Genomic DNA, 72089 nt, shown 5'->3' with positions numbered 1-72089 from the left:
AAAACTGTCCAACTCAGCCTGGAATATATTCCGTGAACCAGCCTCCACTGCTCACTGGGGTAGAGAATGCCATAGATTAATGATCCTCTGAGAGAAGAAATTCTTCCTCATCTCTGTCTTAAATGGGCAACGCCTTATCCTGAAACTGTCCCCAGCTCTAGATTTCTCCAAAAGAGGAAACATCCTCTCAGCATCTACCCTTCAGAATCTCATATGTTTTAATAAGATCACCTCTCATTCTTCGAAACTCCAATGTGTATAGGCCCAACCTGTTCAACTCTTTCCCTTCATCCCAGAAATCAAAGCTATGAACCTTCTTTGAACTGTCTCCAATGCATGTATGTGCCTTCTTAAATAATGAGACTTAAATGTCATGTCCCAGTATATTCTGAACTTCAAACTATTTTTTCAAATATTTTAAACTAACTACAAGTGGTTGCAAAATGATGGCCACCTGAGGATCACTTGACTTCTCTTATGGCGTGAAACACAAGGGGAAAAAAAGAACCTTCCAGACTAATGTTGATTCAATGCCTTTTCCTGAAACTAATTCAAAAGGATAATTTCAAATTGAATGGGTCATTCAGATACAAAGATACTGGCTGTATCAAACTGTCATGGTGTGCAAGCCACCACACAGGGTGTATAATCGACCTAACCACCCACCTTATTTGGAAAGAACTTGAACTTGTGAAGTCATATGAAAAGGAGGCCATACTTTCTGTTGGCTTTTAAAATAACATCAAAAAACTGTTCTGCCGATAGCAGACAGTGTTCCAACAGAAAGCCATTGAACCAGCTGCAAGTCATCCAAGCAACCAAGGTAATAAGCAATGTTACGACTGCAGCTGATGTTATTCGCTGAGCAAGCCAAATCCCAGAGGGAAACTTGTCTTACTGATCATAAAATTTATTTTATAATTTGAAAACGAGGGGAAAACTACCGATCCCAGAAACATAGAATCCCAGTAACATTTTTAGGATTTTAAAATTAAAAGATTTATTAACAAGAAAATAAACTTAAGCACACAAGATTAAAATTACACAGTTAAAACAGTCTTATAAAACAGTCCCCCAAAAAACCTATTTGGTCTAAACACACAAGCAAACTATTTGCACCAGCTCCCTTATAGATTTTTAACCATAGAAATCCAGTAATATTACCCAAGGCAAAAGCTGCTGCTGCTTTAATAAAGCATACCACATGACTTCTCGCTCTCTTCCACTCTGCTGTGGAAATCCGAAGGAAATTCAGAAACAGACCGCTTTCTGAAAACAAAGACTTTTCTGGCTTGAAGCTGGGTGGCTGCTTCAAATTCACAACTTTTTTCAGAACAGAGCTAATCACAGGACATCTCCCCCACACAGTCAACACAACTCAACTAAAGATCTTTCCTGAAATATCCTTTCCTCCTTTGATCTTAGACTCCATTGTTCTAAGCACCTCTTCGAACTCAATTTTTTCAAGATATAAAATCTTTCATGTTTTCCTCCACTTGCAGTTCAAATGAAATTTAATAACCTTCCCTTGTTTACCCATGAAACCTTTGTAAGTTGTAAAAGTCCCTTGTGCCTTCTAAACCTCCTTTGAAATTTAACAGCTGAGAAGTCAAGTTTCTACTTATCTTATAATGCAAATTTCAAACCCAACCTATTTAGTTGTACATTCAATTTCACCATGGCCTCTCATTACAAATGCATGCATTTAGCACTTTTACCTTTTATCTCTCTGCTCCCACAGACAAGCTGTCTTTACTAACTTTCTCCCATTTAATTACACATGCGCGCGCACACACACACACACACTCACTCACTCACAGCCTTCTTTATAGAATACAACCATATTCCCAAAATTATTAAAATAATAACATCCATCTTCACAACAGCAATACCCTTGAAAGTGGAGAAGGACTCCCCCACAACCTGTTCCAACTTCGACTTCACCTAACAACCAGCCTGCTTGAAATTCGACTACAAGAAGCCTTGCAGCTTACTGAGAATCCTTTGCTTTCCAAGACCTTCATTTCAACTAAAACATCAACTCATCTAAAAACAACAGGCTTGCCAAGAAAGAGACTGAAACAATCATACATTGTAATTTTATTGTTTTACCTTCATCTGTACCTAACCTTTTTGTGTGTGATAGTGTGTGTCAGTTGAGCAAGTGAGATGTTGTGTTTTAAATTCTGGGGCAAGTGTGTGATAATAAATATTCTCCTTTGTTTTTAAACTCACAAAAAAATGCTGCTTGAAATTATTTAATTGAGACAAGCACTCTGAGGGTTAGAAAACACACACACCTTACATAGTCACATTGATCACGGGCAGTAGAAAGGAACATATAAATTCTGTCAGTGACAAAAACTTTAGGTAGTACTCTAGGCGTGGTCTCACTAATACCCTGTATAGTTGTAGCAAGACTTCCCTACTTATATACTCCATCCCCTTTGCAATAAAGGTCAACATTCCATTTGCCTTCCTAATTACTTGCTGTACCTGCATGCTAACTCTTTGTGATTCATGTACCAGGATACCGAGAGCCCTCTGTACTACACCATGCTGGAGACTCTCTCTATTTAAATAATATAATAGATATCATGGACAATAGTTACAAGGCCATCTCATGACCCAAGTAGTATCAGAGCCAACAGACTTCCACTGGCACCCACGTTAACTCACTTACTCCCCATCACTGGGGAAGTACCTAGGAGAGGCAATGGAATATGTTTGACACGATGCACACTATATTCTGTCACCAAGGGGAAGCAGCTGAGTACAAAACTCTTACAGCACATAGACAGAGCACCCACATAGAAAAAGATTCACCATATTTTATTCCAGCTTTGTCCACAAAGTTCACTTACGATTTTGCAAAACAAAACCCTTGCTTTTATACAGCACTTTTCACAACCTCAGATCATCCCAAACTGCTTTGCGGCCAATTTAAGTACTTTTGAAGTGTATTCATAGCTGTAACATAGGAAATACTGGCAGCCAATGTGTGATCCCTCAGCAAGATCCCACAAACAATAGTGTGATAGTAACTAGATAATTTGTTGAGGGATGAATATTAGCCAGACTACCGAGGAGAAACTTCCCTCTCTTCTGGGCTGTGGGATTCTATACGCACACCTGGGAGGGCGACAGGGCCTCAGTTTAACATCTCATTCAAGGCACATCACCTCCAACAGTGCAGCACTCCCTCAGTACTATGCTGGAATATCAACTTGAATTACTTGCTCAGGTTTCTGGAGTAGGGCTATGAACCCACAACATTTGACTTAGAGATGAACCCACTGAGCCACAGAAGATGGAGTAAGCTGTGGATCAAAGCAATGGGTATCTACAGTAATTTATAACGTGCAGGGGGTAATGGTGAAGGCGTACTGGGTATCACATCACACACATTTGAACAGGACTGTTATATGTATTGGGAAGCTTGGGACTCGAGGTGAAGATTTGTCTTTGAAGATTTGATAAGTTGTCTCGTGAATGAATAAAAAGGTCTGGTGTATAACTCTTCCTGGCTTTAACGGTGCTTTCATGGGAAGATTTTCAGGATCTCTGTCGGCATCCTGCTGTGCCATCAGCTGTATTTGGGCTTCTTTCTGAACCTATTTCTGGTTTGGTCCCTCTGGAGACCTTGTATCGCAGTATTATAGTATCTTTACAGTGCAGAAGGAGGTCAATCAGCACATCGATTCTGCACTGGCTCTCTGAAAGAGCATTCCACCTACTCCCACTCCCCCGTCTTATCCCATAATCTTGCACATTCTCTCTTTTCAGGTAGCGTCCAATTCGCTTTTGAATACCTCAACTGAACCTGCCTCCATCACCCTTTCAGGAAGTTTGTTCCAGACTCCAGCCACCCTCTGGGTGAAAAAAATTTTCCTCACATCGCAGTTACTCCTTTTGCCAATTATTTTGAATCTGTGCCCCCTAGTTCTTGATGTTCTCTTAAGTGGGAACAGTTTCTCACTATTTACCCTGTCCACGTCCCTCTATCAAGTCTCCTCTCAGCCTTCTTTTCTCCAAGGCAAAAATACAGTCCCAACCCCTCCAATCTTAAAGCTACAGTTCTTTGTCCCTGGAATCATTCTTGTGAATCTCCTCTGTACCCTCTCCAAAGCCTTTACATCCTTCCTCAAGTATGGCGCCCAGAACTGAACGGAGTACTCCAGATGAGGCCTAACTAGTGTCTTATACAAGTTCAAGATGACTTCCTTACTCTTGTACTCAGTGCCCCTATTAATAAAGACTAATATACTATTTGCTTTATTAATCTCTCTCTCAACATGCCCTGCCATCTTCAATAACCTATGTACGTAAACACCAAGGTTTCTCTGTCCCTTCACCTCCTTTAGAGGCTCTCCCTTTATTTTATACTGTCTGTCCATATCTTTTCTTCCAAAATGGATCACCTCACACCTCTCTGCATTGAACTTCATCTGCCACTTGTCTGCCTAATCCACCATGTCTATGTCCTTTTGAAGTTCAAGCCTATCCCCATCATAGTTGACATTTCCAATCTTCGTATCATCTGCAAATTTTAAAATCGTGCCCCACACTAGTGTAAAACTAGTGTTTTACATAGAAACATAGACAATAGGAGCAGGAGTTGGTCATTCGGCCCTTCGAGCCTGCTCTGCCATTCATTATGATCATGGCTGATCCTCTATCTCAACGCTGTACTCCCGCTCTCTCCCCATACCCCTTGACGCCTCTAGAGTATAGAAATCTACCTATTTCCTCCTTAAATATATTCAGTGTCTTGGCCTCCACAGCCTTCTTAAAAGAGAGGGAGAAGCAGAGGAATGGGGAGGTTTAGGGAGGGAATTCCAAGGTTTGCAGCTCAGGCAATGGCCCAGAATGGGGGAATGATTAAAATCGTGGATGTGCAAGAGAGCAAAATTGGAGGAGCACAGAGATCTCAAGGGTTGTGGCGCTGGAGGAAGTCACAGAGATAGGGAGGGGCGATGAAGCGCCCTGGGATGCTGCTATGTAAATGAAATTGTTATTGTTGAAATCCTCCAATTCTCATCCCTCACCTCCTGCTGCACATTTTGGAAGTGGAAACACACACACACGCATCATACGGAAGCTTCCACGAACTCCAACGTCGGACTGCCCAGGAATGTCAAGAGCCCACATATATAGCAGGTGCAAGCGACGCGGGCCGCTTGTCCCTCAGTGGGTTTTCATAACGGAAGTGTTTGTGATGCTCAGAGAAGGTTCCTTTGCCGAGATACTTCAGTCGCATTCCTCGGGCCTGAGACAAGCCAGCTCCGAGTTGAAGTGCTTAAAAGGGTGGAGAGGCACGCAGCACACTACAGCGTGAGAGCTTCTTTACTGCATGTGAAAGATAATCGCCGCCCCAAGGGAACCATGATCCTTGCTTTCAAAACACTTTCTGCAGCAGCAAAGCTGTCCCGTGTGCGTGTTCAACTTGCGAGTGCCGCGCTGGCATACATTACACAAATGTTTCACTTAACTTATCATTAACCTGGTCAACTACAGGTGCTCGCCTTTGAAATGTCACCCAGGTACAGTTAAACAGGGCTGAACTCCCGTTCAATAAATACAGTCAGTATAAAGAAACAGCCAGACGCCATTGTATAAACACTGGATACTGATGGTGACAGCAGGAGAGGCGTAAATATCTTCCTGTTCTGCCCAGTCCGAGGCAATTTATTAAAAACTCTGGAACTCAGCAGTCTCCAGCCAGACTACGTGTCTTGCCTGGATCTATAAAAGTTATTCTTGAGTGTTTAAGCACAGTTGAGTGTAAAAGGATATCTTGATTAAGAGGAGTTGGATGATCCTCCCTCGGAGTTGGCACTCCAGTTTCTGGCTGATTTAACACAAACACACGGAGCTCACAGGACTCTCCAATGCCCCAGTTTCAGACATGGTTCGGGTTTCTAATTACCCCGGTGACTGAAGAGCTAAAGTCGGTTTGTCAAGTGTTACTGGCACACTTCACTTCCAGATTAACAGACGGGGGAATAGCAAGGCTGAGAGAAGCCAGACTGGCAGAGGGTATCATATCCTGTTGGAGAGGAGGAGGGAATTGGAAGAGGTGCAATCCCAGAGAGAGAGAGAGAGAGAGAGAAAAGGACCATTTACCTCAGTGACAAGAAAGATCCCACATTTCACAAATGAGAGCAGACAACATTAACCCCAGGACAGGGCTGGTGGTGGCTCTGGTGAGTGTCTTCCTGGTTTTTGGCTTTATGTTCACAGTGTCTGGGATCAGGGGTGAGACCCTGGGGGATATTCCCCTCATTGCCATCGGGCCTGCCATCTCCTTACCCGGACTGGCTGCCATCCTGTTGGCGAAGAAGACGGATGGTTTCTCCAAGTGGCCAGCCATCTGTGGCCCCCGCACCAAAGAGGAGGCCGAGGGCGAGCTCTTAGCTGGACAGAGCGACGGAGGGAGCTCGCAGGACATGTCCAAGACCTCCACCCGCAGCCAGACCCCCGAGGTCGAGGAGGGGGGCTTCGCCGTGGACTCCAGGAGCCTGATCAGGAAGAGCGACCAAGAGGCGGCTAGGAGGTACCTGGAGACTTACTACCCGTCCGGAGTCTTCAACTACTGCTCCCTTTCCCAGATCTGCTCCAACCGGGATAGCGCCTTCTACACCAGTGTCTACTCCACCCGGGACAGTGTGGTCTACTCCCCCCGGGACAGTGTACCCTACGGGAGGTATTACTGCTGTTACCCCAGTCCGGGGGAAGCCCAACACGTTAGACTTTGCTGGGACTACGAGACAATAGTGTGAGGGGAGGGGGGCATTGAACCCCAAAGTGCAGCCGCCACAGCCGAATAGCAACTCCACTCAAGCAAGTCAACTTTCATCATTGAGTGTTTTTTAATTGACACACCGAGACTTGGATTTCGGGTTGTAGCAATTAAATAGACCGATTGTTTTGTAGGTGTTATTACAGTTGGGGTTTAAGAGTATTTAAATATTAAATTAATTGCAAAATGTAGACTGTACAATGGGCAAGTAACAAACTTCACTCGATTTTTAACCTTTGCATTGTTTTCTGCAGATTTTATGGTGTTTTAATGTATCCTTTTATTCCCCAGCAGTGCCTAGGTCTTAGACTAGAATCTGATTTATAGCAATATATTTGCAAACTATATCTGAAGTATGTTAGAAGGAGTGAGAATCTTGGAAATCCGTATCAAATTTGCACTTATAATAAGCTAAACCATAAAAACATTCAGATTTTATATTTACCCAGTTGTTGTTTTTATTTATTGCGGGAAACCTGAAGGAAAAATCAGTTCAAATCCCAGTAAAAATCAGTAATACCGGCACCAGTAATACTGGAGTTCCATTGTAAGGTACACACGACCAGGTCTGGCAAGTTTTACTGGTCCCCTTGATTTCCAAGTTTTACTAGTTTTTCCTTCCATTTCAATGGAAGAGTAAGACTGGTTAGTTGCACTCGATTTTTCATTTAAAGGGACATTTAAAGGGGTATGGGGAATGGCTAATTATTGCTATTGTTTAGGCAGGAAAGGTTATTGTGGTTGATTGTTATAAAATCACATTTTGGTGAAATCATACTTGTCTGTCCCTAAACAAGTTTTTTTCTAACATACCTGGCTCTTTTAATGTAGATTTGCTATTGGATGGAGGGGCTGAGGTGAATGCCTGATCATTTCCTTGGCCCAGATTTTGTTGTGGTAATGACAGTGTCAGCGTTCGCCATCATTATACCTCTGAAACTGACAGCAACTTCTGGAGTCCGCACAAGCGCAGTTAAACACAGAAACCCAGAGACTGCTGCCAGTGATTCTACACTTCTCCAGACAGTGCACTGCTGAGGTTCCCCCCAAACTGCCGTCAATTAGAAATCACTGAACTGATGAGAGCTTGACAGGAGTTTGACAGAGTAGACACTGAGAGGTCGTTTCCCCTGGTTGGAGAATCTAGAACATGGGGGCACAGTCTCAGGATAAGGGGCCGATGATTTAGGACTGAGAAAAGGAGAAATTTCTTCACTCAAAGAGTTGTAACTCTTTGGAATTCTCTACCCGAGAGGGTTGTGGATGCTCCACCACTGAATATATTTAAGGCTGGAAGGACAGATTTTTGATCTCTCAGGGAATTAAGGGATATGGGGAGTGGGTGGTAAAGGGGAGTTGAGGCTGAAGAACATTGAATGGCAGAGCAGGATGGATAGCTGAATGGTCTACTCCTGCTCCTCTTTCTTATGAACTTCCAGTATTATGCTCTTAGTCTCACTGTAAAAACCCTTTAAAAGGTTACACCTGTTGAGTAAAGTGTATCTGGGTTTGTAAATGGTGCATTAAGCTCATAATTGCTGCTAAATACACACTAGCACTGAAAGAATGATTTTATATTTGTTGAATGTCAAATTTCCCCATTATAATTAGCAATTCCTCATTTTAGAGTAATAAAACATTTTTAAAACTTTTAAAATGATATTTTAGCTTCTACTTTAGTCCCATGTGTATGTCCCAATCATTACTTTGCTGTCTGTAAAATTTAGAAGTTAACAGCAAAAGGGATTCAGTTGTTTTCACTTCCTGAGTTTGTTGTTTATGAGAATACTTCAATGTAATTGGCTGCTAACCCTGCTTGATGATGTCACTGTTGCTGGATGCCTGGAGATCCCTTTGATTTGGCACCAGGCTGGACTGCCATCGGAGAGGGCAAATCCATGCCACAGAGGTCACTAGATTGGGTGGGTGGGTTTCTTCGAGGTCAACGGTGAGTGCCATTGCTTCACTGCTGAGCGCAAAATGCATCTCCCTCCCCCCGCCCCCAACTCCATTCCTTCTGTACTTGTCCCTGTAAAAATTGCTCACCCAATTCACTTACAACTGCACTTTCAAAATCTCAACTGTCTAGCCTGTGATCCTCCAGTCACACCATGACATTTATGCAACTACTGACTTATTCCACCACACCCTCACCTCCATCTTTGATGTCCTATTCCCCATTAAAATCAGTAATCTCTCTCTCACCCTGGTCATTCGCCTGGTACAGCCCTCATCTCCATTCACTTAAGTCCAAGAGATGCAAGTTTGAATGAATATGGTGGACAACTGGTTTAGCCATTTATTGCCAGATCTGGCTGGACTACATGAAGAACTATTGGGTCCTGCTCTCGTCTGCTAAAACAGCTCACTATTCCAGGATCATCCTGGAATACCAAGATAATCCCCATCTTTTTTCCTCTATTATAACCTATCTCCTTAAACCCCTCCCTTGTCTCCTCCATCATCACTTTGAACAACAAACGTGAGGAGCTCATGGATATTTTTGTCACGAAGATCGAGACCATTCGATCAGCTGCCTCTGCCGCTTCTCACCCTTTCTCTAGGTCACTGGGCCAAACTTCCTCTAAAGTGCTCCCTGCCCTAGCCTTGAACTCGCATCTTTCTCTAGTTTCCCTCCTATCTCCCCTCATGCCCTCTCCAAGCTCATCTTGGTCCCTTGATCCCAATCCTACTAAACGGCTGACCACCCTCTTGGCCCCCATGTTAGTTAATAACATTGATGGTTCTCTCTTCAGGTACTGTCTGCCTTTTGAACCTGCTGCCATCACCCCTCTCCCCAAAAAAACGACCTAACCTTTGACCCCTCCATCCTTGCAAACTACTATCCCATCTCCAGCCTCCCTTTCCTCTGCAAAGTCCTTGAACATATTGTTGTCTCTCAAATCTGTGTCCATCTTTCCTATAACTCTGTGTTTGAATCCCTCCAATCAGATTTCAGCCCTGCTACAGTAATGAAGCAGCTCTTATCAACGTCACAAATGACATCCTAAATGACTGCGACAAAGGTGAACTATCCCTTTTCATCCTTCTTGACCTGTCTGCAGCCTTTGATAGGGTTGACCACAAAATTCTGCTCTTGAAGCCTGGTTCCATTCCTACCTGTCCAGTTGCAGCCAGGGTATTACCTGCAATGCTTTCTCATCCAACACTGGCACTGTTACCTCTGGTGTCCCCCTCCTATTCTTCATGCTGCCCCTCAGTGACGTCAGCACATTGTTAGTTTTCACATATACAATATTGACACCCAACTCTACCTCACCACTAACTCTCTTGATCCCTCCATTGCCTCTAAACCTTCAGAATCACAGTATCTTTACAGTACAGAAGGAGGCCATTTGGCCCATCGAGTCTGTATTGGCCTTCTGAAAGAGCATTCCACCTAGCCCTACTCCCCTGCCTTATCCCTGTAACTTTACACATTCTCTCTTTTCAGGCAGCAAGCTAATTCCCTTTTGAATACCTCGATTGAACCTGCCTCCATCACCATTTTAGGAAGCTCATTCCAGACTCCAACCACCCTCTGGGTGAAAAAAAATTTCCTCACATCACATTTACTCCTTTTGCCAATTATTTTGAATCTGTGCCCTCTAGTTATTGATGCTCTCTCGGGTGGGAACAGTTTCTCACTATTTACCCTGTCCATTCCAAAAAAAAATCAGATGGCTTGTCTGACATCCAGGACCGGGTTATCAAAAATTTCCTCCAACTAAATACTGGGAAGATAAAAGACATTGGTCACAAACTTTGTTCCCTAGCTATCAACTCCATCACTCTCCTTGGCAATTGGCTGAGGTTGAACTGGACTGTTTGCAACCTCTGTGTACTATTGATCCTGAAATGAACTTCCAACCACACATCACTGAGCTCCACCCCGCCTCAACTCGTCTGCTGCTGAACCCATCATTCGTGCCTTTGTTACCTCTAGACTTGACTATTCCAATGGTCTCCCTAGTTCTCCACCAACTCGAGGTCATTCAAAACTTTGCTGCCTGTGTCCTTGCACCAAGTCCTGCTCACCCATTTCCCCTGTGCTCACTGACTTACATTGTTCCCCAGTTAAGCAACACCTTGATTTTAAAATTCTCATCCTTGCTTTTAAATCCCTCCATGGTCTCGGCCCCTATCACTATCTCTATGATCTTTTCCAGGCCTACAGCCTATCTGCGCTCCTTCAATTCTGGACTTTTAAGCACCCCCCCATTTTAATTGCTCCACCATTGGTGGCCATGGCTTCAGCTGCCTGGGCACTAAGATCTGGAATTCCCTCCCTAAATCTCTCGGCATCTCTATCTCTCTTTTCTCCTTTAAGTTGCTCCTTAAAACCTACCTCTTTGACCAAGCTTTTGGTCACCTGGCCTAATGTCTCCTTATGTGGCTCATTGTTAAAGTTTGTTTGATACCACATGTAAAGCATCTTGGGATGGTTTATTGCATTAAAGGTGCTATATAAATGAAGGTTGTTATTGTTCTACTGGTGTCCTGGAATAATGCAGCAATGACATGAATCATGGCTTCAGGAGATAGCTTTGATCACTCAGGAGTCTGACTGCATTAAATAATGGTGGGATTATGGCTCACACATGGTGAGGGCATCAAGATGTCCATTCATGGATTCACGCTGCACAACCACATTAAATATCGCAGATAGGTTAGTGTTAGACATCACAAGTATTGCTGAATTGTGTGGATGTTGAATGACATAAATCAGGGTAGCATTAGTGCCACTTTAATTCTCCATCCTACTCCCATTCTCTGAACTTGGCTTTCTACAATATTCCAATGAAGATCAACGCAAGTTTGAGGAACAGCATTTCAGTGCCCGATTAGGCACTTTACAGCCTCAACAACTTTAGATCATAGCCACTCCTCCGATTTTTTTCAGACAGCGGCTTATGGCAAAGTTTCTGTGTTTGCCATTTACACCTCTTCTAGACTAATCTTTTGTTTCTTCATTTGTCTCATTACCACCAACTTTTTCATTGCACCATCATCCTTTCTGTCATTTAATCTCGCCTGCCTTCCCCATCACAGATCTTCTCTTTTTTGTTCTGTCCAGGCCTCTGTACTTGCTTATAAAATGTTACATCTCTAATTTCTTCTAGAGCTGATGAGAGGTCACTAACCTCGATTGTTAACCATGCTTCTCTCTCCGTAGATGCTGCCTGACCTGCTGAATATTTCCAGCATTTTCTGCTTTTCTTTCAGTATTAATGTATTGGGTTCAGACTGCAACTTCCTGCAACCAACAAACATCCAGAAAGCTCACGATGCACTAAACAAGTGAAGATCGAGCACAATAGATCGCCACCTTATTTCCAGATTGATTATGCTGACTTTACATCCAAAATTCGTAAAATCAAAAAACTTAGACTTTAGTGTTTACATCAGGGTCAGAATAGAAGAATAAGTCAAGACTTCCTCTCTTCCTCAGTACCAGTCTGGTGCTTACTCACCCAACCCCACCCCGCTCCAAGCTGCCCTTGACATCAAGGCAGCATTTGACCGAGTGTAGCATCAAGGAAACCTAGCAAGATTGAAGTCAATGGGAATCGGTGTGAAAACTATCAACCGGTTCGAGTCATACCTTGCATAAGGGAAGATGGGTGTGGTTGTTGAAGTCCAATCCTGTCAGCCCTAGGGCATTGCTCTAGGAGTTGCTCAGGGTAGTATCCTAAGCCTAACCTCTTCAGCTGCTTCATCAATAACCTTCCCTCCAGCATAAGGTCAGAAATAGAAATGTTCATTGATGATTCCGCAGTGTTCAGTTCCACTCATGACCCCTCAATGCTGGACCAGTGCGTGAATGCATTCAGCAAGACCTGGACAACATTCAGGATTGGGCTGAGAAGTAGCAAGTAACATTCATGCCACACAAGCGCCAGGCAACAGCCATCTCTAACAAAGAGAATCAAACTATCTACTTACGTTCAATGGGATTACCATTGCTGGAAACCCCTCTGCCATCAACACCCTGGAGGTTACCATTGACCAGAAACTTAACTGACTAGCCACATAGATACTTTGCGGAGAGTTTTCTCCCCGTCGGGTGGGCGGGAGCGGTCACAGGCGTGCGCACAACCATTTTAATTGGCCCGCCCAGTATGACGTGCACCCGGAAGCGCTGAGCACTCCCTCTGTGGGTGGGGTGGGGGGGGAGTTGAGGCACAGAGGCACAGAGCTGCCTCAGGGAGATTAGGAGATTAGTTTAAGTTCAAAAATTTTTTTAAGACATTTCCCCTCATGTGAAACTGTCACAAGAGCTGGGACTTGTCCATTAATTTTATTAAAAACTTTTAAAGCACTTTAAAAACATTCATGAAACCTCATCCCGCCTGTGGATGAGGTTCCATGAATAATGCGAAGGCCGCCTGGTCTCTTCACCTGTCTGTCAACCTTAAGGTTGCCGACTCGGCTGTGCTCCCGCTGAACTGAAAATCTAAATGATGCACGGTGACGGGACGCACGCTCGACGTCACTGCGTGTCATTTTATGCCACGGCGAGCGGGCCCCGCCCCCTGCTCGCCGAGCCAAAGATTCTGCCCTCTGGCTTCAAGAGCAGAGGCTGGGAATCCTGCGGCGAGTAACTCACCTCCTGACTCCCCAAAGCCTGCTAACCATCTACAAAGCACAAGTCAGGAGTGTGATGGAATATTATCCACTTGCCTGGGATAAGCTGAGATGAGTGCAGCTCCAACAACACTCAAGAAGCTCAACACCAACCAGGACAAAGCAGCCCGCTTGGTTGGCATCCCATCCACCACTTTCAACATTCAATGCCTTAATCATCGGTGCACTGTAATTGTATTAGTGTACCATCAGCAACTTGTCAAGTCTCCTTCAACAGCATCTTGAAGACTCACAAACTCTACCACTTCGAGGAACAAGGGCAGCAGATGGATCGGTACACCACCACCTGCAAGATCCCCTCTGAGTCACACATCAACCTGACTTGGAAGAGTATCGCTACTGTTCTTTCACTGTCATTGGGTCAAAATCTTGGAACTCCCTCCCTAACAAAACTGAGGGTTTATCTATACCACATGCAGTGGTTCAAGAAGGTGGCTTACCACCACCTTCTCAAGGACAATTAGGGATGGGCAATAAATGCTGGGCCAGCCAGTGAAACCCATATCCCATGAATGAATAAAAAGGAATCCCTGGGACAACTCATTACTGTCTGCAGGAACAGAGAGCAAAAAAACTATTCTGTGCTCAGCCTCTGATAGCACTCATCCTAGTGAGCACAAATGATACATCACTAAAGATGGTTGAGGAAAGACATTTTATCAATTCTGTTTAATGTTTATTGGATGTTAATGTTTTTGGAGTGCGTTGGCCATATGGAGGAATGTAATAGGTTTTGGGACATGTGCCATGTAATCATGTAATGGACTGTAGTTCACCCAGACAGAGCAGGCTAATTTTTACCTTAATCACTTGTTATAGGACCCATCCAGTTTTCAATTTCAGTGGAAATTAATATCAGGTGGGGTCATAATTGGGATATTATGGAATATGGGACAAAAATGGGTATATGGAATTAGGTTGGAGATCAGCCAATGAGATCAGTGAATAGTGGAACAGGCTCAAGGGTCTACATATCCTCCTCCTGTTCCTATGCTGCTATGGGTGTGCAATTACAGTAGGCTTACAGCCCAAGGTGAAATTGCTTCGCAGTGAGTTTCCCCTCTTAGCTCTGCCGTCAGGAGCAGATGTTGAGATATCTGGCAATTCCCAGAAGGATGAAATGAGAATTGGCAAGTGAGTCATCTCAGACCCAACCAACCTCGAATACCCAGTGAGTAAATCATCGTCTCATGACAGTCGGAGGCTAAATAAATCCAACTTATTATGTAAATATAAAACTATTATTTATAGATAAGACTTGACTCAAGTTACTGATGGTATGGGAGAAATCTCTGGGCCTCCCACGTGGCAGAAATTGGGCAGCAGGCACCTGACGATCATAGAGATTTGACTTATCGCCCTGTTCATGCCATTGCCGTAGCCTCCTCAATCTTCCCTAGAGTAGGAAGGCTGAAGTGTTCATTTGGAGTTGGGTGGTAGGTCCTGTTAAAATGCAAATTGGAATCCGGGAGACAGAACTCTTGAGGAGCCCAGTGTGGCTATCAAAGATGAAAAGAAAATTTTTTAAAAAGGGCCAAATCTATCTATTGGAGGCAAAAAGAATGACTGTTTCAACGTGTCTATAACCAAATAAGTTTGTCTGTTACTAAGGCTGGATTTTCGGTTATGGGTAGTAGATGAAATCCAGGATTTGAGAGGATAATGTAAGCTGACAACTTCAGTGCCCTATTGAGGGTGTGCTGCAATGTCAGTGGTGCACTCTTTCAGATGAAACATTAAACCAAAGTCTCCATCTGCTTATTCAGGTAGATGTAAAAGGTTTCATAGCACCATTAAAAGAATAACATAGGGAAGAAATTTCCGGTCGGTGAGCAAGGGCGGGGCCCACTCGCCGATGCGTAAAATGAAGGGTGGTGAGCGCAGGCCCCGACTCAGGGAATCCCCCCAGCCCCGCCCACACAGAGAGCGCTCAGTGCTTCCAGGCGAGTGTCACACTGGTAGGGCCTTAATTGGCCCGCCAAGTAAAATGACGGCGTGGACCTGATCGGGGGCACCGATTGGGTTCACGCTTGCTCCCACCCACCCCTGCACAAACCCCCCGATGGGGGGGAAATTCAGCCCATAGAGTTCTTCCAGTGTTCTGGTCAACACTTGTCCATGAGTCAAAAATAAAGGCTGGTCCTTTATCTTATTTGCCATTTGTGGGACCATGCTGCGTGCAAATTGGTTGCAATGTTTGATTGCATTAAAACAGGCACGCTGTAAAGGTGAAAGAATCATAGGATCAGAGAAGGATACAGCACAGAAGGCGGCCATTTGGCTGCTGCTGGCTCTTTGAAAGACTTATCTAGCCAGTTCCACTCTCCTGCTTTTTCCCCGTAGCCCTGCAAATGTCTCCCCTTCTTGTCTACAGGCCAGGGGTGGGGAACCTTTTTCTTATTACAGGCCATTCACACATAGACAAAATCAGTCACAGGCCACAGACATAAAAATCAACTTAATTTTGTTTTTTTTAAGAGAGAATACAGAAACGTTCAACCCACCCGCTGTTTTAGTGCGATGGCTGAATGTGAATATATTGTTAGAAATTATTATAGTAATTTAGCTGACACTTTAATCCAAAGCAAATTCGTAACGATGATGGTAAATGATATTTTGAAGGTGCTACTGTCATAGTAGTTGATATTGTTAGAGATCTTCCTGCAGGCGGGATGAAGTTGAGAAATGGGCCGCATCCAGCCCATGGGCTGTAGGTTCCCCATCCCTCCTATATGCAATTCCATATTGAAACCTATTGAATCTTCCTCCTCTATCCATCCAGGCAGTACATTCCAAATCAAAACTCACTGCGTAATTTTTCTCCTCATCTGCCCTTTGGTTCTTTTGTCAATTGCCTTAAATCTGTGCCCTTTGGCCATTGACCCGTCTGCCGTTGGAAAAGTCCTCTATAAATGCCAATCTTCGTCCATTGTGTTTCAGTTCCCTCAGTTCACGTTTTGTTTATTGGCGCGTTCCACTGAGTTACTTAATTGCAATTGACATTATGGCAGATATTGACCAGAATTTTCCACTTGTCTGGTGGGCGAGTGTCCCGACGTCATCGCGCGCTTGCATGATATTTCAATTGGCGGGTGCGCGCAGGATTCGGCAGCGCATCCGCCGACAATTAACAGGCCTATTAAGGCCTTCAAAGTAATAATTTAATTCAATATTTCGCTGTCCATCCAACCTTACGGTTGGCGGGCAGGCAAAAAGGCCAAGCGGCCTTTGGATTGTTTAGGAAAGCTCATCCACAGGCGGGATGAGGTTTCCAACAGCTATTAAAATTTAAATAAAAATTTTAACATTGCATTAATAACATGTCCCTGTTCATATGACAGAGTCACATGAGGGGACGTGTCTTTTAACATTTTAAAATCCTTTATTTTTAATTTTTTAAATCTTCATCTCCCTGAGGCGGCTCTGCTTCCCGATTGCTCCCGTTCACCCCTGCCGAGCCCGCCTGATGAAGGCAAAACCCCGGCCATTATTGTGAGACAAACTCCTGACTGCATATGTCCAGACTGCAGAATCCATCTTCCGCCTTGGAGAGTTCCGCTTGGCAAAAACAATGACAAGCTCAGGTTTATGAGAGAGGCTGAGTCCTTCAAGTAAAAACTATGATGGAGGTATTACAAGGCACAAAAGATAATTCAATGAAGAAACTTAATCATGCTATTTGTAGTTTTTCAAATTTATTAATTTTTGTTTAAAGCCTTATTTGGCACATTAGAAATGTCAGTTACTGAGTAAAAAAGGCAGATGCTTCTTTCACCAAATGTTTTTGGAGTGATCCAATTGGTTCATCAACAAAGTGTGACAGTAAAATGTTGACATAGGGATTTTTCCATTGTGACATGTTGATATATGGGATTTCGAGCATAAGAATAGGATGTAATGACAATGTGATCAAGAATGGTGAGGCAGTCACAAAACTTTCAATAATGTTTAGAGATGCTTTAGAATGTATATGGAACCCAATATATGACAATTACATGATTTAAATCCTAGATAATAAGTCACAACTTCTTGATTCCCCTAACCAACAGATCCCTTTTCAATGGGGCTTCTATTGATCTGGAAACGCTGCAGGGGAGGCATAGGAACATAGAAACAGGAGGAGGCCATTCAGCCCCTCGAGCCTGTTCCGCCATTCAATTGGATCATGGTTGATCTGTACCTTAACTCCATTTACTTGCCTTGGTTCTGTAACCCTTAAAATCCCTTGCCTAACAGAAGCCTATCAATCTTCGTTTTGACATTTTCAATTGATCCCCCCCATCCCCGCCTGAGCCTATGCAACACTTGAAATGCTGAAAATATCAAATGGCTTCTACTTGCTGATCTTAAATGATAGATTTGTGGGCTAGCAGGAATTAGATTGAAGATCGTTGCTCAACACTCCAGGAATGACACTATATGTTTCTTTCTCTGACTCTGGTACGGGTTTGATGTTTTCTGGGTTTGTTGGTGCGTTCACTGATGTGCTTGATGCTGAACTTTGCTTTCCTTCAAGCCAGTAGGTCACCATGTCGCCCTTTCCCTGCAAATGACAGAAAGTCTAAGGCAGATTACATGGAATTTGCAGCATATAAAGAGGCCATTCGGCCCAACAGTTCATGCTGGTGTTTATACTCCAATTGAGACTCCTCTCACCCTACTTCATCTCATTCCTATTAGCACAACCTTCTATTCCTTATTCCCTCCCATGTTTAACAAACATTCCCTGAAATACTTCAATGCTTTTCAACTTTTTTTCCCCGTGAGTTGTGGGCATCGCTGGCAAGGCCGGCATTTGTTGCTCGTCCCTATTGCCCTTGAACTGAGAGGTTTGCTGGGCCACTTCAGAGGGCAGTTAAGAGTCAACCACATTGCTGTGGATCTGGAGTCACATGTAGGCCAGACCAGGTAAGGATAGCAGATTTCCCTTCCCTAAAGGGGACAATAGTGAACTAGGTGGGTGTTTAACAACAATTGATGATAGTTACCATGGTCACCATTGCTGAGGCTAGTTTTATATTCCAGATTTATTAATTGAATTTAAATTTCCAGGGCTGGTGGAATTTGAACCCATGTCCCCAGAGGATAGGCTGGGCCCCTGGGCCAGTAGTGCAGTGATAGTACCACCACACTACCATCTCCTTGTGGTAGCAAGTTCCACATTCTCACCACTCTTTGGTAAAGAAGTTTCCCCTGAATCCCCCCATTGGATTTATTAGTGACTATCTTATACTTATGGCCCTTAGTTTTGAAATTCCTAAACTGTATACCCCTGATGTAGGTCATTCTGTCCTACTGGTCTATGCTGGTGTTTATGCTCCACAGGAGCCTCCAGCACTCTATTTCATTTCACCCTATCAGTATATCCTTCTAGTTTTTTCCTCCCTCGAGTATTTATCCATCTTCCCCTTAAATGAATCCATACTATTCACCTCAACTGCTCCCTGTGATAGTGAGTTCCACATTCTCGCCACTCTCAGTGTGAAGAGGTTTCTTTGGAAATCCCAATTGGATTTATTAGTGGCTCTCTTACATTGATGGCCCCTAGTTTTGGATTCCCCTTTGACACTGCACAGTGCTTCACATGCTCTCATGGATGAAAGCCATTCCGAGCAAACGCTATCAAGCCCGACCCTGCTCACATTCACCTTCTCTGAGATATGCACACTTCACCCGGAATGTGAATTAAAAATAACTTTGACACATGGATCTATTAGCCTGGTCAGTGGATTAAATTAACTCATGACTCAAGCATTTTATTTGATACCGTGACAAGGCTAAATATTCATTAGAAAAGTTATTTTACTCACGTCATCATCATACATATTTTTCACTTGTTCCACTAAAGCCCAACATAGGATGCGAATGAGATTCACTTACTTTTATTTGCAAAGTGCCACGACATATTAAGACATATCCTCCAAACTGCTCCAGTAGCATGTTTGTGCTGGAACTGCATTGTATCTTCAGAGCTAAAATATAAGTAACAAAACAGCTTGGTACTTAGAATCTTACAGCGTAGAAGGGTGGCCATTCAGCCCATGGTTCTGTTGAAAGAGGTATCCAACTAATTCCACTGCCCTTGCTCTCTTCAGGTACCATGTTCTGAAAGGGCATCAGTGACTATGGATTCTGTCTTGGTCTGTGATTATGCCTGGCAAAGTACTGCTGTTGTTTACCATTGCCTTCTACAGATGGGTGACCAGGAAACTCTTCTGCTCTTACCATAGGCATGTCAGCATGATTTACAGATTGAAAATCAAACCGTTTGGCCATGTTGTGACACATCTTCTGTGGCCATCAAATCCTGAAGTGGAACTTGAACCCAGAGCTTCTGGCCCAGAAGTAGGGATGCTACCACTGTGCCACAAGACCTCCTCTTTCTCCCTAGTCCTGAAATTCTTTTCCATTCAACTCTTCGGGCCTGTTTCACATCATCTTTTGCAACAAGACTTAAAAGTGTGATGATTTTTTTTAATAAGCTTACATTTTTCCCAGCCATTTTCCTACTGTCTACCTCTTCCCCCAGTGATTTCTTATCTCTGTATGTACAAACAGGAAAATGATGGGTAGGAAAAAATTAGCTGGTGTTGATTGAGCCTGGCACACACGCATGATGCCTGGAGCACGTCCACTGTTATCGCCATAAATAACTTCTAGCCTTTAGCTTTGACTGGCAGCTCATGGTACAATCTTGTGTATAACTTTGGTGGGGGGGAGGGGGGGGGGGCGGGGTGCAGATTTTGACATTCTCTCTTCCATCATTCCTTTTTGTTTAACTCTTTCATTGGATATGGGCGTCATTGACAAGGCCAGCATTTATTGCCCATCCCCAAATGACCTTGAACTGAGTGGCTTGCGAGACCACTTCCAAGGGCAGTTAAGTGCCAACCACATTGCTGTGGGTCTGGGGTCACATGTAGGCCAGACCGGGTAAGGATGGCAGATTTCCCTCCCTAAAGGGCAGTGAACCAGATGGGTTTTTACAACAATGGTCACTATTACTGAGACGAGCTTTCAATTCCAGATTTTATTAATTGAATTTAAATTCCAACGGTTGCCATGAACCCATGTCACCAGAGCATTAGCCTGGGCCTCTGGGTTACCACACCAGTGATATTGCCACTGTGCCACCGTCTCCCTTAAACAGAACTTACTATCACTGTCCCTTTTTTTTTAAGCAGTGCGGGTAGTAAAGAATGTTTAATTGCTGATGGTATAATACTATAGGCAAAATGAATATTGACAGCGCCCTTTCAGCCAATGAGTTGGAAGTGGGACAGGCTTATGGCAGAGCTCAGAGCAAGCAGTCTATTTTACAGCAAATAAAATCTATTTAGTCAGCAAACAGAAAACAGAGTCCTTTTAAAAGGCACCCTGCAGCAAACAGTCTACAGAGTCTATTCTCAAAGAGTTTTCTCAAACTCCATCATCAGAACTCATGACTGAAACTAGGGCAAAGGCTCCCAATAAAAGCAGGGTTATTTCTCTAGCAAAATGCAGTGAGTGGAGGGTAGTTACAAAATACAAATTATGTGCTTAAAATCAAGCTCAGTCTTGAGGCAGTGTGGTCTCCAGGCATGATTGTGGTGGGGAGGGGGATGTGGGGTGGGGAAGGGAAAATTACTCAATCATCTCCATTCTGACCAGGGCTTGTTGTGTCACTATATGCAGCTTACCATAAAACAGGGATGTCCAAGGCAAGACCTTTGGCCTAATGCAGACTGTAAGCTTCTCTGTTTCAGATCAACCACAGCTTGTGTGCAAAATTGACTGTGATACCGTTTTAAGTTGTTTAACATTCCCAGTCTGGACAATTGGAAAAGTCTACTTCCGGCTTGCTGGGTTGTGACTGATCAGGGAAGAAGCCTTGTCTAGTCCCTCAAGACCTGCAATTTTAGGGAACTGATGTGTTCTCTCCCCCTCTCTCTTGCTGTCTTTAGTATTTATCTACGCACCCATCAAAGTTCAGAACACAGGATTCAAAGGTGTCAAAATAATCAGTGTGCATCAGAGAGAAGGTTTATGAGAATGGTTCCAGGGGATGAGGGATTTCAGCTGCGTGGATAGATTGGAGAAGCTGGGGCTGTTCTCCTGGAGAAGAGAATGTTGAGAGGAGATTTGAGAGAGGTATTCAAAATCATGAGAGGTCTGGACAGAGTAATCAGAGAGAAACAGTTTCTGTTGTAGGAGGGTCGGAAACCAGAGGACGCTGGTTTAAGGTGAATGGCAGAAGAACCAAAGACGACATTGAGGAAAATTATTTTTTTACACAGCGAGTGGTTAGGGTCTGGAGTCCACTGCCTGAGAGTGTGGTGGAAGCAGATTCAATTGTGCTTTCTAAAAGGAATTGGATAGTCATTGAAGAGAAAAAAATTGCAGGGTCACAGGGAACAGGTGGTGGAGTGCAACTAGCTGAGAAACCTTGACAGAGACCTGGCATGGACACAACAGGCTGAACGGCCTCTTTCTGTGCTGTAACTGTTCTATGGATTCAGAAGGTCCTTCCTTAAACTTTCCAGCAAAGTAATTCAGATGACGGCAAATTGGATCTTAACAGCTCTAGGGGCAGTAGCATGGTGAGCTAACTGGTCGCCTTTATAGATCCCATTCAGTTTTCACTTTGTTTAAATCAACGGTCCATCTCCAAACCGTATATAATAGGCTCGTCCAACCTTTTTGGGTTTGGGTTTGGCAAGGGGGGCTTGTGGGAAGGGGGTACATTTCAATTTTTTTCCCTCACTCAAGGGGCCGATGAGCATATTTCAGAAAGAGAAGGTTTGGGCCCAACGCAAAACGTGAATTTCAAAAAAAAAATCAGCTGACATATGAAAAGAAGCAACTTGCCGAGCAAAAAACAAAATACCAAAACGATAAGGGAAGAGAGACCTGGGGCGAGGCCTGAGGCCTAAGGGCACCTGACCGCGGGTGCGCCCTGAGGGGTCGTGAGCCTATCAGCAGCAGTCATGGGAGAGAAACAGGCTGCGACTGGAAGAGCAGCCCCTTGAAGAAATCTTCAATTTCACTGACCAGTCTTAGCAGCATTTTGATCAGTGGCTCCGGGGGGGCCATGTGGAGGGGCTTCTTGGGCCACATTATGGTCCACGGGCCTCCGTTTGCTCGAGCCTGATCGATAACCACACAGTGGAAATTGGTGAGCGTTCCTATACACAGGGCACCTCACCAAGCTCCTCCCTGCAAAGCCACTTTTCCATCTCCTGACATGACACTCTTCCTCGCTCTGTTTTATTTACAGATTCAGGTGCGGCGTTTGAATGACGAGGTTGTTGCTCAGCCCGCATCTGAAAACAGAACCTCGATTATAAATCAAAACAGAAAACGCTGGAAATGCTCAGCAGGTCAGGCAGCAGCTGTGGAGAGAGAAACAGGTTTAACGGTTCAGGCCGATGGCCTTTCATCCAAATCAGCGCTACCAGCAGAGCCAAAGCTGAATAACGTGGATATATTTATGAAAAAATGAGACAAGTACATGAGGGAGAAAAGAATGGAAGGATATGTTGATAGGATGAGATGAAGAGAAGTGGCATGAGATTCCTGTGGAGGATAAACACTGCTTCTTTACTCTAGAATTATCTGTAAGAATGGCAAATCTTCTTGAAGCCACAGCTCAATTTCCTAATTGCCGTCATTTAGAATTTGGTAGGGGACTCAAGCCACTTCAAAAAAGGTTCCAAAGAGGAGTGATATTGGGCTTGAAAATGCTTCCATAGATGCTGCCAGGCCTGTTGAATTTTTCCTGCACTTTCTGTTTTACTTTCAAAAAGATTTGAATTGGGAACAAAGTGGGAAAGTAAATATTCACATTCTACCTTGACTTGTTGACTCCATCCTTGAAGCAGTGTTTACGGTGTCACCAAATAAGCAGTAACGAGGCATCTTTGTTCCAACCACCCCGGCAACCACAGGCCCTGCAGTTGCCCATGTTAGAAAGAAAAACAACGTTCAGTGTCATTGCAACTTGTTGGCAGGTACATGCGCAAATGTTGCGATAAAATGAGACAATCGGTATAAGTACTATGTCAAAATGATTAATTATGGTAGTCTTCCATCACCTGAGTGGATTCCAGCTCGAATCTTGAGTTTTGTCTGTGGCTTGTGTGGAATTTTGAAAGTGTTACACACAGCAACCAAATCCAGGGCCATGCTTGCTATCTCACTGGCGTGACCAATGCCGTTTTCTTTTGGCACGCCCGAGACTACCATATCTGCAAAAAAAGAAGAAAATCAGGCCATTTAGCACCTTCGCAATCTTTTCTTATTGAAATCCTACTGTTTAAAAACACTGAGGCCTTGCAAATACTGCTCCTCCTTGGATCAGTGTTGGGGCACAGGGACAGGGACAGCGACAGGACTGGAAGAACCTAATTGGATGGAAGTTGTGCCTGCTTAGTTTTCACCCTACCATGGCACGTTCTGATGGAGAGAGAAGAGGTGGTGCCTCTTCTGCCGGCTCCACTCCTCCACCCCACACTACCCTCCAATAACTTTCGTCTGGATGTCAGTTTGGGTGGACGTCAGGGTGGGGATGGGGTGGCCTGGAATGCTGTCAGATGTGCAGCCTGAAGCAGACCCATGAAGGCTGCAGCAAGATGAAAATGAATGTCAACCAAACCCTAGATTCACCATTGATTTGTGTCCAGATTGTGTGGCCATATTGATCCATTTAGCTGTGTTGAAAGGTTAAACCACTAACCATTTTAACATAGAGCTGCCAACTCTGATAGGATGCATTCCTGGAAGATTCACCACATGAGTGTGAAGTTCTTGAGACAGGAACAGTTATATATTCAGCCAGAGACATTTAGGGCAGAATTTTATGGCCCCGCTTTGGCGGGGATGGAGCTGTAAAATGCGGTGAGACATTCTAAACCGCTTTGGCTTCGGCGGGAATGTAAAATCCCACTGTTGTAAAATTTCGCCCTTAGAATTAAAAATGCACAAGCTGTTAAACATGGATCATTTGTTACCTCTGTCTAGGAGACCCCCTCTGCTGGTACATGTGTGTATGGTAGCCTCAAGAGGACAAATGCACATTGCAATTTTCAATATACTACAATGATCTCCTGCCTCCATCACCCTACCCCAGTCAAACAACATTCTTTCCCATTTCCAGTATTTTGTAACTAAGAAACAAAAGTGTTCAAACAAAAGCAAAAATGATTTTTTTTTTCCTAATACACTGCAACCTTTAGTGTTCAGAGTGCTCAGGACTGAGGCATTTCAGGATTTTGGAATTTTCTGGATTATAAAATGACTTTAGAATTCCAAACAACAAGTGTGTGAAATAGAAAACACTGTAGATATAAATATTTACCTGAAAAATAGAAGTGACAAAACCTTATAAAGCAGTAATAAAAATTGTTTTACATATTCAAATATTGTATCTTCCATGTTTCTGCTTTCCAAATATTGTATTAAAATGATGTCGATGACATCCAGGATTTTCTCAAAAAATTTCCGGACAACTGGTGTTTCCAAACAATATTTCTGGACTGGAGTGGTTACAGTGTATTTTTTTTTCCCTGGTTGCTCATAACAGCTTAACCTTTAATTTCCGGACACTCCTGGCGGGTTGGTAATCCTATTTTACCAGCACAACTCCACATTCAAGATTTGACCAATATATCTATTCATTTGTTGTGGTGTGCTTGCTTTCAAATCCTTCCATGGTCTCGCCTCTCGCCCCTCTCTTTCTCTGTAGCCTCCTCTGCCCCTACAACCCTCTGAGGGCTTTGTGCTCCTTCATTTCTGGTCTCTGTGCAGCCCCTATTTTCGTTACTCCACCATTGGCTGGCTGGGCTCTAACCTCTGTGATTCGCTCCTTAAACCTCTCCACCTCTCTCTCCTCCTTTATGACGCTCCTTAAAACCTGCTTTTTTGGCCAAGCTTTTGGTCACCTGTCCTAATATCTCCTTATGCAGCTCATAGTCAAATTTTGTTTGATAGTGCTCCTGGGCAGTGCAATGAGAACGTTTTACTTTGTTACGGGTGCTCTATATAAATTAAGTTATTGCAAAAGAAACAATTCTCAACTTTGATTTTTAGAAAGTCCACATGAAATACTTACATGCATCTCCTATAGTTTCTACTTTGTAGACATCATAATTGTCTATAATTTCATCGAAGGTTGTGTATAACTTGTTTAATAATTCTACAACTTGATATGGTGTACTCGTACTGGACAACTGTGTAAAGCCTTCAATATCACTGTGGAGCAGAAAGAAAAATGGATAAATCATAACATAAACTTCTTTACCCAGAGAGTGGTGAAAAGGTGGAATTTGCTATCATATCGCACACCATTTTCTCAAGGGCAATTAGAGATGGGCAACAAATGCTGGCCTAGCCAGCCACGCCCACAACCCATGAAAGAATTAAGAAAAAACTTGAGATAAATAGCATGTTTGCATTTAAGGGGGAAGCTAGATAATCACATGAGGGAGAAAGGAATAGAAGAATATGCTTCAGTTCTGATGAAGAGTCATACGGACGTGAAACGTTAACTCTGTCTTCCTCTCCACTGATGCAGTCAGACCTGCTGAGTTTTTCCAGCTATTTTTGTTTTTGTTTGAGAAGAATATGCTGATAGGATGAGATGAAGAAGGACGGGAGGAGGGTCATGTGGAGCATAGGCTAGATGGACTAGTTGGGCTGAATGGCCTGTTTCTGCGCTTTAAAATTTGGTGTAAAACTCACTGCAAGGAACACACCATAATCTGGTGCACCTCAGCAATAAAATCAAACTGTTTGCATTCAACAGGTACATAAGAACATAAGAAATAGGAACAGAAGTGAACCATACACCTGGAACCTGCTCCGTCATTCAATTAGATCATGGTTGATTTCCTATCTCATCCCTGCCTTCCTGCGTTATCCCAATATCCCTTCATTCCCTTAGTTCCCAAAAATCTATTAACCTTAGCCTTGAGTATACTCAACAAGTAAGCACCCAGAGCTCTCTGGGGAGATGGTAGCGTAGTGGTTTATGTCACCAACATGTAATCTAGGAACTTGAGTTCAAATCCCAGCATGGCAGCTAGTGGAATTTTAAATTCAACTAATAAAAATTCTCCAGCTCTCTAGGGTTGAGAATTCCAAGGATTTACAAACTTCTGAGTGAAGAAATTTCTCCTAAATGGCTGACACCTTATCCTGAAACTGTGACCCTTAGTTCTAGGTTCTTCAGCTGGAGGAAACATCCTCAACATCTACTCATTTAAGTCCTCTATGAATTTTACATGTTTCAATGTGGTTACCTCTCATTCTTCCAGCTCCAAAGGCTATGGGCCCATTCTACTCAATAGAGGAGGTTACATTACATGGATATCTTTACTGCAATTGTCACACTTCCACTTGCGGAACTGTTTGTTCCCCATCTACGAATGTGAGTCTACTGTTGACAATCTATCCAGCCACAACGCAACTCATTCCTGTCTGAGCATTCAAGGTGCTCCACTGCCATCTTAGTTGAAATGAGCTAACTCAGTACAGTTGGTTCAGTCAAGCCTTGAACCTTTCTGGTTTATATGGTTTAAGCCCTGAGCCACTGAGCCACTCCATCTTGAGATTTCTAAATGGTTAGCGGCTACTTCTCACCAACTTACCAAAAACAACTTGAACCATACAGTGAGGGAAAGGAACCAATCCTCTGATGTAGGGATGGAAAAAAACCCAACTTAAAAAGTTATTCGAACTGTTGAATCGTCGAATCATAGAATGATACATCGTAGAAGGAGGCTCTTTGGCCCATCATGTCTGTACTCTCTCTTTGGAAGAGCTATCCAATTAGTTCCATTCCACTGTTCTTTCTTCATGGCCCTGCACATGTTTTCCTTTAAAGTATTTATTCAATTCCCTTTTGAAAGCTACTATTGAATCTGCTTCCACTGCCCCTTCAGGCAGCACATTACAAACCACAGCTTGCTGCATAATAAATTTCTCCTCATCTCTCCTTGGGTTCTTTGGTCAATTATCTTAAATCTGTGTTCTTTGTTTACAGACCTTTCTGCCACTTGAAAGTTTCAACTTATTTACTCTGCCAAAGCTGTTCATGATTTTGAACACCTCTATTCAACCTTCCTAGCTCTAAGGAGAACAATGCCAGCTTCTCCAATCTATTGACTTAACTGAAGTTCCTCATCGATAGTACAGTCCTAGTAAACCTCTCCTGCACCTTCTCTAAAACCTTGACAACCTTCCTAAAACATGGTGCACAGAATTGGACATAATTGTACACATTAAAATATGATGAGGCATGCTGCAGGAGGTCTTGGGGCACAGTGGATAGCATCCCCACTTCTGGGCCAGAAGCTCTGGGTTCAAGTCCCACTTCAGGGACCATGGCCATAGAAGGTGTGTTCATAACGTAGCCAAACAGGTTGATTATCAGCCTGTAAATCCTTCCAATATGCCTAGTGGCAGGCAGCAAGCACAGGAGAGTTTCCTGGTCAGCCATACTGCAGAAGGCAATGGCAAACCACTGCAGTACTTTTCCAAGTGTAAGCATGGGCCAATCCAATGGAAGTCCATGGTTACCAATGCCCTCTAAGAGCATGGTTACCTGAAGGAGGAGGAGTGCTATTGAAATGAAGCACTGTGCCATAATGGGGGTGCTTTTGGGAGAAATGAGGAATTAAACTATCAACACCCTCCATTAGCCAATCACAGACAAAATTGAGCAATGGTCACAGAGGAGTTTACAGCCCAGTATTTTACTCTCGGTTTTTTTTTAATTCATTTGCGGGGTATGGGCTTCGCTGGCTGGGCCAGCATTTATTGCCCATCCCTAACTGCCCTTGAGAAGGTGGCGGTGAGCTGATGTTTGAAAAACTGCAGGTGAAATAAAGAGTGAAAGAATTTCTGTTTCTATTGAACCGTTTGCAACCTCAGGATGTCTCAAAGTGCTTCACAGCCAATGAAGGACTATTAGTCGCTGTAGTAGTTTCGTGGAAACATGGCAGCCAACTTTTGCACAGCAAGATCCCAAAAAAAAAACAGCAATGTGATAATGACCAGTTAATGTGTTTTTGAGATGCTGGTTGAGGGATGGCTAATAATAGAATGAATTTAAATGGGAAAGATTTTTTAATTTAAAGAAAAGTGCCAAAAAAGGGTACATAACCCTCAGCAATTTTCAGTCTTTAAACGATTGTGGTCAACAAATTCCCATTGCAGCTGCTGTGCATCTTCTGTGACAGGCAGTACAATGATGGGCATAAAGAAATTAAAGATTGGTTGGAAGCTCAAAAATGGAAGATCCAGACTCTATCATATTTTACCATATGCCATCCAGTTTAGATTTTTAGTCTCAGATTCTACATTTAGCTTTCTCTTACTTTACAGAGCTGGGCAGGAATTTTCTAGTCTTCACTCACATATGTTTCATCACTCTGGTCTTGAAATTAATCGTATATACACCCGTAAACTGTTCTATGCAAAACTGCTTTCTCTGGATATTTTATTCTAGTTCTTCAACCCTCCAAGGGCTCTGAGCTCCTCCAATTCTGGCCTCTTGAGACCCTCCACTTACCTTCGCCCCACCATTGGCGGCCGTGCCTTCAACTGCCTGGGTTCTAAGCTCTGGAATTCCCTCCCTAAACCTCTCCAGCTCCCTACCCCTCCCAACTCCTTTAAGACGCTCCTTAAAATCTACCCCTTTCATCAAGCTTTTGGTCGCCTGTCCTAATCCCTCTTTGTGTGGCTCGGTGTTACATTTTTGACTCATCATGCTCCTGTGATGCTCTTTGGGATGTTTTACAATGTTAAAGGCGCTATATAAATGCAAGTTGTTGGTGCTGTGTTAACCTATTTATGTTAAAAATAATTAATGACATCGGTTTTAATAGCAGAGAAAGAAATTTTATGCAAATGCATTATTGCATGAACTGCTGTCCTATGATGGAATTGCAAAGCTAGTGTACTTTAGTAGATCATATATACATCACAGATGATCTTGTATCTTGTATCACATGGCAAGCCCACACTAGACACATGGATTAATTGCCAGCTCATACATTAGGACAGACCTTAAGGTGACACTTAGTTATAATTCTTCCAGGAAATGTTCGTAACATTCTTCAAATGAATGAGGTGTTAAACAGTCTGCCATCTCAGTGGGATGTAAAAGATCCCATGGCACTATTCAAAGAAGAGCAGGGGAGCTCTCCCTGGTGTCCTGGCCAATATTTATCCCTAAACCAACTTCACTAAAACGAGCAATTGAGTCATTATCTCATTGCTGTTTGTGGGAGCTTGCTGTGCGCAAAATGGCTGCTGCATTTCCTGCATTACAACACTTCGTGAAAAAGTACTTTATTGGTGGATTGGCACTTTGGGATGTCCTGAAGTTGTGAAAGGAGCTATATAAATGAAAGTTCTTTCTTTCATTTAATTGTTACCAGAATGCATTCTGCATTTTCAAAAAAATCATTCATCACTGGCTAGGCCAGCATTTATTGCCCATCCCTAATTGCCCTTGAGAAGGTGGTGGTCAGCTGCCTTCTTGAACCTCAGCGCGGACTTACTTTAATAAGTAAAAGTGCTTCTATTTTAACAGCATTTATTTATAACAAGTGCAGATTTACTTCAGCAAACAGCTCATCATTTTACATTTGTATGCTGAGTATCGAAGTAAACATGACAAGGTGAGAAATGGTGTGACATATACGTGGAATCAATTTTCCTCTAATCTGCTTTCACGTGTTTTTGAAGTACTGTCAAATGGCCCACAATTTTCGGCCAAAATGCATAAACAATTTGGATTTGGGAATTGGAGGTACCTTTTCCAAAATTTGTGGCCGACTCCAAATTTGGGGGGGGGGGGGGGGGGGGGGGGTGGGGGGTGTTGTTACTTCAGAGGAGGGCTGCGGCAAAATACAGGAAAGGCATTCATAAAATTGCAGAATGGTCATGTAATGGGCAAATGAGCATGGTTAACAGGCGCAAATCCTTTTTATACTCTACACCACGATAGTGAAGCTCGATTCAATTTGGATCATTTTCTTCGCTCCCAAAAAAATCTGGTGAACTGTTTTTCAGTCACAAAGAGGCATAGTCCCTGTTTAATACATCACTGACATTGTCAGGATCATTCGCTTGCTAAGCAGGAAGAGCTGCTGACAGTGGTAGCAAATATATATGTGCAGCTTAGCTTCCCATCACTCAGGTTGAAGACATAGCTCTGTAATAGCTTGCTGACACTTTGCTATTCAAGACTGCTCAATATAAGCTGGTTCTTTTAATAGAATGCCTCTCACTTTACAATACTCTGGCTTTTTTAGCTGGTACAGTATGCAGTCAAAATCCTTGGAGTACAGTTTACAAACTGGATTGGTCAGGAAGAAATCTACAGGTGTCGCACATTCTAACTATTCCAGCTCATTCTGGCCGGCCTCCCACATTCCCACCCTCTGCAAACTTGAGGTTATTTGAAACCCTGCTGCCCATGTCCTCTATCGCACCAAGTCCTGTCGATCCATCATCCCTGTGCTTGCTGACTTGGTCAAGCAACATCTTGATGTTAAAATTCTCATCCTTGCTCTACAATCCCTCCGTGGCTTCACCACCCCTCCCAATCTCTGTCATTACCTCCAGCCCTACAGCACATTAAGATATCTGCACTCATCTAATTCTGATCCCCGATCTCCATCGCTCCACCATTGGTGGCCATGCCTTCAGCTGCCTGGGCCCTAAGCTCTGGAATTCCCTCCTTAAACCTCTCCACTTCCTTCACTTTCTTCCATTAAGCTGTTTAAAACCTACTTCTTTGACCAAGCCTTCGGCCATCTTCTCTAATATTGCTTTATTGGGCCTGGTGTCTTTTATAATGCCCCTGTGAAGTGCCTTGGGTCATTTTATTACATTAAAGGCATTTTATAAATAAACATTGCTGTTGCTGTATTTACCTAAAGAATATTGTTGCGCTAGCATAGTTTTGAGCTTGAGTTGTGATTCCCTGCCTTAGGTCATCAGCCACTTGTTTTGGCAACATACCTAAAAGAGGAACAAATAGCTTAGACGCATGCAAAACCTAACTGTAAACATAGTGCAACCTGTCAGCAATATCCCCTTCTCATGTTGTTCTAAAAGGGTCAGTGGATTATTATACATATTATATGGGGGAGGTGGTGGAATAGTGGTATTGTCACTGGACTAGTATTCCAGAGACCCAGGGTAATGCTCTAGGGACTGGGGTTCAAATCCCACCATGGCTAGATGGTGAAATTTGAATTCAATTTTTAAAAATCTGGATGACCATGAAACCATTGCCAATTGTTGTAAAAACCCACCTAGTTCACTAATGCCTGTCCTTAGCTAGTCTGGCCTATGTGTGACTCCAGACCCCCAGCAATGTGGTTGACTCTGAACAAGGGCAGTTAGGGATGGGTGATAAATGCTGGCCTAGCCAGGGATGCCCACATCCCATGAACTAATATAAAAAAATAAGGCAACATACATGTAGTATACATTTTCACATAAGATGACCGGCACTACACTCCAATCAGTAAACCTTGATGAAAAATGGCCCATGTTACAAGAAGAAGGCCCATTCTGACCCGTTCTCATTGCTCTGCTTAAAAACACATGATTGCTTTTGCTTATATAGTGGATGTATTAATATGGCCTGATACTTGTTAGGCATCCATTTTCTAACACTGCTGATAATAATTTCTAGGCTTGCCTTTAATCAGTTTTATTCAGAACGAAGCATAGCAGGGAAGGCTTTTTTTTTTTGAAACCACAATTAATAATCATTGTTATATTAAACTGTTGGAATGTGAGTGGGTTTTATTGAAGGTGCTGCCATTTTGGGACTCACTGTAAAGCAGACGATCTGTTTTCTGTTTCTCATGAACCAGGTCTTGTGTCCTTTCAGCTACCAGAGTTTCCAGGTGTTTGCTGTATTTCTCCATCTTAACACAGACATAAATCAGTTAAGAGCTAGCCAGTCGTGTAACAGAATCAGGATGAGTCCTAATTTCTTTATTTCAGTGCAGTAAGAGATGAATATTTCCAACCTGAACTCTGGGCCAGGTATCACACCTGGTGACCAGGCCATCATGACCTCTATTTAGCCCCAAGCTTGGACTTTGGGTCATATCTTTTTCACATTCTTATGGCAAACCTGCTTGGGCCAATTTCCATCATGCCATTACCATTTATGTATCTGTGAATGGGGCATTGCCAAGATTAAAACTAGGAACAGAGCCAGCCAATTAATGCCAAAGACCCTGCCTGCTTACCAGAACAGGCCCTTCCCACTTACTGGCAGTGGCCACACCTAATTCCCACTGGATGATGTGCCCATTGACAGCCAGAGGAACTGTCCATATTCCACTGGAGACTCCACCCATTTACGGCTAGAGGACCTGTCCACTAACTGCCAGAGGATTTGCCCACATTTCACTGGAGACTCCATGATTTACTAGCAGAGGATCCACCACTTACCACAAGGGAATCTGCACATGTTCCTCTGGAGGCTCCACCCACTTACCTCCAGAGGGTCTGCCCACTTAGCTCTGGAGGCCCCACCCACTTATTAGCTGTGGCCACGCCCACTTACCGCAAGAAGGCCTGCCCTCTTACTCCAGAGACCTTACCCACTTACTGCCTGATGACCCATGCACATTGCACTTTTTTTTGGAATAACTTTAATTTTGTGAGACACTGCTACAAGAGACAGTTTGGGGTTCCCTTGTGATCCTTCCATCCCTCTGGAAGTCAAATCAACAAATAACGAGTGGTTATTATTTCTCTGGTGAGCACACAAGTTCACAACTTGTGGCTAAGTTGTTGTTTGCAGCTCTTTCATTGGATAAGATCATTCAGTCGCTAGTTAGGGATTTTAATCATTCGATGCCTATATTTTCTGATATGCTTTGAAACTGGATGAGGAAGTGTGTCTGTACACACTTACTCAAAGCAAAGCAGTTAATTGGCACACTGAATCGAACAGCATAGATGGAGGCTATTCAGCCCATCGTGCCTGTGTCAGCTCTTTGGAAGAGCTATCCAATTGGTCCTAATCGCCTGCTCTTTCCCTCAAAAGCCCTGATTTTTTTTTTCCTTTTCAAGTATTTATCCAATTTTGCTTTTCAATTATTACTATTTTTACTATTGAATCTGCTTCCACCACCCTCTCAGCCAGTAAATTGCACATCATGACAACTTTCTGTGTAAAAATATTTCTCTTCATCTTCCCTTTGGCTGTCCTGTGATCTTAAATTCCCTGGCTTTGACCCTTCTCCCAGTAGATACAGTTTCTCTCTATATGCTCTATCTAAACAATTCCAAATTGTGAACACCTCTACTAAATCCCCTCTTAACCTTCGCTGTTTTAAGGAGAATGCCCTAGCTTCTCCAGTTTCTCCACCTGTGCTGCTTAGATACAGTTCTTGGTCAATTAGTCAAGTTGCAACACAACCTTCTCAGGCCCAGGATTCCAACAGAATCCTTGAAGGATTCTCTTGGGCTCTGCTGTCTGCCTAATGGATTGCATCTGGGTATCTGGGGAAGTGTAGTGTCAGTCATAAAATGAGAGAACATAGAATGGGGTCATTCGGCCCAATGCGTCTGTGCTGGTTCTTTGGTAGAAATGCTCTTTCACTTTTTGAGAGCTGTTGAACAAAGTGGTGCAACATTAAAATCAACTTAAATCCATTACAGAATTCAGGAGAAACTCCTTTATCCAGAGACTGGTGAGAATATGGAACTCGCTACCAGATGGGAGTGGTATAGATAGATTTAAGGGGAAACTAGATAAGAACATGAGAGAGGAATAGGAGGATAGGGTGAGGTGAAGAGGGATGGGAGGAAACTCATGTGGAGCAGTTGGGCCAAATGACTTGTTTCTTAGCTGTATATTCTATATAACCGAAACATAGAATGTGTAACATTTAACTGTGGGTTTTGCAGAAACCATTAGGGAAGATACTGGCACTTGCACGTACTGTGATTATACAGTTTTAAATAACGTATACTTAAATTCCAATTTTCTATCAGTACCAGGGTCATCATCATGTCCACAGGGCTGACTTTATTGGGGTTAATTTTGTGCAGGTATTTCTTTATTTGTTCAAACGTGGGTCGATTGGTTGGATTCTTCACCTGGCATTTCCTTATCAGCTGTGGAGCAGAAGGAGAAATGTGTGAAAGAGGTTGATTTTACTCACAAAGCCGTTTCATAATTCCTCTATTGCTTTTTTGTTTGTGCCAGCTTCCTTACCATGACATATTCAGCGGGGCAAGGACAGGCATTTTCCGATTTTCCACTTATTAATTCAGGTAGAGGTGGGCATTGGCCACATTCGGTAGAATTTCCATCTTCCTTCTGCAGTGCAATGTAAGGATACATAAGGTTAAAAATTCCCTTGGTCACAGTCATTTTCGACTAAAAAACCGAGTCACAATTTTCTCGGTGTCAGACTGGAGCCTTCTCAAACTCCTGTTTCCATGCCAATGCAGACTATTGATACAAAAGTCATTTCTCTTCCCTCAAAGCTGCACGAATTTTCCAACTCACTGCCTGAGTCACACGCATCAGGGACTCTGTTAAAACCTTATGGATGCTTTTTGCCGCATTTCAGTGTTTGTGTTTGAAGCTGTGCCTCAGCAAACAAAGTATGGCGATTTGATTTTTAAAAAATGACACCTGATGACCCCTAAATAATTAATTTCAACAGCGGCAAGGAGCAGAAATACCTTGAGGGATTCTCTTGGACTCCGACATCTGCCCAATAGAGTGCATCTGGTATCTGGGGCAGAGTGGTGTAAATCATAGAATCATAGAATGATGGAACGCAGAAGGAAGCCATTTGACCCATCATGACTGTGCTGGCTCTTTGGTGGAGCTATCCAATTAGTCCCGCTCTTTCCCCACAGCTCTGCAAGTGTTTTCCCTTCAAATATTTACCCAGTTTTGCTCTGAAAATTGCTATTGAATATTACTATTGAGTATTATTATTGAATACTGTTATTGAATATTACTATTGATTAGTATTATTAAATATTACAATTGAATATTACCATTGAATAATGCTACTGAATATTACTATTGAATAGTGCTATTGAATAATGCTATTGAATATTACTGTTGATTAGTACGATTAAATATTACTATTGAAAATTATATTGAATAATGCTATTGAATATTACTATTGAATATTGCTATTGAATGTTACTATTGAATAATATTTATTAGTACTATTAAATATTACTATTGATTAGTACTATTAAATATTACTATTGAATATTACCATTGAGTAGTGCTACTGAACATTACTATTGAATATCAGGATTGAATATTAGGATTGAATATTACTATTGAACAGTGCTATTGAATATTACTATTGATTAGTACTATTAAATAGTGATATTGAATATACTATTGAATATTACTATTGAATAGTGCTATTGAATATTACTAATGAATATTATTATTGATTAGTACTATTAAATATTACTATTGAATATTACCATTGAATAGTGCTATTGAACATTACTATTGAATATCAGGATTGAATATTGCTATTGAACAGTGCTATTGAATATTACTATTGATTAGTACTATTAAATATTACTACTGAATATTACCATTGAATAGTGCCATTAAATATTGCTATTGAATATCAGGATTGAATATTACTATTGAATAGCGCTATTGAACATTACTATTGATTAGTACTATTAAATATTACTATTGAATAGTGCTATTGACTATTACTATTGAATAGTGCTAATGAATATTATTATTGATTAATACTATTGAGTATTACTATTGAATAGTGCTATTGAATATTACTATTGAATCTGCATCCACCATCCTTTCTGAATAAATCTGAATAGCTAAAAATAAATTGGCCTAAAAATATTCTGCATGTGATGGGGAAAGGGCAGTCTTTCCTTAATATGATGCTGTTGAAGGGAGACAAGGACAACAGCCTTTTATTGAGAGATGTACTGGGTGTGGTATTCATACTGCAACAAATAATTGCCATGGGCTACGTAAACAAAACAAAAGAGAACCTAGCAACAACTGAAAGTATGGGAAAGACACAACTGTTGTAGGAATATGTGGTCTGATTGGGCCGTTCAGGGATGATGGCAGGAAGCACTTCTTCACACAAAGGGTCATGGAAATCTGGAACACTTTCTCCCAGAAAGCTGTTGAGGTTCGGGGGCTGGGGCTGCGGTCAATTGAAAATTTCAAAGCTGAAATTGATGGGTTTTATTTTTTAGACAAAGGACTACGAAACCCAGGTGGGTCGATGGAGTTAAGCGACAGATCAGCATGAGCTAATTGAATGGCGGCATAGGCTTGCGGGGCTGAATGGCCTCCTCCTGTTCCTATGTTCCTTATAGAAATACAATTATGGAGCAGGTTATCGCAGGGTCTGGATCAAAGGATAGGGCTGGATTCTGCCTCACCTATTTAAGTAAACTTACCGGCACAAGGTCGCTTCTGGTTGCAATTTCTAGTAGAATGATGCCATAGCTGTAAGAATCACAAAATCTTCCTTTAACAATCATTTCCACAAGGGATAAGTGCCAACACAAAATTTCAGTCTTGGACACAAAGCTATAATGATCCCCATTCTACCTGGGTGGTACACATGCATTACTTCAATACATTTACTTAAAATCCTCTTCCTCTTTGTACAATTTCCATGTCCAATTCATCTTTCCTAGCTAAGATGGAGATCGACTTTCCTTTCCCCTAATGGTGCTCCACCAGCACAAGTTGCGCACAGGAGACCAAGCTAGGTTGGGACTTCTGGTGGGACCTGGGAACACCTTGGGCTGGATTTTCATGTTGGGCCATTTCCTAACTTTAGAAACCTGAGCCCATCACCTCTTCCCATATGCACCATATTTTTGTCTCCTGGAGATGTGGGTGGGCAGGATTTGGGCTTTCCAAATCTCAAGGCAATATCAAAGGGGTCCTGAGGGGGGCTGGTTAGAAGACCCAACTCTATACATAGTTTTCACACCCCCTAACCTATCCCCATGCCCCTTATATCCCTCATGCTGCTTCCATGCCCCTATACCCCCTCATACTTCCATGGCCCCTCATGCCCCCATGCTAGATTGTTGTGCCCAAATCTCTGGAGTGGGATTTGAACCTACAGCTACCTTAGTTAGATGCAAGAGCATCAACCTACTGAGCCAGGTTTAAACAACATCCATTGGATTTATTCTCCTAGTTACCTGTACACATCTGTAGTCAGGTTGGGCTCGAAGTTTGGCATCATCTGGGCCTCAGGGGGTAAGTACACTTGAAGTAACCTCTGTCGGTATATTGTAGGAGGTTCTGCAAAGTCCTCCTTCCTGTAAGTTGGCAAGCAGAAATCTGGTGGAAAATACAGGACGCTTTATGAATGCAGGACAGAAATTTAAGACAATTGAGAAAAGAACCAGGGGGATAAGGAGAATTTGTTTTAAGCAGCCAGTTGTTGTGATCTGACAAGGTGGAGGAAGCAGGTTCAATAGTAACTTTCAAAAGGGAATTGGATAAATATTGAAAAGGAAACATGTTGCAGGTCAATGGGGAAAGAGCAATGGAGAGTGGGACTGATTGGATAGCTCTTTCAAAGAGCCGACACAAATATGATTGGCTGAATGGCCTCCTTCTGTGATGAATGATTCTATGATGAGAGTCTTAGAATATTGTATGGATTCGGAAGCTGGCCCAGCTGACTTTAGATACCGCCATTCCTCACCTGTAAGTTTGCAAACCCAACGGTCATCAATCACCGTATTGGTGGATTTTAAGCTGCCGTGGTAAATTTTATGCTGGTGAAGGTAAGCCATCCCTCTGGCGATATCCGTGGCAAAGGAAAATCTGGGGTGGAACCACACAGAATCAACCAATATTTGTCATAAACCACACAACACTGAAGTATAACTGTATCATTTAAAATTATGCTAGATCTTCAATATTAAGCTCAAGTCAAAGGGTTATTATCTTCATGACACTATTTTGGCAAACTATTCAAACTATTTTTTGTTTCTTGACAAAATACACAATTTTGGCCCAGATTTTATTGTCAAAATAAAGGTGAGGCTAATGGAGTTTTCCATTATTTATGTGAAAATGGTGCAGCCACTTCAGGCATGGGTCAGCTAAACGCAGTTAAACACGGAAATCCAAAGGTTGCAGTCTGAATTGTGACACTGCTGCTAGCTTCAGAAAACCAAGACCTTGTTGTCTGCCTCACCATTGACATGCAGTGAGTGGCGGGAATTTGCATGGTTTATAAAGTTAAAACCTTGTCTATTTCAGTCTAAGTATTCTTTTAATGACCTGTTTAGAGTTATTTACTTATGAACAACCTCTCTAGCACTGAAAATTTAGCTTTATAAGTGTGGAGGTGCTTTCCTTCAGGAAATTTTAAAAATGTATAATTAAAAATGTAACGAATTTGCTTTTTACATTTCCATTCCATCTCTTCTCTCTAACATAATCCATCTTTCCTTTCCCTCTTTTTATTTCTCTGTACCTGATATGGCATTGAATTCACCCACTCCAGTTTATACAGTACTTTCTTCTCAGTCTTTGTATTGTTTATTTCTCAATCTTTCAATTGGATTGGTTAAGGAGATATCCAATTCCTTGCCCTGTTCACTCAGGTCCTCGATGCCCTGTTTTCCCTTGCTGTGGCATTATCAGCTCACGCTTATTTAGAAACATAAGTTTGCAAGGAAGACTAATTGACAGCAAAGACCATTCGATGCCCTTCTACAGCAAATGCTGGAGTGAGGATGCAGATCACATCATAGTTTTGCCTATGTACAATGCTGTTTTAATAAAAGGAAAACGCAAGGCTCTTTTCTCTCCACAAACACAGCACAATTATCAAGTCCCTTTTGCAAGAAGGCAGAAATGAACAACCAGAATATTACCCTCTTCGATATCCCTTACACACAGGAATTGAAGTCGTTCTTTTAACCATGGCCCATTTTTGGACGGTTTGTGATATTTTACTCTATTAAAATGCTTGAGAAAGAAAGAGCTTGCATTTGTATGGTGGGTAGGGAGTCTAATTATAAGGTAGTGGAATTCTCCACTCTAAACCCTTACCTGAAACCCCAGTTTAATGGGATGTCTTCATTGAGGAGGACATCATTCAAGCTGCCTTTCGGGCAATACTCTGTTATTATTGCCACATTTGGAACTTCAATACAACCTCCAATAAACTTGCAGAGGTTTGGATGGTCAAGTTCACTGTCAAATCCAAACAGGCACAGATTATAAAGTTAACAGTTTCCTTAAACTCCTGATCAACAGTGAATGTTTGCCTGATAGAGGAAAAAAAAGACTTTCATTTCTATAGCACCTTGCACAGCCTCAGGATGTCCCAAAGTGGATTACAGCCAATGAAGTATTGTTGAAGTGTAGTCGCTGTTGTATGCAGGAAATGCAGCAGCCAATTTGTGTACAGCAAGCTCCCACAAACAAAATTGAGATCATGATCAGGTCAGGTAACATATTAGCCTGGATAGAAGATTGGCTGGCTGGCAGAAAACAGAGAGTATGCATAAATAGGTCTTTGTCTGATTGGCAGGATGTGACTAGTGGGGCCCCGCAGGGGTCTCTGAGGACTCAACGTTTTACAATTTACATCACTGGCGTAGATGAGGGGAGCAAAGGTATGGTAGCTAAATTTGAAGAGAACATTTTGTGAAGAAGACATAAGGAGTTTGCGGACGGATATAGACAAGTTGATTGAGTGGGCAAAAATCTAGCAGATGGAGGGAAATGTGAAGTTGTTCACTTTGGCAGGAAGAATAAAAAAGCAGAGTATTACTTAAACAGAGAACAGCTGCATAATTCTGAGGTGCAGAGGGATCTAGGTGTTCTTGTGCACGAGTCACAAAAAGTTAGTATGCAGATACAAAAAGTAATCAAGAAGGCTAATGGAATGCTATCCTTTATTATTAGAAGAATTGAACAGACAAGTAAAGATGTTATGCTTCAGTTATACAGGGCATTGGTGAGACCGCATCTCGGATATAGGTTTTGTTCTCCTTATTTAGGAAGGATGTAAATGCGTTGGAGGTGGTTCAGAGGAGGTTTACTACATTGATACCTGAAATAAGCGGGTTGTCTTATGAGGAAAATTGGACAGGCTGGGCTTGTTTCCACTGGAGTTTTGAAGAGTGAGGGGTGACTTGATTGAAGTATATAAGATCCTGAATGGTCTTGACAAGGTGGACATCGAAAAGATGTTTCCTCTTGTGGGTGAGTCCAGAGCTAGGGGGCACTGTTTTAAAATTAGGGGTCATCCTTATAGGGCAGAGATGGGGAGAATTTTTTTTCTCTCAGTGGGCTGTGCGACTTTGGAAATCTCTGCCTCAGAAGGTGATGGATGAGAGTCACTGAAAATTTTTAAGACAGAGGTAGAAATATTCTTGCTTGGCAAGGGAATCAAAGGTTATTGGGGGTAGATAGGAATGTAGAACTCAAAACACAAACAGATCAGCCATGATCTTATTATGGCAGAGCAGGCTTGAGGAGTCGACTGGCCTACCTCTGCTTCTATTTCGTATGTTGATATGATTGTCAGCCTCAATTGTGTGCTTGAGTCTCTGGAGTGGGACTTGATCCAATTGTGGCCTTTCAACCAAGAATTGAAGTGGCTTAATTGATCAGTAGGGACATGTTAACTCTGGACTTCAGTTGGAAATGAATTCTGTCCAGTTTCATTGTTGCCTAATATATTTCCTCACACAAGTGGACCTTCCAGGGCATTAATTGGAGGATACCCTGTTTATAACGACAGGAACCATCAAACCACATTATGCACGTTACGTTATTATGTAAAATAATTATGTGAGGTCAAACCCCTTCTCCCTGCATTTTCTGGGACCCCTCTGTAAAATGTCAACCATGGTCTAGAGTGGGTTCAGGGTCACTGTTAGTATTCTAATGAGGTGAAAGGGAAGTTACACAATTGCTTGCCTCATTTTGTGATTATTTGGAGTCCCTGGTTCAGTGGATCCTGATGAAACACTGTTCAAGATCCTGTCCTCTGAACATCATGAAGCAACTATATCGCATTATCAACATCTTGGGGGTTACCATTGACCAGAAATTGAACTGGGCTACCCAAATAAATACTGTGGCTACAAGAGCAGGTCAGAGGCTAGGAATCCTGCAGTGAGTAACTCTCTTCCTGACTCTCCAAAGCCTGTCCACCATCTACATGGCACAGGTCATGAGTGTGATGGAATACTTTTCACTTGCCTGGATGAGTGCTGCTCCAACAATATTCAAGAAGCTCAACACCATCCAGGACAAAGCTGACGGCTTGATTGGCACCCCATCCACAACATTCAACCCCTGCACCACCGACACACAGTGACAGCAGTGTGTACCATCTACAAGATGCACTGCAGTAACTCACCAAGGCACCTTCCAAACCTGTGACCTCTACCATCTAGAAGGACAAGGGCAGCAGATACATGGGAGCACCACAACATGGAAGTTCCCCTCTAAGTCACACACCATCCTGACTTGGAAATCTATTGCCGTTCCTTCGCTGTCACTGGGTCAAAATCCTGGAACTCCCTCCCTAACAGCACTGTGGGCGTACCTACACCACATGGACTGCAGCGGTCCAAGAAGGTGGCTCACCACCACCTTCTCAAGGGCAATTAGGGATAGGCAATAAATGCTGGCCTAGCCAGTGATATCCACATCCTGTGAATGTACTAAAAAAACAATGAAATGGACAGGCATCAATTTTTTTAAGCTCTTCTCCAGAATGCCTACGGACCTCTGGTGTCTTCTTGCTAATGTCTTGCAGGACATTGGCAGATGTCAAGGTGTGAGGCCTAGCTGGATGTGAGCTTGCACTACCAGTGAGCCTGGGATCCTCAAAAGACCTTGGGAGAGGAAAGCCACATGGTTCTTCTTCAGGAACAGGTGCAGCAGAGCTGAATGGTGTGGGTTTCTGTGGATCAGGATGAAGCAGATGGTGCAAATGGCCTCCTTTCATGTGTACTTACCAAGGTGACTGGAGCTAAGCCAATCAGAACACCGCATCAGTTTAACAAAGATACCATTTACAGTTTGTGACTCACCGGATGAATTTCACCTCTTTGCGGACGGCTTTCGAAAGGGCAAAAGTTCTTTTCTTAATTTTCTTAATGGCAACAGTTCGGCCGTCACTGCAATGACAAAAAGAGTTAAGAGCAGTGGGTTTCACATTTCATCATTAAGGATTACTGCTAAAAATGATTACAGATCGTCAATTCAGCCAGATGGATTCACAGTGAAGCGTCTATTTATTACAACCTTGAGATCACAGAATCACACAGTGCAGAAGAGGCCATTCGGCCCATTAAGTCTGCACCGACACGTGAGAAACACCTGACCTACCTACCTAATCCCATTTACCAGCACTTGGCCCATAGCCTTGAATGTTATGAGCTGCCAAGTGCTCATCCAGGTACTTTTTAAAGGATGTGGGGCAAGCAACCTCCACCACCCTCCCAGGCAGTGCATTCCAGACCATCACCACCCTCTGGGTAAAAAAGTTTTTCCTCACATCCCCCCTAAACCTCCTGCCCCTCACCTTGAACTTATGCCCCCTTGTGACTGACACTTCAACTAAGGGGAACAGCTGCTCCCTATCCGCCCTGTCCATGCCCCTCATAATCTTGTACACCTCGATCAGGTCGCCCCTCAGTTCTGCTCCAATGAAAACAACCCAAGTCTATCCAGCTATTGCTATTTAAAGGATAGAGCTGAAGAAATGAGGTGGTGGGGGTGTTGGGGTGAGTAGTGGAACAAATCCCTAGGCAAGTGCCGCAATGTGTGCATATGATTTCAGCAGCGGAGCTGTAAACAGGCACTATATAAACGCCTTGTTGTTCTGTCTAACCCGTGTTATACCTCAATAGCAGCAACATACATTTTTGTGTAAGGTACTAAGGCAGAGAACGGAAGGGAAAGAACAAAAGGGAATGTCTGTGATAGGGTGGGAGGTAAGAGAGATTAAATGACAAAAGGGATGATGGTGCAAGGCAAAAGGAGACGGTAATGGGACAAGTAAAGAAAGAAAAGATGGGTCTAGAGGAGGTATAAATGGCAACAATGGTATCATCATCAACAGCTGCTCTCTGAAAAAATGGAAGCAAAGGTTCTGATCTGAAATTGTTGAACTCAATGTTGAGTCCTTAAGGCGGTAACAGTGTCTAATCGAAATCTTATGAGGAAACGTTAGACAGACTGGGCTTGTTTCCACTGGAGTTTAGAAGAGTGAGGGGTGGCTTGATTGAAGTACGTTAAACCCTGAATGGCATTGACAAGGTGGACGTGGAAAGGATGTTTCCTCTTGTGGGTGAGTCCAGAACTAGGGGTCACTGTTTTAAAATTAGGGGTCACCCTTTTAGGACAAGGATGAGGAGATTTTTTTCTCTCAGAGGGTTATGCGACTTTGGAATTCTCTGCCTCAGAAAGTGGTGGAGGGGAAATCATTGAATATTTTTAAGGCAGAGGTAGATAGATTCTTGTTAGTCAAGGGAGCCAAAGGTTATCAGGGGTTAGATGGGAACGTGGAATTAGAAACACAAACAGATCAGCCATGATCTTAATGATTGGTGGAGCAGGCTCAAGGGGCCGAATGGCCTTCTTCTGCTCCTATTTTGTATGTTCATATGAAAGGTCAGGTGGTGTTCCTTGAGCTTATGTTGAACTTCACTAAAACAGTGCAGGAGGCTGAAGGCAGAGAGGTCAGAGTGGGAGTGAGGCGGAGAATTAAAATGACAGGCGGCTGGAAGCTCAGAATCATGCTTGCGGACTGAATGGAGGTGGCCGGCAAAGCGGTCACCCAATCTATGGTTGGTCTCCCCAATGTACAGGAGACCACACTGCCAGCAGGGAACACTATATACTAAACAGAAAGGAGTACATGTAAATCACTGCTTCACTTGGGAGGAGTGTTTTGGACCCGGGAGTGGGGAAACTACATGAAGATGACATCATTGCTGCTGCACACTGAGAATCTCCATTAAATTGCACTCCAATTCACTACACGGCGAGAGAGTTAAAGTTCTCGCAACAAAGATTGCACAATCTGTCTGCGAGGCTACCTTCGAGGTCAGTGGTGAGCAGTCTTGCTTTGCTGCGAACTGCAAAGTTCGGGATAAATATTTGCACTTCTAAAGCCTTTCATGACCTTAGCACATTCCAAAGTGCTTTACAGCTAATTAAGCATTTTTTCAACTGTAGTCACCATTTTACTTAGCAAACACAGTAGCCAATTTGCACACAGCAAGACCCTACAAATAGCAATGTGAAGATGAAAAGGTAGTTTTTTTTTGGCTGAGATATAAATATTGACCATGTCACTGAGAAGAACATCCCCTACCCCACCCCCGCTGTTCTTCAAAATAGTAGCCATGGGATCTATTACCTCCACCAGAGAGGGCAGCAGGGACTTCAGTTTTACATCCCACCTGAGAGGTGACATCTCCGTCAGTGCCACAGTGCTAATACAGGCTTCAACTTTCTGCACATTCATTGCAGGAAGCCAAGAAGCAAAGCAAGTGGTCAGTAAACAATGGGCCAGATTGGAAAACAATGATTTTCATCACTACACAAGAAACAGGAACAGGAGTAGGCAATTCGGCCCTTCGAGCCTGTTCCGCCATTCATCTGATTGTGGCCCCATTTCTACTTACATGCCTGCACCCCTGCCCCCCGAAACCCCCTCCCCCCACCCCCATACCCCTCAACCCTCTTTTCAATCAAAAATCAGTCCTCAGCCCTGAATATATTCAACGACCCAGCCTCCACCGCTTTCTGGGGAAGGAGATTCCGCAGACTAACGAGCTGAGAGAAGAAATTCCTCTTCACCTCGGTTTTGAAACTGTGCCCCCTAGTCCTAGACTCCCCCGCGAGGGGAAATATCCTCTCAGCACCTACCCTGTCAAGCACCCTCAGAATTTTATATGTTTCAATAAGATCACCTCTCATTCCTTTAAACTCCAATGAGTATAGAACCAACCTGCTCAACCTTTCCTCATGAGACAAATTCCTCATCCTAGGAATCAGCCTAGTGAACCTTTTTTTAACAGCTTCCAATGCAAGTATGTTCCTCCCTGAGGAAGGTGACCAAAACTGTGCACAGTACTCTAGGTCTATTAATGGATACATTCACTTCACTTACAATATGCCTGTCTGGGTAAAATGCTGTTTCCTGGATGTGTTGAGAGCTCCAGTACAAGAGCTCACTGTGGTCATACAGCTGGCATTGGAATCACTGGCTCCATTTGGAACACTGACCATGCTACCCAACATGGTATGATCTGCAAGAGAGTTCAGAAATATCACATCAAGAAGACTGGCTTGGATTGGACACAAAGCCTTGAGGTATTCGTCTCTCTGTACTGAGCAGAGCAGGGTGGAGTGAGCTTCAGGGGCCGAGTGGCCTACTCCTGCTCCTATGTTCCACTGGTTTTGTCAATTAGCTACATGAAATTGGACAGTGTTTTTTGAAAAGAAAGGCATGAAAGAAAGAAAAAAAAAGAGACCTGCATTTATATAGCACCATTCATAGCCTCAGGGGGTTCTAAAGTGCTTTACAGCCAATCAAATACTTCTTGAAGTGTAGTCACTGTTGTAATGTGGGAAATGAGGCAGCCAATTTGTGCAAAGAAAGTTCCCACTAACGGCAAAGAAATAAAATTATCACTTGGGGCAACTATTGGCCAGGACATTGGGGATATCTCCCCCTGCTCTTCAAAATCGTGTCGTTGGATCCTTTACATCCACCTGAGAGGACAGCAGGACTTCAGTTTAAACATCCCATCGCATCTGACAGGATTGGAGCATCAACTTAGACCATGTACTCAGGTCTTCGGAGTGGGATGTGACTTCACAACCTTCTAGCTCAGGGGCAAGAGTGCTACCCACTAAACCATAGCTGACATTAGCACATAGCTTGTCATTGCTTACATACATGTCGCTTGTTGTGGTCCTGTTAAAATTTACAACAACTGCTTGCATTTATATAGCGTTCTTAACATAGTAAAATGACCAAAGGCACTTCACAGGAGTGTTATCATTCAAAATCTGACACTGAGCCACATAAGGAGATATTAGGACAGATGAACAAAAGCTTAATCAAAGTGGTGGATTTTAAGGAGTGTCCTAAAGGAAGAGAGCGAGGTCGCGAGGCAGGGAGGTTTAGGGAGGGAATTCCAGATCTTAGGGCCCAGGCAACTGAAATCACAGCCAACAATGGTGGGGCAACAGAAATTGGGGATGTGGAGAGGCCAGAATTAGAGGAGTGCAGATATCTCGGAGAGTTGTGGGGCTGGAGGACATTACAGAGATAGGGAGGGGTGAGGCCATGGAGGGATTTGGAAACAAGGATGAGAATTTTAAATTGAAACGGTGCTGGACTGGAAACAAATGTAGATCAGCGAACACAGGATCATGGGTGAAAAGGAATTACTGTGAGTTAAGATATGGGCGGCAGAGCTTTGAGCAAACTCAATTTGACATTTTCTATACTCCAGGAATTAATTTATTCTTTCATGGGACATGGAAGTCGCTGGCAAGGCCAGCATTTGTTGCCCATCCCTAATTATTCTTGAAGTGAGTGGCTTCCTAGGCCAGTTCAGAGCACAATTAAGAGTCAACCACATTGCTGAGTACCTGGAGTCACACTCTAGGCCAGACCAGGTAAGGATGGCAGATTTCCTTCCCTAAAGGACATTAGTGAACCGGATGGGTTTTTATGATGACAGTTTCATGGTCACCATTATTGAGGCTAGCTTTCAATTCCAGATTTTATTAATTGAATTTAAACACCACCAGCTGCCATGGTGGGATTTGGACCCATGTCCCTCGAGCATTTGCCTGGGCCTCTGGATTACTAGCCCAGTGAGATTATCATTACACCACCATTTCCCCTAACTGAATAATCCAGGAAGATACTGAATAGGATGGGATACAATAGTCATTGAAGGTTTGATCATTATTTTGCCTGTTGCTACATCTTCCAATCATGAAAATAATATTTTTAAATGTTGTGCAAATAGAACACACAACATATGCTCCTCAGTGTCAACAATACAGTTCTGATGCACTCAGTATTGCTGTCACACGAATGTATATGCTTAGATGTGTGTTAAATGTTACAAGCAACAAACACCAAACATCCTACCAACCCAGGAACCAATGAGTTAGGACACAGATCTGCTATGATCTCATTGAACAGCAGAACAGGCTTGAAGGGCTGAATGTCCTACTCCATTGAATTTTCCAAAATTCACTAGATTCAGGGAAGGTTTCATTGGGTTGGAAAATAGCCAATGTAACTCCTTATTCAAAAAGGGAGGGAGACAGAAAGCAGGACACTATACTCAGTTAGCTTAATATCTGTCATAGGGAAAATATTAGAAGCTATTATTAAAGACGTTATAACAGGGCACTTAGATAAATTCAAAGTAATCAGGCAGAGTCAACATGGTTTTGTGAAAGAGAAATCATGTTTAACCAATTTATTGGAGTTCTTTGAAGAAGTAACATTTGCTGTGGATAAAGGGGAACTGGTGGATGTACTGTACTTAGATTTCCAGAAGGAATTTGATAAAGTGCCACATCAAAGGTTATTGCGGAAATAAAAGCTCATATATAGGGTGTAACATATTGGCATGGATATAAGATTGGCTAGTTAATAGGAAATGGGGAATAGGCATAAATGTTTCATTTTCTGGTTGGCAAGCTGTAACAAGTGGTGTGCCACAGAGATCAGTGCTGGGGCCTCAACTCTTTACAATTTATATAAATGATTTGGATGAAGGGACCAAAGTTTTGGTTGCTAAATTTGCTGATGATACAAATATAAGTAGGAAAGTAAGTTGTGAAGAGAACATAAGAAGGCTACAAAAAGATATAGATAGATTAGGTGAGTGGGTAAAGACCTGGCAAATGGAGTATAATGTGGGAAAATGTGAAATTGTTAATTTTGGCAGGAAGAATAAAAAAGAAGCATATTATTTAAATGGTGAGAGATTGCAGAGCTCTGAGATGCAGCGGGATCTGGGTGTCCTAGTGCATGAATCACAAAAGCTTAGTGTGTAGGTACAGCAAGTAATTAGGAAAGCAAATAGAATGTTATTGTTTATTATGAGGGGAATTGAATGCAAGAGTCGGGAGGTTAAACTTCAGTTATACAACGCATTGGTGAGACCACATCTGGAGTACTGTGTACAGTATTAGTCTCTTTATTGAAGGAAGGATGGAAATGTGTTAGAAGCAGTTCAGAGAAGGTATACAAGACTAATACCTGGATTGGGCAGGTTGTCTTATGAGGAAAGGTTGAACAGGTTAGGCTTGTATCCACTGGAATTTAGAAGAGTAAGAAGCGACTTGATTGAAACCTTTAAGATCTTGAGGGGTCTTGACAGGGTGGATGTGGAGAGGATGTTTCCTCTTGTTGAAGAATCTAGGACTAGAGAGTCACAGTTTAAAAATAAGGTGTCATTCGTTTAACACAGAGATGAGGAGAATATTTTTCTCTCAGAGGGTCGTGAGTCTTTGGAACTCTCTTCCTCAAAAGGCGGTAGAAGCAGAGTCTTTGAATAACCTTAAGGAAGAACTAGATAGATTCACGATGAGCAAGGGGGCGAACGGTTATCAGGGGTAGGCAGGAATGTGAAGTTGAGGTTACAATCAGATCTTATTGAATGGTGGAGCAAGCTCGAAGGGCCGAGTGGTCGACTCCTGCTTCTAATTTGTGCGTATGTATGTACGTATGTCCTATTCCCCAATTCTTGACTCAGGGTGCCTGTTTGTTACAGTTGCATAGGTTCATATAATCTGTGCTAAGCAACACACATCGTTTTCCATGTTCTTTATGTTCCTTGTTCATGAGGAAAAGGCACTGGAGTTTCTGGGCTGGGGGAATAGAGGGAATTGGGAGTTAGAGTATGGGAGCCTTCCTCGAACTCACGGAGGGTTTCATTGTTTGTTTTTAACTCTTCATCTCCTGACTCTTTCATTCACACTATCATGAACAGGCAGATCTACGGCAGAACATTGTACCATCTAAGCTCTGTTACAAAAGCTCAAAATAACTTTCATTTTTGGAATTTTCTTTGAATTAATTTACTATGATAGGACAATGGAAACTATTGCATTGTGGAACTTGCATGAGAGCCATAATTATCCAGGGATCATGCCTCAAGTATCTCCACGCAAATTTGTTTGAGCTCCAAGTTACTGAGTTTGAGAAAGATACTGAGTTGGAGACATGGTAGATCCCACTCCAAGAACACTGAAGTTATAGGGGCAACCCAACTGATGCAAATTGACAATACCACAGCAAACAAAGTTTTCGGACCAGAGCAATGTGTCACAGAATTCAATTCAAATACAAACATCCTGTGGGATTGTTTACAGAGCATGCTTGACAGGCAGTTTTATTTGTGCGGAGCAAGTGTTCTTCTGATCTAGCTAGCTGATCTTCCGATACATTTAAGAGAAAGGCAGTTTATGTTCTGGAATATTGTCATGGAACGACTGCAGTCAGACTGAGGCTGTAAACAAAAATCTACATATCTGTGTCTTCATATATTCTGTACAACTGGCATTACCAATTTAAACGTGTGCAAATAGCAAGAAAGAACCCAATAAATAATCCATCAAACTTATGTCTACAGCTATCAGCTTCACAGAAACGTACAAACCTTGCTTAATTTGATTGAAGTCAATTATCCAACTTTCATCCCACAACATCTTCTGCTTCTGGTACTGAAACCACTGAGATAAAAGAAAAAGGAAAGGTCTGGTGATGCTGCATATTCCATGTTAAGATCTATTATGTTTGCATCTCGTTTAGTGAAAATGGGTAGAAGGTTGCGGAGAACATCAGAAAGACGCCTACCACCATGGTAAGGATGAAGCCAGCGCATGCCAGTAAGATGGGGAAACTGATGGCAATTTTGATGGTTGCGGTGCAGTCACCACAATCTGCCGGACAAGTGGAGCAGGTTTCATCATCATCACAGTTATCATCTCCACACACTCGACAAAGAAACAGAAAGATGCTATTAGAATGCTGCTACAGTGCTTGTCAATCCATCACATATTTCAGATAAGTTACAACACAGGAACAGGCCATTTGGTCCGTGCTAGTATTTATGTTCCACATGAGCTTCATCTAATCATCTCCTTCTATCCTTTTCTCCCGAATGTAATTTTCATGTTTCCCCTTAAACACATCAATGCAATTCTCCTCGACATTCTCACCACTCTCTGGATAAAGAAGTTTCTCTTGAATATCCAATTGGATTCGTTAGTAGCTATCTTTTAGATTGTATTTTATATTATCTTTTATTGACAGTTTGGCTATTCAAAATGACCATCATTCTCCAGATATCTACAGAAGTCGTTGGGAGTGAAAGATACTCACAATTTCATCGGGAAGGATCTGCAATGTTTATTTTGTGTGCTAAGGGAGTCACAGAGGCACATAGGAGAGCCATAATCACAAAGGCTGAGGAGGCTTGAATGATACAGAATGTTTCACAACCTCAGGACGTTCTGAAGTGTTTTACAGCCAATGAAGCACATTCAGGAGGATAGTTACGCTTGTGACGTAGGGAAATACAGCAGCTAATTTGGCGTAGCAGGAACCCACAAAAAACAGTGGGAGAATTGCCAAATCATCTGTTTCTTTCGTGATGTTGGCTAAAGGATAAATATTGACCAGGAGCCTTCTTTGAAATAGTGACTGTGGGATCTTTTATGTCTCCTTGAGAGGGCAGACGCAGCCTCACTCTGATGTTTCCCCCCTAAAGGTGGCACCTCTGACAGTGTAGCACTCCCTCAGGCAGGGTCTTAAAGCAGTGCAAACCAAATTAGGGTTGACTTAAGCCTATAGATGAAACTCAGCCCCTGGCATTTGCAAGAAAGAGGGGTCGACCTATCGAGATGGCATGGTCCCTGTAAAATTATTCCAATCTTGCAGTGCTTTTGAGATCAATTCTTACACTGATGCTTAGTGCATTTTAGTCTGAATTACCTCTTGCAGGTAACACGGTGGTTTTAGCTTCCAATGCAGCTTGCATTCGACCCACCTTTACGTGAGCTATTAAGGAGGTTACACCGAGATGGACAAGGATCACCTACAATCAGAAAACACCAGAAAATAAGATCAATATAGTCACTGTATTACACGTTGATGATTGTATTCCCTTTCTAAAATAACTGGGTTCTCCTGATGCTATCAACCAAATATAATTGTACCCCACTATTAAAGGGACACAACCACTAAAGAACTTAATGAGAAAAAACACAAAGGGGTCTGATAAACTTAAGTAATAATATTATTGCTGATGCCCAGTGTGCGCTCGAACCCTCAGTTCTGAAAGGGCTCAAAAGACAGCTGTGCCTGGTATTCCTGCCCTGACTGTCTCCCACCCCAAACACTAACTAAGCTCTGTTTCGGCCAAACCAGATCGGGTGCAATCAGAGCACCATGGAAGTCACAACTGTTTTAAATTTAAAAGGAAATGGGACATTGATTGGTTCATTCAGATGCCTCAATCTGCCGGGGACTGCATTTGGAAGAATAGCTCTATGATGCAGTGAACACATGAAGCCAAGCAGCAACACATGAATGGCAATGAATATTCATTGACCTGAAATGTTGATGAGGCAATTTTAGCAGAACCTGCCTGATAGGAAGCTGATGTGATCAGATGCAACCCTGGTGGGACCCCATCCATTGAAATCTGTCAAGACAAATTGAGATGTAGGCATTGCTGGCTAGCCCAGCATTTAGTGCCCATTCAGCCTTGAACTGAGTGGCTTGCTAGGCCATTTCAGAGGGCAGTTAAGAGTCAACCGCATCACTGTGGGTCTGGGGTCACATGTAGGCCAGACCAGGTAAGGAGGGCAGGTCTCTTTCCCTAAAGGACATTAGTGAACCAGATGGGTTTTTACAACAATCAATGATGGCCTTGTGGTCACCATTATTGAGACTAGCTTTCAATTGCAGATTGAATTCACAGCTGCCATGGTTGGATTTGAACTCATAATCCCCAAAGCATTAGCCTGGGTCTCTGGATTTACCAGGCCAGTGACATTACCACTACATCACTGTCTCCCCCCAAGAATATTGGGCATGATGTGAAACCGGCATTCACCCCCACCAACCCCAAAATCATGTAGGATTCCCGCCCAGCACATGAGGTTACAATTGTTCCTTGTTAACCCTGTTACTCTCTCCACAGATGCTGCCTGATCTTCTGAGCATTTCTAACATTATTGTGTTTATTATTCCTCACTTCTACCTCCTGGCTCAGACACTACTGCACCTGCTCAGATCATCAGTGCTATCTAACCATTTATAACCATGCCAGCTATGTTTAACAAGTACATTGGAGGTTCACTTGAGTATTTTATAAATTCAGAGCCCAGTTATTCTCCATATGATGTGTCAGAACAGGGTTGTGCGAACTGGGGGGTTCACATACTTGTTTTCAAATCCCTCCATGGCCTCGCCCCTCTCTGTCTCCATAGCCTCTCACAGCCCGAAAACCTCCGAGATAGATGCGCTCCTCCAATCCTGGCCTTTCGCCCATCCCCAATTTTCATCGTGCCAACATTCATACCTTTAGCTGCTTGGCCCCCTTAGCTCTGGAGATGCCCCTGTAAACTCTCCTCCTGCCTTTCATCCTTTAAGGTACTAAAACTTACTTTTTTGACCAAGCTTTTGACCATCTGTCCCGCTTTCTCCCTACGTGACTTGGATGTCAGTTCTTGCTTGATAATGCTCCTGTGAAACCTCTTGGGGATATTTACTATGTCAAAGGCACTGCATAAATGCAAATTGTTGCTATTGGGATGGTCTAAAATAGTTTGGCCGCCACAAAAGTTGCAGCATAAATTCAGCTGAAGTTTCTTCCTTGATGGGACTCTACACCCTTGCTCTATCTCTTAGCCCCATTGAGAACAGTTTGTAGCAGGGAGCTTCAATTTGCATGGTTCTCAGTTACATTGGCTCTGGCAAAGGTGTTTTAGCCACAAAATATATAGGCCATGGGGGCTCCCATGTTCTTGATTTTTCTGACAGCTATCCCTCACCCTGCTGACCTTCTACACAATGTCACGGGATGCCCCCTCTACTGATGGAAGGTGGACAGCCCCATATGCTTTCCCTACCTGCCAAAGGCTTGTTTCTTGTGGTCTCGCCTACCCGACCCCCATAGAGTTTAGCAGAATGCAACCATCCTGCACATTTTCCAACCCAGAATGTGTGGCTTTAAAAGGTGTACAGGATTTCACCTTCATTTGCCCAATTATCCCCAGCTCCATTTTGTCCTGCCTTCCCATGACAGGATGGCCGCTAATATATATTTATTTGCTTTCAGACAAAAATGTATTTTGATTGGCTGGGGGCACCAATGAGGAATTTCCGGCAATTTTTTTCCCACAAATTTGCCTGGGTTTTTAAAACTGATTCAAGAACTTAAGAAATAGGAGCTGTAGTAGACCATTCAGCCCCTCGATCCTGTTCTTCCATTCAATATGATCATGGCTGATCATGGGCCTTAGCTCCACTTTCCCACCAGCTCCCCATATCCCTTGATTCCTTGAGAGATCATATCCAGGATATCACATGGGCTGGAGAGTATACAACATGATACACAGGATATAACAATTCTGTATGATAGGCTGGATGGACCATGGAATCATAGAATGATAGAGCTCAGAAGGAGACCATTCAGGCCATCTTGCCTGTGCCAGCTCTTTGAAAGAGATATCAAATCAATCCTACTCCCCAACAATTTTCCTCTCGCCCTGCAAATATTTTTCTTCAAGTGTTCATCCCATTCCCTTTTGAAAATCATTATTGAATCTGCTTCCACTACCATTCAGTCTGTGCATCCCAGATCCTAACAACTCACTGAGCAATAGGAAAATTCCCTATCTCACCTCTGGTTCTTACACTAATCACCTTTAATCTTTTTTCCTCTGCTGACTGACCATCCTACCAGTGGAAACAGTTTTTCCCTATTTACTCCATCAAAAACCCCTCATGATTTTGAACGCCAAAATTAAATCTCCCCTTAAAGGAGAACCATCCCAGCTTCTCCATTCTCTCCAAAAATGTGAAACCCCTGACCTCCCTGGTACCATTCTGGCAAACTTCCCTCACTAAGGCCAGGGGATCTTTTCATGTCCATCATTGTTCATACCTTCACATGTTCCTAAGTTACCTTGGCAGTCCAATTTATTTGACTGATTTTTCCTGCCGTAGATATTGTGTGGGTAACTATTTGGCCATCATCAGGGATCCATGGTCCACAAATCCCCCCTTTCACCTTCATTGAAGAAAAAAATGTACGTTAAACATCAGCACTATGCAATAACTTTGATTTATTCAGCTCGAATATAGAGAACAGGTCACTGATCTGCCGACTACACTGTTCCCCTTGCAAATAAGGGACACAGAAGTGAAAGTTCAATAATTTACATATGCTGCAGAAAAACGAGGCATGCTGTTGAAGCTTTTCATCTTGCACTAATCAGGACAAGTGCAAGAATGTCAAATTTCAAAGGGAGCAATAATTTATGCTGCATGAGATAAGAGTGTTGATTGGTCGGCAAGTTGACTCTGATTGGTCGAGGCATTGACATGGGGATGAATCAGAGTTGACTTGCCATCCAATCAGCGCCCTTTTCTCATGCTGTATAAATTGTTGCTCCTTTTGAAGTTTGGCATTCTTACATCTGTCCTGATGAGTGCAAGGCAAAAAGCTTTGACAGCATGTCTCTTTTTTTTCAGCAATACTCAAGTTCTGTACTACCAAGCGACTATTTGTATATAGCACATTCCTACCCAAAAGAGTCTCAGACTAAGCAGAGATCTGATCACTAACCATAAAAGCGAGTGGGCAGGAGTGGATGTTGGCATGATGCACGCAGCAGTTGTCTTCATTTGCATTCTTCCAGTCTGAGGGGCACTCCGTATCTTCACAGAAAGCTTTAGCTTCAGTTGGATTCCTAGATTTTAACAAAACAGATCTTAGTTAATGACAAAGAAGGTGGTGGTGAGCCGCCTTCTTGAACCGCTGCAGTCCATCTGATGCAGGTAGGGAGTTCCATGATTTTGACCCACCGACAGTGAAGGAATGGTGATATATTTCCAAGTCAGGATGGTGTGTGGCTTAGAGGGGAACTTGCAGGTGGTGATGTTCCCATGTGTCTGCTGCCCTTGTCCTTCTAGATGGTAGTGGTCATGGGTTTGGAAGGTGCTGTCTAAGGAGCCTTGGTGAGTTCCTGCAGTACATCTTGTAGATGGTACACACTGCTGCCACTGTGCGTCGGTGATGGAGGGAGTGAATAGTTAAGGTGGGGGATTGGGTGCCAATCAAGTGGGCTGCTTTGTCCTAGATGGTGGGGAGTGGAACCCTTTCATTAAACACCCAGCATAAAGCAGTTGCAGGGTCACTATAGCACAGTAAGGTACAGGGCAAGCTTCCACCACCCTTCCCAAGCGATGCGCATTTATATCAATAAAGGACGATTGAGCAACCAATGTGCAATTTTCCTTGACTTTTTTAGTATGACATTGGCAATTAGGGATGTTTTATATTAGAGGTCCATGTCTATTGCAAACTGGGTCGAGAACCCAAAAACACAGGTCACAGAGCATCCTCATAGATAGTTGACAGAGGAGATCTTTACCCTATCAATCTAACATGCCTATGAACACAGGTCTCATAAGGTGATAGTTCAGTGTTTAATTAACAATGGCACCCTACTTCCCTTATACAGGGAATGTTAAAGATAAAATTAATATTGCAAGTGAGAAGTGAAGAGCCTTGACTATCTTCTCTGATACTACTGGACACCCAGAAATTCTAAGTGTATATTATCTGTAATTTACAATTCATTTATAGCCAGCTTTGGGAGCTGGTTAGCTCAGTTGGCTAGTGTGTGGTTCAGAATTACATCTAGCAGCACACGTTCAATTCCCAATCCAGCTGATTTAGGACTTGCCTCTTCGCCTGCCCCAGGCTTGATGCAGACTGATGCCCCTCAAGCTGTATAACCAATTGTCACTTTCTAATCGAGAGAGATGCCTACAGTCCCTCATGGGCTATAGCTAATTACCTGCCTATAGTAAGTTTTAAACCCACTTTGTTTTACTCTGTGCAAAGTGCAGATTTATCGGCTCAAGCTCTGCGATACAACAACAACTTGTATTTATATAGCGCTTTTACCATAGTAAAACATCCCAAGATGCTTCCTGGGGGCCTAATCAGATACAATTTTACACTGAGCTGCAGAAGGTGATATTAGGACAGGTAGGTTTTAAGGAGCATCTTAAAGAACGACAGAGAGAGGCGGAGAGGTTTAAGCAGGGAATTCCAGAGTCTAGAGGCTCGGCTGCTGCAGCCACGGCCGCCAATAACGAGGAGATGGAATGTACAAATTGAATCTGATCTGCTCCTCTTGTGCTTTAATATACTACAGCAGTTGTTTGGATGCTGTGTAATCAATCAATGCCTCTCTCAAATTACCTTCATTAAAGTTCATTTTATACCAGAGTGTTAGCAGCCTCCCTGTTCCTATTCCTGATTTACCAGTGATAGGGTTTATTCAGTTGTTGCTGTGAGATAGAGTAGGGTATTGAAGCATAATTTGCTTTCCACCTCTTCTGCCTGAAATTACAAGGAGGATAGCTGAAGGGAAGTGACAGCTGAAATTGAAAGGTGAGGAGCATCATATTGAATCACAGAATTGTTGCAGCACCAAATGAGGCCATTCTGCCCATCATGTCTGCATCAGCTCTCTGAATGAGCAGTTCATTTAGTGCCATTCTCACGTTTTCTCCCCGTAACCCTGCACTGTCTTCCTTATCAGATAACAGTCTAATTTCCTTTTGAATGCTTGGGTTGAACCATCACACTCTCAGGCAGTGCATTCTAGACCTTAACCACTCGCTGTGTGAAAAATTTTTGCCTCATGCCGCCATTGCTTCTTTTGCCAATTACTTTAAATTTGTGCCCTCTGGTTCTCAATCCTTCTGCCAATGGGAACAGTTTCTTCCCATCTACAGTGTCCACACCCCTCATGACTTTGAAAACTCTATCAAATCTCCTCTCAAATTTCATATAGCATCTACGTATATACACAACATACATATAGGTGTCCCTTCCATATAAGATGCACCCTCCAATTTGTGACTTCCTCCCAGATAAATATAAGAATTATTACTAACTCAAGCAGATGGCACCCTCAACTTAAACTCTTCATTTAATGTCACTAATTTATTTAATGAGCAGGTTAATAAAGTGTCAGCTGTGGCTTGGTTACACTCTCATCCCTGTGTCAGAAGGTTGTGGATTCACTCCAGCACATGAGCTGAGGCTCCAGTGCAGTACTGAGGGAGTGCTGCACTGTCAGCGGTGCTGTCTTTTGGGTAACCTGTTAAAATGAGGCCTTGTCTGCCCTCTCAGGTATATAAAAGATCCCATGTCACTATTTTGAAGAAGGACAGGAGGAGTTCTACCCAGTGTCTTGGCCAATACTTATCCCTCAAACGACATCACAACAAAAACAGATTTTCCGGTAGTGATCACATTTCTGTTTGTAGGAGTTTGCTTTGTGCAAATTGGCTGCCACATTTCTTACACTAGAACAGTGGCTACACTTTAAAAGTATTTCATTGGCTATAAAGTGCTTGGGATGTCCTGGGGTCATGAAAGGTGCATGATAAATATAAATCTTTCTTCTTTTTATTTGTTCTTTTCTGAAGACCATTTATAAGATAATAGTGTAGATGGAATTAAAACTATGGTGACAGAGATGAAGGGAGGATGACTGCCTCTTAATGGAGATTTTAGTTCTTTAGGAAGTCTCTTTTTTTGAACCAATGGCAGCACAGAAGGGACTAAATATAGCACTTTCCCGAATGAATCATAAACTTGTTGAAGCACTGGAAGAAATTCAGCTACCCTTTTGAACACTGTATTAGCTCGTCAAGCTGTTAGCATGAAAGAGGCAAGTTCACCCATCGCGCAGTGGGGAGCGTCACCCGGAAAGGTAGAAGGTGACAGAGAAGTGGCGCGACAGTATCTGTGATTTGCGTTCCCTTTCACGTGTGGCTCCCAGCTGGGGCTGTGCGATCAATGAACATACCCATTCAAACATCTGCACAAATAATTGCAGTAGAAAGCAGTACCCACGCGTGAGAGAGGATGCTGTTCGCCACTGCCCAGTGATAAAATTGATCTGTCGCCGTTACTGCATAGGTCACGTTGAATTCTTTGCCGCTGAGCACCTTCTCTGAAGGTCTCTGCACCCAAGCCATCTCTAGACCTGCGGAAGAAAGAAATAAGTTTATTAAAAACAAGCAATGCTAGGGATTCAATGCAAGCTAGAAAAAGTTTGTCAAATCCACTAAAGATAGAAAGACATGCATGTGTGTAATTTGAGTCTTCTACTGTGAAGACAGATGCAAAATATTTATTCAACATCTCTGCCATTTCCTCATTTCCCCATGATAATCTCTCCTGTCCCTGACTCTCCTTCAATTTGGAGTGAGCCTGTTGTGTGTACACTGGATCTCGGACTTTCTCAACAGCCAACAACAATGTATTCAATATGAATCGAGTACTTCCAGTTGGATAATGCTACACACTGGGGTCTCACAAGGAACCAGGTTAGGCCCTATTATAATTTTAGCCATCATAAACAATGCCTATATATAGATATCACCACATCTATTCATTGTTATAAATATGGGGATGACCTGACCCTCTTGGATCGTCATAATCAAGGCAATGCATCTCACATGCAAGGGGAAATCACTTCATTCAGCAAATGGGCGACAGCAAATTACCTGAGACTAAACCCCCAAAAGTGAAACTCTCAAGAATTGTTTCATGCACAACCCTCTCATCAATTTAGACGATGCTCAGATTGTGCAACAAGCTGGCATTAAACTATTAGGAATCAACATTCAAAGTGATCTCAGATGGGATTGCCAAGTATGTGAAATGCTTAATGGAGCATATGGAAGACTTCACATATGATGTCTTCTCAGGCATCACAACGTACTGCAAACTGACCTATTCACTGTGTTTAATAGTTACGTAAGGCCCATTGTTGAATACACAGTGCCGGTTCGAATGCTGGACTTACCAAAGAGCATGTGAACAAGCTCAAAAGTATTTCGAAATGAGTACCGTAACATGTGCCAAAGCTACTCTGACACAACCAAACAACTGAATATGTGTTCCCTTGCTGAAAGGCAGCATAAGCTCTGTCTGGACTTCACTTAAATACTCTTGAATCCCATATCCCATTGCCACTTTCTCTTGCCAGAACTACATAAAAGTAAATGTGCTATGGATTTAAGAAGAAAAGACACCACTCCACAAATAAGATATAGAACGAATAGAGACTTTATAAAACTCATAAATAGTATGTAAATGATTGAGGATTTAATAAATTCAACCTTCTCGAGGGGAATTAGGGATGGGCAATAAATGCTGGCCCAGCCAGCGAAGCCCACATCCCATAAACGGATATGAAAAAATTTGATCCATGGACTTTAATGCATAATGCAAAGTGCAGAAGACCTTTCATTTTTATTCTGTAAATTAAGGAGACATACATTTTGCAACATATTGTAATTATTTGTAAACTGAAATGTTCATAATTGTGCAATCCTTTTATTATTTTATACATAATTTTATTTTAATGATTGTCTATAACTGTGTTATGAATTATGATTACCTGTTTTATTTGTATTTGTACATCATTTCTTTGTACTTGCCGCCAGGATGATTTTTCAATAAGCTAATTATATATCTCTCTACCTCTCACAACCTCAGGATATCCCAGAGTGCTTTACAGCCAATGGAATCACTGTTGCAACGTAGGAAATGCACCAGCCAATTTGCACACAGCAAACTCCCACGAGCACCATTGTTAACTCCTCTGCCCTCTGACCCATTGAGCAGGACTTTTATCTCATCGGGCGGACACGGTGGGAGGGCCCTGGAGCGGTTGGGAAACTGACCGCTGTCCGTGATCGGGCCCCGACCGCGATAATTGGCCAGCCAGCGTGAATCGCGCCCTGCAATGCTGAGCACCACCGGGGCGGGGGTGGAAGGAGAGAGAGCGCGGGGGGGTGCGCGCACTGAAAACTCCCTGAAGGCACGGAGCTGCCTCAGGGGGCTGAAGATTTTAAAAAACATAAATAAAGCATTTAAAAATGTTAAAAACGTGTCCCCTCATGTGACCCTCCCGCATGAGCAGGGACATGTCATAAATCAGATGTCAACATTTTAATTTTATTTTTAATTCCTGTTGGAAACCTCATCCTGCACGTGGATGAGGTTTCATAAAAAATCCAAAGGCCGCTTGGTCTTTTCGCCCGCCCGCCAACTGAACGGTTGGACGGGCAGTGAAAAATCAGATTTAATTAATTGATTAAGGGCCTCAATAGGCCTCCTAATTGCCTGTGGGCACGCTGCCACCTCTCACATGCACCCGCTGAGCGAAATATCATGAGAGTGCGCAATGATGTCGGGACACTCACCCGACGTCTTCGAACACTATTTTACTCTCGGTCAGGTCAGGCATGCGCCCGCCTGACCAGAGAAAAATTCTGCCCATTGAGTGTTTCCAGAATTCCCTGGTTCCCTTTCAGACTTTCAGCATCTGCGGCAGTTTGTCTATTTCCCCTCAACTTTAATCGTGGTCTGGAATCAGAGGATGACAGAGCCCAGTAGGTGTGTTCAGGAATAAGCCGCAAGGAAAGAAACCTTTTGCGGGAAACAATCCTTTGCTGAAAAATCAGCCTTCTTTTCCAAGATTCTTGATTTTTTTTCGTCTCACGTTCACATTGCCAATTGAACTATTGCTTCTCAGCACATACCAGTGACTGCACTTCAGAATTAATACATTCATCGGCTTTGAGGGAATATTTCTGAGATGGGATCAGGCATTTCCTAAAATCTAAGGCCCGGATTTTACGGCCCTGCAGGGCCGTGTATCCCCCTGGTGGATGCAGAGAGCCATTTAGTTCTCCATTCAGTTCGGCAGGACCGTAATATCCTGCCGGGCATGAGGGGCCGTAAAATCCTGGCCTAAGTCTTTCTACTTAGCCAGAGCTAGCTCATTATAAAACAAGAGTGATTTGACAATTAATGGCAAGGTGAAATAACAGAATACTAATTGCTAACCCACCAGAGGTTAGTATGGCTCTTGCCCTATCTAAAGTACTTTCAGATATAAAGTTAAATGCTTAAAAAAGAAAAAAAATGCAGGGCTATGGGGAAAGAGCAGGGTGGAGTTGGACTAATTGGATAGCTCCTTCAAAGAGATCTTAAAGTTTCTACAAGTGTATAAAAAAGAGAGTAGCTAAAGTAAACATTGGTCCCTTAGAGGCAGAGACACAAGAAATTATCTTGGAGAACAGGGAAATGGAGAGATGTTGAATAATTATTTTGTGTCTGTTTTCACAATAGAAGACATAAATTATATACCAGAAAGAAAGAATAACCAAAAGGCTAATAAGGGTGAGAAACTTAATGTAATTACTTATAAACAGGGAAAAAGTATTGGAGCAAAAACAGAAAATGCTGGAAAAACTCAACAGGTCTACCAGCATCTGTGGAGAGAAAAACAGAGTTAACGTTTCGAGTCTGTATGACTCTTCTTCAGGAAAGTCCAAAACTTCCAAAAGTATTGGAGGCCTGATGGCCTATATCTTAGGGTTCTAAAAGAGTTGCTCCAGAGGTAGTGGATGTGCTGGTTATGATTTTCAAAATCCCCTAGATTCTAGAACAGGGTCAGTGTTTTGGAAGTTAGCAAATATAACACCGCACTTCAAGAGAGAGGGGGAGAGAAAACAGGGAATGACAGGCCAGTTAGCCTCACGTCAGTCATCAGGAAAATGTTGGAGTCTTATAATAAGAAACTTATAACAAGGCAGTAAGGAAATCATATTATGATTGGACACAGTCAATATAGTTTTCTGAGAGAGAAATCATGTCTGACCTTTTATTAGAGATTTTTGAGGATGTAACTAGTAGGGTAGATAAAGGGGAATGAGTAGATGGAAGCCAGAATTTTATATCCCCTCTCCTGGTAGTTGGCAGGGGGGGTTGGGGGGTGGGGGGGGATGGTATGTTTTGAGGGGGTGTAAAATTGGGTGGCTGGTGGGGGATGTTACGCCTGTCACCAGTATTGTAACAGAGGCAGGGGCGTAGGCAGCTCATCTGCCTTAGGGCCAATTGAGGCCCTTAAGAGGCCAATGAATGGCCGTTGCTGGTATTTTATCAGCAGTGGGGATGCCCATGCCATGTGGTGTGGTCACCTGTTGAACCATGGCGGCCTTGTTGTGGTCCGGGGGAGGCGGGTACCTCCTGTTAGTGCACCCTGTGCCCAACAGAGGCCGCCCCTCACAGCACTCACCACTCGCGCTTGTTTCCCCACCCTGGAGGCTTGTGGGTGCTCCATCATTGAATAAGGTTGAGATAGACAATCTTTTGGTCTTTTAGGGAATCAAGTGATATGGGTAGGAGGGCGGGAAAGTGGAGTTAAGGCCGATGATCAGCCATGAGCATATTGAACGGCGGAGCAGGCTTGATGGGCGGTATGGTCTACTCCTGCTCCAATTTCTTATGTTATTGTGTTCTTATGTACAATTGGCCAAATGACTTCTTTCTGTGGTGTAGAATTCTATAGTTAACACCTCAATTACTTCGAAGCACAGTAATGGAAATCTGCAACTCTCGCCCTAACCCAAAACAGGCTGATCCATCTGAATAACACTGGAACAAAATGGGTTCGATTATGAGGACATAGAACAGGCTTGTATTCCCTTGTGTATAGAAGATTTTGGTGTGATTCATTGAGCTGTTGGGGAGCCCAGGACAAGGGAACATAACTTTAAAATTTGGAACTGGGTCATTCAAGAGTGATTTCAGGAAACACAGAAAAGGTAGCAGAAATCTGGAACTCTCTCCCCCAAAAAACTGTTGTGGCTGAGTGACAATTGAAAATTTCAAAACAGCGATTGATAGATTTTTGTTAGACAAGGTTATTAAGGGATACATAACCAAAGCAGGTTGATGGAGTTAAGAAACAAAATAATCTTATTCTAAATGAATGATAGAACAGGCTTGAGGGGCTGAATGGTCTACTCCTGTTCCTATGTTCATCAACTGAAAAGTTAACAATGAGCTCACTGACGCCAGCCCAAGAAAGTCTGATCTGTAGTTTGCTCTGTATCCTGCTTTTGATTGTAGGCAGGCACTAGTCCAAACGAACAGGTACTCGAAGATAATGTTTTGCTTGACTTGGCTAATTTTGATTCATCTCCAGACAGTTCCTATGTTGATCCTATGCAGCAAGCTCTCTGACCAATTGTACCCCTGAATGTAGGGCAGGCTGGACTTTGGTTGATGTCTTGGAACAAGCCACCACCTCTTTCTCAGTGTCGCTGCGCTCATTATATGAGCAGCCCACAGGTTAAACTCAGTGTTTGCAAACCTTCCCAAACGCTTTTATTTCCATTTATGCAACAGTTCCCCCACTGAATGTTACTACTGACCACCCTCACCCCGCCAAATGCTCTGTTAATCCATAAACTGCTTTTTTAACATAACGAATTGCAACCAAACACCAGCCAATATATAAACAAACAAACAAAACTATCCTGACCATTCAACCTGAAGATTGAAAGAGAATTAAACAGAAATTCACTGTGCCATTTAGTGTCCGTATAGTCTGGGGTGTTGTTCATTTTAAAATGCTTGCCTCTGGCAGTTCATTTTCAGGTTTGAAGTACGTTTGTGTTTCCATCCCTGGAGTGGATCTGTGGATCCAGTTACTTAGGAATGATTAAACTCCAAGAGATTATCAGGCATAGAGGTTAGAAAAATAGAAACTTTACAGCACAGAAAGAGGCCACTTGACCCATGGTGCCTGAGGTTGTGGGAGGAGATTCAATAATAGAGATTCCCCCCAGAGGGAATTGGATGAATGCCAGCAAGGTGGGGGGGAATGGGAGGGGGAAGCTGTACTTTGGGAAAGAGTAGTGGAGGGGGCTAATTGCATAGGTCTTTCAGAGAGCCAGCACAGGTACAATGGGCCAAATGGTCTCCTTCCATGCTGCATCATTCTATGATTCTATGATGCCGTGCCCCTTTAAATATCACATGACTGGGTGGAAGAGAGAGCAGGCCTAGAGAATATCTGCCACTGAAGAACTGGGAGTATTTCTAAATTGAACATTGCTGAAGAGAGAGACATGCTGCTGAAGCTTTCCATCTTGCACTCACCTGGACAAACACAAGAATGCCAAATTTCAAACAATCACAAGCCTATAGTTCCCGGTTGTTTTCGCCGTGGCAACTCATCGACCAATCAGAGTTGATTTGCTAACCAACCAGGGCCCTTTTCTCCTGTAGTATAAATTGTTGTGATTATCAGTGGGCAAGGAATGAGCGAGGGACAGAAATGTCAAGGGAAAGGCAAAAGTGCCAAAGAACAAATCAGGATGGAATTAAACATTGGAAATGTACATACGAAGATACAAATTAGGAGCAGGAATACGCCACTTGGCCCCTCGAGCCTGCTCCGCCATTCAATAAGATCATGGCTGATCTAACTGTAACCTCAACTCCACATTCCCACCAACCCCCAATAATCTTACACCCCTTTGGTTATCAAGAATCTATCTACCTCTGCCTTAAAAATATTCAAAGACTCTGCTTCCACTGCCTTTCGAGGAAGAGAGTTCCAAAGACTCACGACCCTCTAAGAGAAAAAAATTCTCTTCATCTCTGTCTTAAATTGATGACCCCTTATTTTTAAACAGTGACCCCTAGTTCTATATTCTCCCACAAGAGGAAATATCTTTTCCACATCCACCCTGTCAAAACTCGTCAGGATCTTACATGTTTCAATCAAGTTGCCTCTTACTCTTCTCAACCCCAGCAAATACAAGCCTAGCCTGTCTAACCTTTCCTCATAAGACAACCTGCCCATTCCAGGTATTATTCTAGTTAACCTTCTTTGAACTGCTGCCAATGCATTTACATTCTTCCTTAAATAAGGAGTCTGGCCACCAGTTTTGAGGCAAGACAGTGGCATAGTGGTAATATCACTAGTCTGGCAGTCCAAGCTAATGTTCTAGTGACACAGGTTCAAATCCCACCACAACTGGATTAATAAATTTGGAATGTAAAGATGTGGTGACCGTGACAACTAGCACTGATTGTTGCAAAAAAAAACTGTCTAGTTAAACAGGGAAATTTAGCCCATATGTGACTCTTAACTGCCCTTGGAAATGGCTTAGTTACAGGGCAATTAGGGATGGGTAACAAATTTTGGCCTTGCCAGTCACATCCACATCTCATGAAAGAAGGAAAAGGTTGTTTATTAATGACGCAATTAACCCCCTCCATGCAAACCTCTCAATACATCCTGTGGAAGTTACCATATGGAGTATAATTTATGGATTGCAGTTTGTTAGAGCAATCAGGGCTCCAGTCATTAACCGAAGAGGACACTCATCCCAAAAACTGCTGCTGCTCCTGAAACACAAATGTGAAGAGGGATGGAGGAGGAAAATCTCTAGCAATGATAAAAAGAAAGATACATCTACAGTTATATACTGCCATGACCACAGGATGTCTCATAGGACTTTCCAGCCAATGAAGTGTAATCACTGTTGTAATGTAGGAAACACGGCAGCCAATTTAGGCACAGCAAGATCCCACAAACAGCAATGTGATAATGATGAAATAATTTGTTTTTGTGAGATTAATTGAGGAATAAAATAGTGGCCAGAACACCGGGGATAGCTCCCCTGCACTTCTTCAAAATGGTGCCACAGGATCTTTAACACTCACCTGAGGGCCTCAGTTTAATGTCTCATCTGAAAGGCAGTGTCTCTGATAATACAGCACTCTTTCAGAACTGCACTGGAATGTCAGCTTTGATTTTTTTTTGTGCTCGAGTCCTGGAGTGGGACCTGAACTCACAGACCTTGTGACTTGGAGAGAACGAGAAGGCTTTGTGCTGGTACAGATTACAAAGTGCAGCAAAAATTGCTTCTAACATTTGAATTAGAGAAGTATAATGTAAACCCTCCACCCCAGTAATTTTATATTGTCTTTTGGTGCCAGTCTGCATCCTCAGATTATTCCAGAAAGAATAGAGGGCAGCTAACCCTAAGGCTGAATGGAGACATCAGCATCAACCAGCTGGCATTCTAGCTCCTTGCCTCTTGCTCACCGTTTCTTTCCGAACATGTTTCATGGCCCACAGCACTTAATAGCACTTAATTCTTTTACTTTAACCTCATTAATGATGAATCCCAAATTTATAACTGATTAAAATAATCCAGGGTTTAACTTTCCGTTCCTGCCATATTTTTCCATCACAGTTGCCATCTAATCTCTGTTCACATCTCGGTTTTTAAATTTTGTAAAGCATCTCCAGTGCTTCAAATTCGAAAATGTTCGAATGCCCCCACTCAAATTCGCCAGTAATTTGTGGAGGTACAATGGAAAGGGCTGCTGAAAACCCTGTACAAACACAGCAAGGCAAACATCAAGGGGAGTCCTCACAAACATTGGCCCATCTCCTTTTACCAGGTGACCATGTTCCTGCTGTGAACTCTCCAGCTTTTCCCTTTGTAAACACAATACACGCATAACATGCACAAATGTGATTCCTTCTTTGTGAGGAATATTGCAATTCCCAGCTACAAAGTCTTCGGTGCGTTTTCTAGAGAACAATCCTGTAGTTTGAAGGCTTTGTCAGTATTATTTCTTATTGCCTCGCTCAGTTGTGTGTGTGTGTGTGTGTTTAAGTGCTGCTGCTTACGGCAAAAGAACCAGAGGGGAGATTAAGAGAAATATTTTTTACACAGTGAATTGTTGGGCACTGCCTGAAAGAGGGTGGTGGAAGTGGGTCCAATAGTGACTTTTCAAAAAGGGAATTGATTGGACAAAACTTGTAAAGGAAAAAAAAATTTTGCAGGATTAAGGGGAAAAAGAGGGGGTGGATGGGTGGGGGTGGTGCTAAGTGGATAGGTCTTTCAAAGCGTCAGCCCAGGTAAGATGGGCCGCATGGTCTCTTTCTGCGCTGCTTCATTCTGAGACATTGCTTGTGGCATCGCTAGCTGTTAATAGTGGGAGAAATAAGGGCGACTCACCCCCGCAGTCTATCATGTTGTACTCGTGCGGGTTCTCCGAAGGCCAGCAGTCGTATTCGGTGTTGTCCAGGTCATGCCACTCTCGCGTACACTTCGTTAGCATCGCCTTTCCAAACATGTAAGGAGAGAAAAAAAAAACGAGACACAAACCGTTCAGGGTGATCTGGTCAAAACTGCCACTTCTCCCAATAGGAGCCTCCCAGTAAAAATGCTGTAAGCGTTAATTCAAAACTTCCCTTTCACCAACTGAAAGCCATTCTGATGCTCGATTTAAAGATTTATAGTTGCCGGGGTGTGTCGCATATGTTTCCAAACTGAGTTTCACAAACGAATATTATTCTATACCTTCAAGTTTCAGCAAACTGCCTTTGTATTTCCACAAGACACCGTCTTCTCTCTGGACTCAGTTCTAAATTGTATTTTACATACAGATTACATGGAATTTATAGACTGCGTGTTATCGAGTACAGAACTATATAAAAATATATATATACAAACGAGTACTGTTTCAATTTAAAAAAAAATACCTACCAGCAAATAGCAAATAACGAAATGAGCAAGTCTGCCCGACTTCGAAGCTGACATAATCCTATGCAGCGCAGCCCAGTCTCCAGCAACTGGGTATTTTAAATTGTTATAAGATGCCTGTGATTTTTCTCTCTCTCCCCCCACCCCCCTCTCCGACCCCGGACTGGTGTATTCTCTGAACGCGCGTTTTACTGGGGTTTCTATGAGCATGCGTTGAAGCCTGGAGCATCTAAGAAAGTGGGGAAGAGCAGGAGGCAATGGGCCAGGGGAGACAGGGCCAACTCCAGAGCTAAAGATGCTGAGGCCACGGGACCGAAGATTAAATCCGGGCACACACTGACAGTGGCTTTGCACAACCCAAATTCTTGAACCCACCCCCTCCAAATGTAGAATTTGCTTATGCTAAGTTTTGGTGAGGAGTTGGGACACCAGATAACGTTTAAGGCGCGCCTGACTTTCAAGGGCTGGCCAGTAACGCTGGTACTCTGTGTGTTTGCCACACACATGGAGGTTGTTTTAATAAGGCATCAATTTAAAAGTGCCTTAAGGTGGACAATATCCCAAAAAAAACCTTGTGTGTGTGTGTGTGTGTGTGTGGGGGGGGGGGGGGGGGTGGGCAGAGTCAGAAAACAACTCCATTTCATACAAAAATACTGTAATCATTCACTCTCACTTCAGAAGGATGAGGGCTGACTGACCATTTAAGACCAGCAAGAGGCCGTTCAGCCCATCGAATATAAAGGCAAAATACTGCGGATGCTGGAAATCCGAAACTAAAAAAAAACCCCCCCAGAAAATGCTGGAAAAACTCAGCAGGTCTGACAGCATCTGCGGAGAGAGAAGAACAGAGTTAAGGTTTCGGGTCTGTATGACCTTTCCTCAGCGCCCCGAATCCGTTCCGCTCTTCAATCAGATCATGGCTGCTCTCTCGCTCTTAATACCCAATAAAAACCTTCACATTCTCAGGCCAGACATTTTCAATACCCCCCCCCCCCCACCCACAGCTCCCACCACCCACTAACCCTCAGCAGCTTCTTGGGAGGAGAAAGTTCCCAGATTTCCACTACTTGGCTAACAGACAGACAAATATAATATAAGCTGAAGCCACTCGCCATCCTCCCACTGCCCATTCCTAAGCAAACTGTTCCCTTTAACAAAGCCTCATTAGAGGAACCGAATAATGTGCACCTTATTCTTAAACTCTTTCTGCTGGTTATATTTTCTGGCATTCTGTCTGTCCATTCAGGTTTCTCTTTTGCTTTCTCTCTCTCTCTCTCTGTCCATCCCTCTAATTCCTACCTGTGTGTTCAGCAAATTCCCCCTGACGACATCCTGGTTCACCCCCCACCCGTCCTCTCCCCCTCCCCCCATTAGGGTTTATTAATCTCCATTGCATGTTTCTTTTTTCAATGTTTTTCACGGCATGTGGGTGTCGCTGGCTAGATGGGCATTTATTGCCCATCTCTCGGGACAGATATTGCTAACTGCAAGTCACTGTGCATATCACGTTAAACCACAATACATGCCTAACAGAAGATTGCAGGTCAGTAATTATTGTGTTAGAAGTGGTTCTGGAGTCAATGCCATTTCTCCACATAGACGAGGACTGGTATTTAGTACTTCGTATTCCCTGATTGTTTTCCACTAAACTATTTTCTCATATTGCTGATCAGGTAGAAAGTGGCATATGAATCACAGCCAAGAAAGATCCAAAACTTGAATCGACGTTCATTGGAAATGTCGGGACTGAGAATGTTAAGATTTTTAAAACAAAAATAAAAATACCTGGAAAAACTCAGCAGGTCTGGCAGCATCTGCGGAGAGAGACACAGTTAACGTTTCGAGTCCATATGACTCTTCTAAGATTTTTGGTGGGTGAGGGCATTAAGGGTGAAACAACTAAGACAGCTCGATGGAGTTAAAATACAGAGCAGCCATGATCTGATTGAATTCGAGGGGCTGAACGGCCTCCTCCTGTTCTTAATAACCGGAAGCTCTTCGGACCGATTTTTGAGCAGCTCAGGTGTGTGTTCGCTCTGCGGTTGTGTCAAGACTGGAAAATGGGAGAGAGAATATTGGTCCCAGTGTGCATCCTCGCAATGTATATCAAGGTGCATTCACAGTAGAGTGGGTGGGTGGGCTTTGCGCTATAGTTGCAGTCACATTTTGCAGCCTTGTTTACCATTAATTTATAACCCCCACAGATGCGAACGGTTTGGTCTGGCTTTAGCATAGGGAATGCTGCCCATTCTAAAAATTGGACTGGCTGTGTTATCCCTTATTTCTCCAAACAACATAATTCCGGATCTGCCTTTTTTCTCAGAGTGTAAGGCCCAGGTCTTGCCTTAAAAAACTTGGGTGTTGCTTCAGGGTCCATGCATATTTTAGCTCTCAGACTTTTGATTTTCCCTAGCTCATCTGGGGAATACTCTGTCATACTTTTTCAGGTGTAAACGCAAACCTGAATTCACAATGAGTTCTGAAACGTTAACCTCTGTTTCTCTCTCCGCCGATCCTGCTGCGGGCTTCCAGCATTTTTCTGTTTTTATTTCAGAGTCAGGGCTCGGACGCTCCCTGACCACTGGCGGGTGAAGCAGAGTGAAACTTTCTGGAGGAGTTAATCTCACCCCAGTCCACTCCCACAGACATTCGTGGTGCGAATGCCCTGTGAAGACGAGATCACCATTGCCAGGCCCTGTCTGTCTCCACAAGATCTCAATGCTGCATTTCAATATGGCTATTCCCCGCCTTCACTGAGACTGACTCACTTTTGCCTCAATTGACCATAAATCACTTAATATTTATCTTAGCCCATTGGATCCATTTATATATAACATGCACTTGAGTGACAATAGTAGTGTTACGTGATTTTTAAAAAGCTGTTCATTTTCATTCATTTTTTTCTCTATTGTAAGAAGCGTTGGATGATATAATATATGTAAAATGTATATGATATAAAACATATAAGGTACAAAATATACAAAATATATGGTGTAAAATATATAAAATACACACGGCACAAAATATATAAAATACATATGATATAAAATATATAAGGTACAAAATATACAAATATATGGTGTAAAATATATAAAATATATACGGCACAAAATATATAAAATATATATGATATAAAATATACAAGGTACAAAATATATAAAATATATACGACACAAAATATATATGATATAAAATATATATGATATAAAATATATAGAACAATATATATGAATATATATGATATAAAATATATATGGCACAAAATATATAAAATATATACGGTATAACATATGTATGATCCAAATTTTTGTGATCTAAATATATATGATATAACATATATAAAACACCAGATACATCCTGGAATGCTGAAGGGAAAATTTATCTTTCAACACATTACTAAACAATGTCTTTGGAGGTTTAATTGAGGTTCAAAATTATGAAATATTTTGATAGAGCACCCAGGGAGAAACTATTCCCAATTGGCAGAAGAATTGGTGACTCCGAGGGAAAAGATTTATGTTAATTGGAAATCCAGAGAGGAGATAAGATATTTTTTCTTATGCAGCGACTTGTGCTGCTGCCCGAAAGAGCGGCGGAAGCAGATTCGATAGTAGCTTTCAAAGGAGAATTGGATACAGATTAAAAAAGAGAAAAATGCGGCACTGTGGGGAAGGGCAAGAGTGGGCCTAATTTCAATGTGAAAATATCTCCTGTTTTTAAGAAACCGTTAGCTCAAAAATATATTAAGAGGAGCAGGAACCAGACTGCGGATGTATAAATTGGGGAAAATGCCTCTTAAATTATGGATGCAACTTGGAGTGTGCAATGCAGTGACACTTCTCGCTCTGCTTTTGGCCATCATGACACAC

General features: G+C 42.7%; 2 protein-coding genes across 4 annotated transcripts; one reads left to right on the top strand and one right to left on the bottom strand.

Moving 5' to 3' along the window:
• The first annotated feature begins 5728 nt into the window (after nucleotides 1–5728).
• LOC144667797 (transmembrane protein 215-like) lies at nucleotides 5729–7760 on the top strand. The gene has a single exon (XM_078529257.1). The coding sequence runs from the start codon at nucleotides 6159–6161 to the stop codon at nucleotides 6780–6782; it is 624 nt and encodes a 207-aa protein (XP_078385383.1). The 5' UTR covers nucleotides 5729–6158; the 3' UTR covers nucleotides 6783–7760.
• A 9368-nt stretch (nucleotides 7761–17128) lies between these two features.
• LOC144667782 (atrial natriuretic peptide receptor 1) lies at nucleotides 17129–68352 on the bottom strand. Of its 3 annotated transcripts, none has more exons than XM_078529226.1 (23): nucleotides 68224–68352; nucleotides 67693–67798; nucleotides 58694–58826; nucleotides 55379–55502; nucleotides 54716–54820; nucleotides 51514–51616; nucleotides 50374–50513; nucleotides 50177–50249; nucleotides 45646–45784; nucleotides 42554–42640; nucleotides 39549–39692; nucleotides 38188–38309; nucleotides 37676–37817; nucleotides 36914–36962; nucleotides 34695–34799; nucleotides 34475–34594; nucleotides 32289–32382; nucleotides 31375–31462; nucleotides 25539–25678; nucleotides 23524–23676; nucleotides 23281–23379; nucleotides 19331–19422; nucleotides 17129–17993 (listed from the first exon to the last, which is right to left on the bottom strand). In XM_078529226.1, the coding sequence occupies exons 1-23, from the start codon at nucleotides 68275–68277 to the stop codon at nucleotides 17817–17819; spliced, it is 2589 nt and encodes an 862-aa protein (XP_078385352.1). In that variant the 5' UTR covers nucleotides 68278–68352; the 3' UTR covers nucleotides 17129–17816. The 3 variants fall into 3 exon arrangements, with proteins under 3 accessions (XP_078385352.1, XP_078385362.1, XP_078385370.1); XM_078529236.1 differs by having other exon boundaries at nucleotides 67693–68101; nucleotides 68224–68289; XM_078529244.1 differs by lacking the exons at nucleotides 67693–67798; nucleotides 68224–68352 and adding an exon at nucleotides 60249–60376.
• Nucleotides 68353–72089: the final 3737 nt, after the last annotated feature.

The sequence above is a fragment of the Cetorhinus maximus genome, chromosome 2 (assembly GCF_964194155.1).
Source record: "Cetorhinus maximus chromosome 2, sCetMax3.hap1.1, whole genome shotgun sequence".
NCBI lineage: Eukaryota > Metazoa > Chordata > Chondrichthyes > Lamniformes > Cetorhinidae > Cetorhinus > Cetorhinus maximus.
The sequence above is the reverse complement of the archived record's forward strand: the minus strand, read 5'-3'. Positions and strand labels throughout refer to the sequence as shown.

Excerpts from the sequence above, each read along its gene's own strand:
- LOC144667797 (XM_078529257.1), top strand. The coding sequence starts at position 6,159 with ATGAGAGCAGACAACATTAACCCCAGGACAGGGCTGGTGGTGGCTCTG.
- LOC144667782 (XM_078529226.1), bottom strand. The coding sequence starts at position 68,277 with ATGTCAGCTTCGAAGTCGGGCAGACTTGCTCATTTCGTTATTTGCTAT. Across the intron at positions 42,641-45,645 it reads TTTACCCAGACAGGCATATT|TGACGGCCGAACTGTTGCCA; the intron begins GTAAGTGAAGTG and ends TTGTCATTGCAG. Across the intron at positions 32,383-34,474 it reads TGGACATGATGATGACCCTG|ATGGAGAAATACAGCAAACA; the intron begins GTACTGATAGAA and ends GTCTGTGTTAAG.